The sequence below is a fragment of the Protobothrops mucrosquamatus genome, unplaced genomic scaffold (assembly GCF_001527695.2).
Source record: "Protobothrops mucrosquamatus isolate PMUCROS unplaced genomic scaffold, P.Mucros_1.0 scaffold2747, whole genome shotgun sequence".
NCBI classification, from domain to species: Eukaryota; Metazoa; Chordata; class Lepidosauria; order Squamata; family Viperidae; genus Protobothrops; species Protobothrops mucrosquamatus.
The window spans coordinates 76,766-143,230 of NW_015388788.1; the positions used below are offsets into that span (position 1 = coordinate 76,766).

The following is a 66,465-nucleotide window of genomic DNA, read 5'->3' on the forward strand; positions in this document are numbered from 1 at the left end:
ATAATATCACTGAAAAACAAAAGAGTGATTTCCAGGATCAAACTGAGTTAAGCTACAAGCCTCATTTTCATTTGTTGTGATATGACAACTTAGTCAACATGTCACAAGCCCCAACCATGTTTACGGCAATGAAACTTGAAGGTGCCATAAAGTTGTATGGAATATTAAAAATTATTTTTCTGAAACAGTTAATCCAATTTGTCAGACTTGGTTGTTGAAATCCAGATTTTATTCAATATTTCATATTTAGAAATTAAAGGCAATCGTGTTAATTACCAAATGCTAATACAGAGTTCTAGGGGTCAGGATGGGGGGAAAAGTCACTATGGTGATTGCTATTATGGGATTGAATGTGACCTTGATTTTTTGACCCCTCCTCCATGAAGCTGCAGCTGTGCTAAAGGCTACTGAAACTAAGGGGATTGGGTTGAATCTGCAGTATTTTCTCCACTTTACTGGTTTTATTAGAACCAACATTTTACTGAGTGCTATTTGATGCCTCAAATCTACCAAAAAATATATTCAGTTTGTTTAGGAAGTTTGTGTCGTCCTTGCATCTCGATGGAGTCACCTGGATTCCTTTCCACATTCGCCTGGTGTTTGTTGGGTCCCAAAAAACGTTCTGAATTATCTGGCAATGGGCTTGCTTTGCACCTTTCATGGCACTTTTCAGATTTGCTCTGGCTGTTCTAAGCACCAGCATGTCACCAGATTTAAAAGCCACATTCTGTGCTTTCAGCATCTTGCAGACCTCATAAGTCAGCTATGGTTTTTCATTCGCCCTCACAACAATGCTTTTCAGGACACAGACACCGTCTATGCACTTTTGGATATATGCAGAAACCGTGGTGGCGTATTCCTCTACATTTGTATGTTGGTTATCAGTAGCTGCTTCCTTAAACATGCCCCAATCTGTGCACTCAAAGCAGTCTTGTAATGCTTCTATAGCTCCCTCTGTCCAAACCCTCACCTAATATGTAGAAGTGGTGATGAATTATATGCATCATGACATCATCACAAAATAATGTTAATTATGAAATTTGTGTCATTTGAGCAATGACATCATAACACATATTTTATCATATACTCCTACCCACCGATCCCATAAACTCCCATGCTATTTATATATTTATATACATTAATCTAGATCTGTGTTTCTCAACTTTGGCAACTCTCATGCTCTCAGAATTCTAGGAATTGAAGTCCACACATCTTAAAGTTTCCACGGTTGAGAAACACTAACTCAGATAGAAAACCTGCTTTTGTATTAATCATTTTCCAAACTTTCATTCTGTGACTAAATTATGTTTTATGATTCTTTGTCTAAACTGACTGTCATATTTAAATTTGGATCCCTAGATTTCTCAACTCTCCGAAAGGAGCAAAAAAAAGAGAACAGCCTTTCTATTTTGCCCAGTGAAAAGTTAAATGTAAGTCAGATTTAATTCTTCTAGTCACATCAACTTGAATTGTTGTTATTATCTATTCATAATAATGTGAAGTTGCAGCTGACAGTTCTTTAGCTGTTGTTGGCCTTTATACACATCAAGTTCTTCCCCAGAAGCTAGAATATCATAATGTATCCGCATAGTACATATGCAGATCCAAGCAGTGTAGCCTTTTACAATTAACAGATGGAATTTTTGTCAATGCACAGATTTTCTAACTGCTGTCCAAGATTTTTTTTAGTATAGCACCCTTTGTTTGTTTGCTTGTTTGTTTGTTTATGTGTCTGTGTATTTATAATTACTAGCTGCCCAACTCTAGGCAATGTACAAAACAAGAAAAAAGATAAAACAGCTAAATATTACATCAAAAAGTTATATTCATTAAAATGAATGACAGGATAGTCACATTTTTTTTCTTTCTATCCTCTGTCTGTCTGTCTGTCTGTCTACTATCTATCTATCTATCTATCTATCTATCTATCTATCTATCTATCTATCTATCTATCTATCTATCTATCTATCTCAAGCAAATCAATTTTAGATTTTTTTTAAAGATAACATAAACTATTCTGTTCTGGCTTTGTACCTTATATTTTCCTCCATCCCCACCTTGGTACACAGTTTAAGATGGGATTAAAAGAAAAGAAACTATTAATCATGGAACAAAGTAATGTATACTAAAATACTTGTGGTTAAAGAGTGAAAGTTACATATGCAGAAGTTTGTTCCTCCAAATACCCTAGCTAGTATAGTCACGTATTCATATAATATATGGATTTGTGAGTGTGTGTATATATTAAAAGATAATATTTATGCATTATGATTTTGTGCAATATACCATGATGTAGCCTTTCAAAATGCACCCATACATTTCTAGCTTTTTTATATAAGCCATTTTATACAATCTTATATAAGCCATCAGATACCAAAATACATCACTCCCAGCCTAAAGGGGTTTTTAAAAGTTTTAAAAAAGTTTTGCAGAACTTGAACTAATGCACTTTTCACTGGCTACCTGCCCCCAGTAAGGAAAAAGAGACATTTCACATTTCATTTGAAATGCTAACTAGCCAGCTAGGTAGCAATAGCTATAGCTATATAGATATACATTAATGGCAAGTGAATAAATTGGTCTCCCACTGCCACTATAAACACACAGAGAAAAAAGAATACTATTATACGTAATGTATATGATGTTTTGAATCCAGCAACTTTTAAAAATTCCAGTCTCTTCAGAGGACCTCCGTAGAAAATACATATACAATAAAGTAATAAGGGCAGGGCTATGCATCAGAGTTAAAGATTAATTCAGGCAAATAATAAAACCACAAGGCCCATAAATGTAGTTGTTTATCTTGCACAGCCCTATCCCACAGTGTTCTATTCATTCTCACTCTACATCTTCTGCACGTTTGCATAGTGCTTCTAATTTGTGCTCCAAACTCAATTTTCAAACTATTAAAAACATTAATACCTGTATCCATCAAATGATAGGAATGTTGGAAAAGAGGGAGGAGCATTCAGACAGTAGGCATTTATGGTATGTTCCTTCAAAACAATCATTCAGAGCTCGCTAGATAGTGTCTCTTCACATTCTTTATCAAGCATAATATTTGATTGCCTTAATTCCAAATGTTGGATTTTGTCCTGGAAAGAAGTCTTCAGACTCAATCTGATGCTTCTACCAAATTTCCTCAGCTGCGCCCCTAAATCCTCACGGGCCAGCAAGTATAACAAAGGGTTCAGGACACTATTCAGGCTAGCCAAGACTCGAGTCACTTGGTAGAAGATATAAATATTCTTTAAAGTCTGATTGCAAAATCCCTGATGTTGCCATCTCCGAGACAAGAAGTTAAGGTTCCTAAAGATATGATAAGGGAGGAAACACACATAGAAAAGTATTGTTACCATAATTGCCAATTTGATGCTCTTCTGCTTGAGGTTAGGATCCATGTTTTTGTTCCTCCTGAGGACAATGACCACATGACAATAGCATCCTGTGACAATGAAGAAAGGAATAGCAAAGCCAGTCACTGTTAAAATCTGAAAGTATAACAAATAAGGCTCCAGGTTTTTGTGTGTGGTTGAGTCATGGCACTTCTGAGGCTTGAGATCCATTTTGCTAAAAGTTAAATCAGGAGAAAGTTGAATTGTGACCCAGACCCAGACCAAAACACTCAGAAAGACAGAAGAGCCAAGTGTTTGACATCTTCCTATCATCTTCATTGGATGCACAATGTGCAGATAACGATGAACACTGATGCAGGTCAGAAAGCTAATGCTGGCATAAAGGTTGACATGGAAGAAAAGTCGAGTTAGTTTGCACCAGCTTTGGCCAAAGAGCCATACATGTCCACGAAGATAGTAGGACACAAAGAAGGGCAGTGTAATCACATAAAACAAGTCTGCAATTGCTAAGTTACACAATAGCACATTGAAGGGATTCCAGTTGTTCCTCCGTGAACTTCTGCATAAGGTCCACAAGCCCAGTGTATTCCCCAAAAGCCCCAAGAGAGAGAGAACGAGGTAGAAAGCGGGCAGGAACCATTCGGTGAAATCTATATTAACTGGGCACAGAACATCGATGTCAAACGTGGAGTTGTCAGTGGAGTTGACTCGATTCTCAACTTCTTTCATCCTGTCTATATTGAGCCTTGGAGGAGAAGAGAGGAAGTGGGGAATGGATCTTCTGTAAGGCAGATAAGAGAGAGGAACAGTTTACCTGAGTGGGTGCAGGATGGAATTGAGGAATGTCTCAAAGGAAACCATCGGGAGAGGGAATACCTGGAAGAAGACCAAAGGAAAATGGGACGTCAACAGTGGAGGGACTTTAGAAGAGCAGACCTGGGAGTGGATGCGGGATTAGAAAGGATTTTGCCAGCGGAAAGAAAGTGACGAGGCTTCGGAAGATGGGCTGGTGGCAGTTTGGAAACTCTGCGAAGGGATTCCCTTTTCTCCGTCGAAAGATTGCAAGCATCCCGAGGTGGAGCAAGGGAGGAACGAAGAGAGGGAGAGATGCAGAATAACTCCACGGTCGGGGACTCCGACCTTCGGGACGTCTTGCGCTCCGGAGACGCCGGCCACCCCGGGATCCAGCGCTGAGCGGTCAGGCAAGCTGGGGGCTGCCGAACGAAGCTCCGCGGCGCTCGGGGAAGAGCTGCGTCGAAGAAGGCAGGACGGGGCGAAGGGAGGGTCGGGACAGGACGGAAGACGAAAAGGGAAGGGCAGAGATTAGGTGGAACCGAAAGCCGACGTGGTACTAAGTCAGGGGTAGGCAACCTCGGCTCTTTTATGACTCATGGACTTCAACTCCCAGAATTCCTGAGTCAGCATAGCTGACTCAGGAATTCTGGGAGTTGAAGTCCATGAGTCATAAAAGAGCCGAGGTTGCCTACCCCTGTACTAAGTCACGGAGAAAGAGAAAGAGCGGAGGCGGGGAGGAGCGGAGAGAGTGTGGTAGTAGGACTACCTTGTGAGTTTCTCTTTTGGACCGAGAAAAAAAAACTAGCCGGACTTCAGCACCTGGGAAGGAAAGAAGTCCTCGGCGGTTCCACCAAGCAATCAGCTAAGACCGCGTCGCCAGGACCGCTGGAAAAAACGTCGCTGCATTTTACCGAAACTGAGAATGAATGGATGGATGGATGGATGGATGGATGGATGGATGGATGGATGACTCCCGGGCGAAGTCAGGCCAGAAGAATGAAGCTTCTTCCCGACGGGATTGTACCTCGTTTAACTCAAGAGATAATGGAGCAATGAACCGGTTTCCCTGTTAAACTGGAACAGCACGTGTGAAACTTTCCTTCGGGTCTGCGGTACTTGACCAGCCCAGTGAAGATGGTTCACTCAGCCGGTAGAGGTAAGCAACACTCAAGCATTCCCCTGTACTTTTAAAGAGAAACCGAGATTAAAGTACTTACTACTAAAGTAGTAGTAAGTAGTAGTAAGTACCTCGTTTAACTCAAGAGATAATGGAGCAATGAACCCGTTTCCCTGTTAAACTGGAAGAGCACGTGTGAAACTTTCCTTCGGGTCTGCGGTACTTGACCAGCCCAGTGAAGATGGTTCACTCAGCCGGTAGAGGTAAGCAACACTCAAGCATTCCCCTGTACTTTTAAAGAGAAACTGAGATGAAAGTACTTACTACTAAAGTACTTTCATCTATTCTGGAACACAAAAATAAAGATTTCATCATCTTATGATTTGTCAGCAATTGTCCAGGGTACTTCATGACTCCCTTCCTGGAACACAGTCTAGTTTTTGTTTTGTTTTGTTTTGTTGTTGTTGTTGTTTTTTACTAAGAACCTCCGTGTGTCTGCAGAGCAGGGTAAGAAAAAAGACAAGATGTGATAGTGCAATTGAAGCTCTACCCATTTTATGGGTGCCATTGTAAAGTCAGGCAGCTTCTAAATCTAATATAAAAATAAATAAATAAATGGGCCCCTTCTAGTTAATCCATAACTGCAGAATGTGAGAAAACGTAAGTATTTGCAGGTGTGAATCTCTGTGACTCCCTTGGAGACTGGGAAATCTTTTGTTACAAGGCCCAATTTAATTTGTAGCCCTGTATCTCCAGCTAATCCAGGGCTGCGGTTTGCTGGCATGGTTGTAACTCCTTTTTTGAAGATTGTAATACTATTGTCACACTCCAGAATTCTCAGGTGTAAGCAATGTTATTAATAAATAAGCAATGTTATTAATAAGGATGAGAGAACTGGCACCCTCCATATATATTGGTATTATTAATTCTACAGATGGAAAGTTTCGACTGAGGGTTTTTTTTCCTGATTAAGCTCATTTATCATCTGCTTTACTTGAGTGACTTGCTTCAAAAACATATTTCAATATAGGGTTACTTGAGATCAATACAGGCAAGTGAATGTTTACATAAATTATGATTAATTATGATTCTTAAGGCTAGGGAAACCCTTTTCTTGATGTGATGAGAAACATCATACCTAGTAAGGTTGGTGACCTGGTGACACCTGCATTACAGGGGTTTTGTTGACTGATGTCACTGATTAAAACATTCAGCTCCCACTATAATACATCACATATAACACCACGAGGACCTGCATTTGAAGTGACAGTGGCTCTTTGCCCTTGCTGTGGTGATAGAACTAATGGTATAACAGTGAACCATCTGATCAGCATATGCAATGTTTTAAAGATTGCTGCAGGATGAGAAATAGAAGGCCCAAGCTCTGTAAATGAATGCCTGGCCAGAAGAAAACATCATTACGACAGGGGTAACACTGAGGTTACCAAGTTGTTCCAATGACACCATAAATAATTTGTGGGAAGAGACCCTTAGTCCAGATCTACTGCATGTATAAGAAGCATACAAGGCTGTTCTATCTGCAATCATTTGGACTGTATATGACTGTTATCTGATTTATCCACCCATGAAATGTGCACAAAATAAATATTTCAGAATTTCTGAAAGAAGAAACATATTTCTTTGATTTCCAGATGACATCTGCTTCCTGCATGAGGAAGGAAATCTCATATTTTAAATAGAGCTAATCATCTGGTGCATCTGCAAAGACCTTTGAGGATGGTAAATGACATCTCATTAATGGTGTTTCTGCAATTTATAAATGTTCTGATATGTCCAAACAGCCACTCTTGTAGTTTTGGGGAAAGAGTAAGTAAGCACTTTAGCAGTTTTTGGAAATGCGGTCTCACTAGAATTGTATTGCACTTTGAATTAAAAAAAGTGATTTGGAACAGGTGGGAAATGTACCCAAAGCACATTGTCTGCAATACAAGAAAAGAGCTGTGCCCCTTCCTGAAATCACACCACAGCTTTGAAGGACAGTCACATGATTCCTGCAAATGACACAGCTGCCTTAAGGTCATGCAAACAGGTTATTTTCCCTCTAAGCTAAGTTGTGTGTATGAGCATATCCTTTTCAAGGATCACTCATCAAAGCCCCGTAGCTCCATAGGAAGCTAGAAAAAAAATTCTAATACTGTAGTTCTATGTTGCATGCAAGAAAATGATGGATATATATTTTGCTTCCAATGCACACTTAGTGACCGAAATTATGATGGACCCCCCCCCCAAAAGGTACTATGGTCCAGTTCTGGATGGCAGTACACCCTTCAATAATCACATGATTCAATTTGAAGCAGTGGCAATTGACTTGCCTTTATGGTCGGTTGCAGCATCCCACAGTTATATGACATGATTTATGCCTTTTTTTTTTTTACTGTAAACCAGCCTTTTTGGTCAGTTTCCTGCAGAAAATGCTCATAGGAATGCACTAACTCAATTAATGACCACAGCATTCACTTTACAACCACCACATTCAGTTCACCACCACAATGTTCATTTTACAACTGCCACAGAAAAGGTCATTAAATCAAGTTGGTTACACTGGATACCTCAGCTTAACACTGTCATGACTTATGATGGAAATTCCAGGCTCCTTCACAGTCATAAATTGAGGACTATCTGTAACCTTAAAGAAGAGCTGCAACCAAGGCAATAGTCAGATAAAAGAACTCTCAGCCCAGGGCAGAAATATAATTTGAGAAACATCTCAGACACGATCCTCTCTTGTTCTCATGAAGATAAAAGGAGAAACGTGGGAGGCACATTTACACTTGAAAAATTTTGTTACTGTAAACTTATAATAAAAGTAGTTGACTTTCCAAGTTTGGTTTCCCTTGGAGAGCTGACATCAGTTGATTGAAGAAGCTTTCAATTTCTCCCATAATTTGGCTTGAGAGATGGTGCCAAATGCACACTTGAGATCATGGAATCACAATATTGGAATGGATCTCAGAAATCATTTAGCATAAGGTCTGTTTTGTGCAGGTTCTGTTGAAGCATCTTAGACAGGGGGCTCGCTGGTCTTTGTGGGAAGATTTGTGCTAAAGAGGAATATTGTGTTATCCCTTTGCACTCACGAACCTTTTGATCACGATGGCAAATAGCGAAGGCAGATAAAAGGAAGGTTCTTTATACATAGCTGTTTTATTTATCTTTCATCTGGTCTATTAATAAAATTAATCTCTGTATTTCCCTGTCTCATTCTCTCTTATCTTCCAAGATGTAGCTTGATAGAAACCTGCTACTTATTTATTCAATTTCCTTTTAGCGCTCTGCATATGCTCAAGGAGCACATCCTCCAAAAAGCACACTTGCTGAATTTAAATCTCCATAGGGCAGTAAAACAGTGGTCAGTCAGCATGCTGTGGGGATGAAAATACTCCTTGATGAGGATTCTTACAACCGGGACGCAACGATCAGCGCTTTGAAGAATAATTGAATAACAAAGCAGAGCTTCTGGAAAGAAGCCTTTAATAACAAGCCTTCCTCATAAACTGCTTCACATTTCTCTTCCCATGTTTTTACTTCCCTAGTTCTAATAGATCCTGATACTGTACTGTTGGTCCTAACTGAAAGGTGGGGACGGTGTTGGATGCCTGCAGGGGTTGGGTGGCAACCCATTTGGCTGTGGCATCAGCAAATTGGTTTCCTTTTGTGACCCTTGAGTCATCTTTTTGGTGTGTTCTACAATGGATGACTACTAGGGATGAAGGCAATTGGATAGCTTTCAATAGGTCAGATATGAGGTCAGTGTGGGCAATTGGTTGACCATTAGATGTTAAGAAGCCTCTCTGCTTCCACAGGACGCCGGTCGCATGACAGACTCCAAAAGCGTACCTGGAATCAGTATGTATGTTGGTAGACCGGTCCCTAGCTATTTCACATGCTTTTCTCAAGGCAATAAGCTTGGCTGCTTGAATGCTGTAGCACGGCGGCAAAGGGGAAGCCCAAGCTGTTTCGTGCAGAGAAACAACTGCGGCTCCTGTTACACGGGCTCCATTAAGCAGGTAGGAGGAACCATCAGTAAATAATTCTAAGCCTGAGTTTGAAAGGGGAGCATCTGTCAAGTTGGGACGTGGTAGCTCAGCATCTTGGACTAAATGTAAGCAATTATTACAGATTAATTGGCAGCAGAGTTGCTGGGTTGAGAGTGTTACAGCCGGTGGTAGGATTCAAATATGTGAACAATTGGTTCTCTGTGGAGATGCTGCTTCCAGAAGTCCATTCTGGGCCTGGGCAACAAAAAATTAGCTACCGGTTCTGCTGAATGGTGCGAACCTGCTGAATCCCACCACTGGTTACAGCGCTCAAAGGTGATGTTTTCTGAAGTGAATCATTCTGCTTCATACTGGGCTAGGCGCTTTAGGGTGAATGCCTGAGTTTGTGACTTTAAGAGTATAGCAAACACATCATGGGGGACTCTTAAAGTGAGAGAGTGTCCTAAAACCAGTTCTTTTGATTGTTTGACTAATTCTACTGTTGCAGCCATGGCCCTTAAGCATGGAACAGCTCCCTGGCTACTGGGTCCAGCTGAATAGAATAGTAAGCCACAGGTCTCAGTGTAGGACCAAATTTCTGCGCTAATACTCCTAAGCCCACACCCTTATTTTTATGGACGAATAGGAAAAAAGGCTTCTGATAGTCAGGGAGACCTAGGGCTGGAGCAGAGGTTAACGTTTATTTTATTTTTTGAAAAATGTTTGTCAAAGACTTAGTCCATTTGACGGGGTCTGGCTGATCTTTGGCAGTTAATTGGGTCAGCGGCTTTGCCATTTCTCCAAACGAGGGGATCCAAGGGCGGCAAAACCCCAAGGCCCCCAATAAGGCTCGAACTTGGCATTTTGTTTGTGAGTGTTTCATTCCTAAAATAGTTTTAACCCTTTCTGGTACTAATTTCCTAACCCCAGGAGCAATAATGTATCCTAAATAAATCACTTCCTTTTTTAGGTACTGTAGCTTTAAGGGAGAGGCTTTGTGTCCCCTTTCACTCGAGCATTCCAGTAGATGGTAGGTGTCAGCCCTGCAGCTTTCCTCTGTTTCTGAAGCTAATAATAAATCATCCACATATTGAATTAGAGTGGAGTTGTGCGGCAGGGAGATAGAAGCAAGGTCTGCCTTTAAGATTTGGGAAAACAGGGTGGGTGACTCGGTGTAGCCTTGAGGCAGCCAAGTCCAGGTATATTGCTCTTTATCCCATGTAAAAGCAAAGAGGTACTGTGATGCAGCATCTACTAGAATACTAAAAAAGGCTGCGCAAAGGTCCACGACTGTAAAGTGATGCTGGCACTTCTGTAATTATGATGGCTGGGTCAGGTACCATAGCGGCTCTTGGTACCACATGATTATTGATGGCTCTCATATCATGTACAAAACAGTAAATAGGTTTTCCTTCACTATCTAGTTTGGGTTTTCAGACTGGGAAGTTTGGAGGGTTGCAAAGGGAGATGCATTTGTGCAGTAACCCTGTTCTAGGTATGCTTTTATTAACTTCTGAATGGGCTCTATTGCTTCTGGCTGTATTCTGTATTGGGGAATGCAGGGTGGTGGTCTTGTCTTTACTTGAATTGTAACTGGGGTGGCCTCCTTTAACAATGCCACTTCAGTGGGATTCCATCCCCATAGAGAGGTCGGTAGGCTTCTGAGGTCTATGGGCAGCTGGGTTTCTCTCTCAATTGGACATATTATGGTGAGATGTGTATGTTTGACTGGGATGTCTTAGTGGAGCCCTTCTAGTGCATTTAATGGTTGCCCCCAGCTTGCAAAGCAAATCCCTGCCCATGAAGGACAGGGGAGACTGTGGACAGACGGTGAATGGGTGCTCTAGGGAAAAAGGGCCAACTTCTACCTTTAGGTCGCTGGTGAATTCGACAGGGATGATTTTCCTTCCCACCCCCATTATGTTATCCTTGGCCCCAGGCACTATTGACCCTTCAAAGGGTGCCTTAGTGGGCTTCTTAGTGAAACCCTCATCCCTGTCTCAGTTTTCAGACCAAAAAAAAAAAAGGTCTGGGAGGACTCTGCTTCCCTTTACAGAGTATGGATCCCTCCTTCCAAGGGAACTCTGCTGTCAGTTTACAGACCAAAAAGGGTCCAGGAGGACTCCACTGCTTCCTGCAGTGAGTATGGGAACCTCCTTCCCTGGCCTTTTCCTTTTCCCACCTCAGTTTTCAGAATCAGTAGAGTCCGGGAGGACCTCCACTTGCTTCCCAGAGGTATGGACCCCTCCTTTTTGCAGGGCTTTGCTTATTAATTTCTGATGGGAGATCCTGGTCTACCAGTAAAACCTTTTTCCCTTTTACACTTCCGCTGCCCACTTGGCTTCTCTCTTTATTCGCAGAAGGTCCCACACTTCAGTTCTCCCTCCTTGCTTTGAGAAGCTAGCAGCAGGCTAGGGGGTGGCTAGGGAGAACACGAAGGGAGTGGGATCCAGCTGTTGCCAGAAGAGGATGCCACACACACACACACACACATGACAATTCTCACTTTCCAATTACTAAAGACTGTAATTTAGGTGGTACTTACCCTCTTTCCAGGCAGCTGTTCAGTGCAAGACTCAAAGACTCTCTTTAATACCCGTTGCCAACTGGGCAGGGTCCGTGGAGGTTTCTTCCCACAGAAAAAAGCATCTGTTGCCAGCAGGGTAATGGTTCTTCGGGCCTGGTCCTGTGGCTGGGTGATCTGGGAGTCCCTTCGTGGTCACCAGAATTGTGGGGAGGGAAATACTCCCTGATGAGGATTCTTCCAGCCGGGATGCAACAATCAGCACTTTGACGAATAATTGAATAATGAAGCAGAGCTACTGGAAAGAAGCCTTTAATGACAAGAAACCAAGACGAGTGACATTCAGCAAAGTTTCTTGGCTAGCTAGAATGATTGACATCCAAACATAAGTTCATATATCCTTTCTGAGGTCTTTTTAGTCTAACATATACTAAACCTGTGTTTGGTGATGTTTTAATCCTGTGCCTATTGATGGGGTAATTTTCCTATTTGGCTTTATTTGGAAGGAAATGGACTAATCTCTGTTCCCCAAAAGGGAGTGGAGTTGGCAAATCTGGTTAGTTCCTGTGTTTATTTGTGCTGCTAATTGGTTTAATAAGTGGCAGTTATGGTGTTATGTGTCTTATTACATTTTTGTTACATTCTTGCGCCAGAGTGCATTCTTTGTGATTTTGTTAATTTCAAGTGTTTGCACTTGGGCTCGCCTGAGGCTGTAAGCTCTGGAAATGAGTCAGATAAGGTTTGTATTTTATTTTTAAAAGGATTTAAACTGTTGTGATTTAATTATTTGTGATTTAATTTTTCTTGCCTCATGGTTTCTTCTTCTATCTGGGGAGGGGTCTTCCTTCAATGCTTTGAGCTCCTTATTTTCCTGCTTCTTCTGCTGTTTAAGATGTAGTCTAGCAGGCTACATTCGGTACAGGTCTAAATGGGTGGCAGCTCTCCAACAGGAAGCAAAGGAGGAGAAATCCGAAGCTGCCAGAAGAAATTTGCCAGGCAGAATCGGCAAAAGGAAGAACTGCTAATGGTTGGACTTCAACCTCCATCTGTGCTAAAGAAACACTCCCAACTTTTATTATTCAAGGAAGCTGTAAGCAGATCTCTTACTTTCTACCTGTAATAAATTTGAAGTGCTTGAATGGAACTTCAAACAGAATTTAGATAAACAACCTTAGCTAGAACTCTCTGCTTTTTTCAGAGATAATTGAATTGAATGGTCTAACCCCTAATTCCATCCTCTCTTCATGCTTCTTCTCTCACACACACACATTCTCCTGAAGCTCAGGGGAATACATGGGACCTGCTGCCCACGTGACAGATCTGTTTAAGCAACCTTCTTCAGGATTGAAAACTAAGCAGTTCCTTTGATTAGAAATAGAATATTCTTTATTGGCCAAGTGTGATTGGACACATAAGGAATTTGTCTCCAGTCCATAAGCTCTCAGGGGACATACAAACAACAAAGTAATATAATCATAAGATACCAATAGGAAAAGGTAATAGGAAAAATAAGAAGAATAATAGTAATACAGCCCTACTACTTGGGTAAATATCCTTAGACAGAAAATGCTATGAGAATTAGGTGTTCAGCAAAATGATGGCACAAGAGATAATGTTTGATTAAAGAATCATTGTGAAATGTTAAGACTAAAGTTATGTTTCAATCATAGTTTTTTATATATTGGTTTAAATTTAAAATGAGAGGATATTTGTAGTTATATTAAACAATGAGTATTGGGGTTCTTTATAATATTGTTTTATGTATTCTGTTATTGGAAAATTATTCTTGGATTTTTTTTTGGCTGAAAAAGATAAATAAAATTTTGATTTTGGGATTGGACAATTAGATCAGTGTTGATTAGAGAAATATGGTTCTAAAATTATATATGCACATTTTATTTTCATTTAATAATATTTTATCAGGTGGTTAAATTAAAAATGAGTTATTTGAATTGTATTGTTTTTGTATGGTTTAATATGTCTTGACTTAAATTTAGAGTAAGAGGTTACTATATTGTATATTTATATGTTTACTGGAAACACTCAAAAGTTATTTGTTTTATATATTTATTATGTATTTTTTTCTGTTACTTTTTAATTTCCCCCCATTTTTACCCTCCCCAATTTTTCCACTTTCTGTTATTTTGATTTTATGATTATTTTTTTTGAAACTCAATACAATTATTTGAAAAAAAACAAAGGAATGAGAGCTAAGTAATTCCAGGCCCCAGACTAGGCCTTCTGATTGGAAGGATGAATCTCTAGCCTCCAGTAATGGTGTCTGGTAAATTCTGACACCTCACTCTGTTGAAACCAAACCCCTAATTCTGTTGATCCTCTCTGCTTGTCTCACTGTCCTAAATGGATATCCCCACAGAAGTACATATAATCACCTTATTTAAAGCTATCGCCAGTTTGAAGCTCTGTAGTAATTGAGGCTGTCCCCATCTGGGCCTAGGTTCTTCCCAGGTGTCCTGTCTCATCTTCACCTGCTTTAATTAAAGATTAAAGGGATTGTGATTGCCTTCTGCTGTTCAACTGCTCTCCAAAGTCTCGCCTTCTTCACTTAGTTTCCTATCTCTCTGAAGGTTCCATCAGATCATCAGGTGAAGTCTCTGATGATTATGATTTAATTTCCATTCTCTCCTGGAATGTTGCTGGCTGGAAAGTGAAAATCCAGATACTAATTTCTTATATTGCGTTGCTGCTTTATATCCTTTCTCAAGAAAGGATAATTTAATTTAACTTTAATTATGGATGATCTATTTGTAGCTGGACATACTTAGACCATTACCTAGTGTAAAAAGCAGGAGACTCTTGGGTCCTACCAAATTCAATATTCCTATTATTATTTTAGAGAAATGTGCAAACACAGAGCTAGCCTTTCTTTTCCAGTTCCAGCTTTGCACTATTCTGCTTATTAATGCTTCCATCTACTTTGTAGACAGTCTATGAGATCTCCTTGACAACAATTAATAATTTACTATACACAGATGTTCCAGTAGTTATTGCCAGCAATTTGAATGCACTTATTGAGAATAATGATGCCTCACTATGAGCTCATTTTAAGTAGCATTTTCCCCAAAGAAGGAGCTTATTATTCTCAGGTTTGGCAATCCCAAGAGAATTGTGGTAACATAACAGAGTCTAAATGGCACTGCAAGGGAATATTTTAATGGATAATTCATTTTTGAAGCTCAATAGGAATCAGTGTGACTGATTTCATACTGATTTCACACACAACCACACTTCTCTAATAACCCATTTTTAAAACTTGCCTTGGGCAATCATTTCCCTTTAATTTTCCTGCTGGACTCTAAAGCATGTACCAAGTTCCTAGATGAAGTACTTGTACTTTTTGTTCATCCATAAAAGAGTATGTTCAGAGTAACAAAGAACCTTTTTGTTCTCTTGACCTTCAATTTCTCTCCCAAATCTGCCTTGCATACTTCCCAAATTATTAATACATTATTATTATATTATCCTTATTCTCTGGGCTTCTCTGTCAAGATCACTTCAGAATGTCTTAGTCTCTCCCATATCTAAACTAGTTTGATAATAATTGTATCAAAGGATAAAAGAGAGCCAATGAACACTTTTCCACTTAAAACATTCACTGGGCACATTCCAATTGTTTATATAATAAAATCAAGAGGAAGCGAAACTAGGATAGAAGAGTGAGAAAACTTAATTGCAACAGCTAAACTTAAGAAATCGTTTTGATTTTGATGATTAGTCAGCAACTCCCTTAATGATAGAGATACTGGTCCTATCTGCCAAATATCCACAGATTCTTGGTAGAACTATTTCCAGAATCTTTTCACAACTGAATAAATAAATCAATAAATGAGTTCTCTTTCATCCAGATTCAGCCATAGTTTCATTCCATACAGCATTAACCTTGTGAACTCTCAAGCTTCCTCCTTCCGTTATATATTCAAGATGAAGATTTAATATTTATTTGTTATATATATGTAGGGGTGTGGGTCTATACATATGTTGTATATAGTATGTTTAGGTGTGTGTTATGTATGTGTTTCACTTTGAGAGCAGGCAACTAAATTTCATTTTTGATGTGTGCCATTGTGCCCACAGTAAAAAAAAAATGACAATAAAGGTTATCTTATCTTATCTATCTTATCTTATCCTGCTATCTGGTTTTAGTTTCTAAAATTCTGTAATCTAATCCCCTTTTCCTGGTATTAAACCTGATTAATGAGATTGTGTGTGAATCTTGCTTCCCTGGTTGTACACTACTGTTAAGGATTTGACACATTATGGGGTTGGGTCTCAGTAGAGCCTATTTCCATATAATTGGCCTCGGAATCAGAGTTGAATCAGAAAAGTGAACTGCCCTATGATTCTTGATCTGGCTGTAGTTGCATCATTAGTGCTTGGATTGTTAGGACATTGACAATTATGCAGTTATGTCCTTTTTGGATGGCCTGAAGGAGACTGGTATCCATATTGCTGTTATTGTATGTAGCCTTAAGGTTTCTGAGCAGGAGAAGAACATGGTGCACACTGTGCTGGGTCCTGTATAGCTGTGAACAGTTTCCTTACTTCTGTAAGACCTTATATGTATAACTCTTAACTCTTCACACTTTCCAGACCATAATGTTTGCTGAAACTGCTGGAATTCAGCGAAGCCATTTCCAGTTTGTTTGCTGGATCATGAGCTTGTTTCCTAGGAAACATTATCTCCAAGTTCACTTTGAAGGGAAAGCAAGACAAACTTTCCTGTTCATCATGGCCTCATTACACAATTGTTAAACACTCTGGCAGTTTTCACTTTGTAGATATGATTGAACTTTAGTGGAAGGGTACATCACACTCTCTCAGACATCTGTTCTGCCTTCTTTTCTAGTTCTCTTCTCTGTCTTTCTCCTTCTTGTTCACTGCAGTGTCTTCTGGGACTTGTAATATTAACCTACACAAACCATGTACCAGCCCAACTAGGTACACCAGACTTAGAAACCAATGCCATCTAGGTCAGGACTCAGGACTACTTTCATTGTAACAGCTGTAGTAACAGAATCTTGCAAATCTGAATATGCTTCTCCCTCCTTCTATTTATCTTTGTGTGACCTATGGAGGGGCTTGTCTGGGATGTTTTCTCAAATGGTTTTGTTGGGCTGGCCTGAAGTCCTTTTTGTCTGACAATTGCCTGGGTAGCAGTTCTTCCTCCTGCCCTTCAAGGCCATCTCCTTTGACCTCCACATCATGCCAGTATCTGTCATGTGGATTATAGTAGATATTTGAAGTCCCTTGAGCGATCATTTTCCATCTAAGTCCTGCCTCTAGATATTATTTTCAATCTAGTTCCAATTTATGGATCTTGGACTTCTAGTAAAATAAAAACAAATAAAGTAGATCTTATAACTTAGCAACTAGCTGATTTTGTAGCTTCTCTAACCCTGTGAAGATCAGCTATTGTTTTGGGATTGATAGTTGATGAACAGGCAGAAATCTTTTTCTTCACTACCTATCTGGTCTCTTTAAATAGCTATTTTTAAAGGTATTTTTTTTATCCTGCCTCCATTATCTTCATAAATAATTTAAGGCTGCCTTAAATTATTACCTAATCCTTTTTCCTCTTCCTATTTTTCCCACAATAATCCTGTGAGGTGAGTTGGCTATGTCAAATAGAGTCACATGCATACATCATACTAAGGCATAATTTCTTTGCTTTGCTTACAGAGCCAACTATGGTTTGCTCAATAAACCACAACCAAAGAAGCCACAGCATTGTACAATGTACATTGTACCCTGTTTTAAGTGTGAATTACAAATCTTATGCTGAGAAAGACTAAAATAAATTTATTTCTGTAACATACTTTTTCAGATGTCTGATATGTCCTTCTTTTCTCATGCACTTTAGCTAGAAAAACAAATTCCTGCCTAGAAAAGGCAGTTAAGGATCTAGACATTATACAGCCACATGTGTGTAGTGAAGATTCCCTTTTTTTGCTATACCATTCTATAAGACCAAAATAAATGAACATCAGGTAAACCAAATCCTAATTTTGGATTGTTCCTGAATGCAACAATACCTTCAAATTTCCTGACAGAACAATTAATCAGTGGAACAACCTGCCTCCAGAAGCTGTGAATGCTCCAACACTGGAAGTTTTTAAGAAGAGACCGGTCAGCCATTTGTCTGAAATGGTATAGGGTTTCCTGCCTGAGCAGGGGGTTGGACTAGATGACCTCCAAGGTCCCTTCCAACTTTATTATTAAATTCCCCATATTTTGAATGTTAAAACTCATTTTCTTTACTTACTTAAGACTTTTAAGACTTGCATTTAATAGACTGAAGTTATAGTAAAACAGATTTTGTTTTAATGTCTTTTGCACAAGGCACACCCCCCCCAAGAATATCATATCAAATCAAACTTTTATTACAGTTAAAGACCAGCACAAACAACAAGATAAGAACAGATCTAAGAAACCCTGACTTCATTCTGATGTTGTACAGTACAATAGAGCTAACTCCAACACCACCTAGTGATTAAGCTTTGTAATGGCTCTGTTCCTCACAGTCTCTTCTGTTCCATTTCTTGATAGGGCTTGCATATATACAGCAGCTCTTTGGACAATGATTGAAGTGGGTGTGACCAAAGCACAGTAACATAAAATAATTACCATTGGTAATTTGGAAATTATATTTCTGTTGATGCAGAAAAAATGTATTTGCCTTCTTTGGAGCCTTATGATACTGCTGCTAACTCATACTTAGCTTGCAGTAAAGGCTTCACTTATTTCTGTTATGCTGGCATGAGATACTACCTCTATTCTCTCCCTTTTATTACAAAGCATTCTTCCTCTATTAGTTTTTTTCCTGCCTTTTTTAAAGCTATTTTTAATAGTCCAGTGATGGGATGCACTGCATTCTAATGGCTTTATCGTGCTCTCTAATAAGGAATACTATTTTTCCTGGCTGACAGTGCAGTTCTGTGCATATTTGTCTAAAATCAATTGCACACAGAAGATTTGTGGAACACATAGCACACTTTCACAAGGAATCAGGTTCAAATTTCTGATTCTTGCAATGTCAGTGCATCTGTCCTAGGCCAATTTATTTCTGGTTGGATTTCAGTGTATTTGAACAACAAGAATAACAATAACTTCTTGAACTCTTAATTGCCATTTGCAAGAATCTGTGCCTCATCTAGCAGTTGTTTTAAGGGGAAAATATCTTGATGTCGTTGCAGCTCCTTCCCTCCCAAAAACATTGATTTTTTAAAAAATTCAGCCACATAGAAGCATAAAATAGGCTTTGGATTTACTAGGCTGAACATATAAGCTGTTTCATACATATTCACAATAAGTCACAATTATGTCAAATGATAAACTGTGTACCTTTTCAAAAATAGTTTTATAATTTTATTAATGAATTATAACAAACAAAAATAATATGTGATTATATAGTAAAAAACTACATGCATAATAGTGATTCAAGTAAATTGAATATGAGGGGAAAGCAAAAAAAAAAAAACTGGAGAAAAGATTCACATGACAGCAATATAAAGTTAATTCATTCCTTAAACTTATTGTAGCGTCTCTAGACTATATAGAAACATATAGTCCATCTTTTCATTTTTAGAAAAAATGGACTAGTAAATCATTGTCTGAGATGAATGTGTTTAGTCATGTCACAGAGCAAGCTCTGTCCATTGTAATGCAAATTGTGTTGCCTCCTTCTATATAAATGCATGAGCAATTTATTATTTCTGTTGTCTATGAAGCAGAAATGAGATCTTGCTTTTTCCCATTTCTCTCTATAACTTGCAGCAGCTCAGGGTGGAGGCAATATGATTTTGGGATTTTTTGCTCCTTATGCACAGTGTTTTGAGGGGAGAAGGCATAAAGACCTTCATGTGCAGATGACCATGGATTGGCATTAATTTGCTAGTGGGGAAATCCCTAGATTTCATTTCATTTACTTCTCACACATATTATTTTATAAAAGCTCTAGGAGGCAAACATATTCTTCTTCTTCCTACTTTCCCCATAACAAACCTGTGAGTTGAGTTGGGGTGTGTGTGTGTGTGTGACTGGCCAAAGGTCACCCAGCCAGCTTTCATGCCTAAAGTGAGACTAGAACTCAGTCTCCTGGTTTCCAGCTGGTGTCTTAACCACCAAGCTTCAAACATGCCCAAAGGTACTGAAACCTTTTATGCCAAAAAACTGAAACTGAATGTACATCCCATAAAACTTTTAATGACCAGAAACTCCACTTAACATGTGGAAAAGGGTGCAAGAACACATGGGCATACCACAAAGTGAATGCAAGGGAACTAAACATGCTGCCACAGTGAAAACTTTGGTTTTTCCATTTTAGGTTGGACAGGCTTTTTTAAGACTATGCCAAGTCAATTTTTAAGAATTAGCAGTTTGAATATTTCCAACCTCTAAACAGCGGGAACCCCCCCCCTATTTTTAGCAGTTGTGTCAGTAGCTTCATATAAGAAGGCCCTAATAGAGCATCTGCAGTTAGAATCAAAAATGTCAATATGTCAGCCACAATCATCCCATCAAAGTATTGCAATTTAAAAAAAGGATGGGGCTATATTGGCATGTTGCAGCCAACATCTTGAATTTTGTTGACCACTGCCAGAGATACTCCAGGGATCACAGATGAAGGTATCAGATGAGCAGTTTGTTCAGACAAACATACACAAACATGCATCAGAATAAATGGCCTAAAACTTTCATCCGGGCTTTGCATTTTGTTTATCAAATCAGTCTGGGTTTCTTTAGCATAACATAAATCCTTTAAATGCAAGGATTGTGTAACTCCCATAACTGATGCCAGTTCCATTGTTCTTGGCTCTGATTCTTTCCTTTTGTAAGCTGTCTTTCAATTTTCTCATCCTTCAAACCATAAACCACGAAATAAATCTCTCCAAATATCCCTTAGGATATGTTGTTAAATTATCAGTATCCCCTACTATTTAAATCCAGCCACATGCTAGCTAGGGAATTCAAGGAATTGTAGTCTTCACTTTATCTATCTATGTATATCCTGCTTTTATTATTTTTACACAAAGTGTATCCAACACACCTCCTATTTTCTCCACAACCATCATCCTGTGAGATGAATTGGGCTAAGAGAGAGCGACTGACTCAAGGTCACCCATCTGGCTTTCATCACTAAGGTGGGATTTGAACTCACGGTCTCCCACTTTCTAGCCTGGTGCCTTAACCACTAAATCAAACTGGCTCTTAAAGTTGCCAAGGTTGAGAGATGCTGCTCTACACTTGTTCTATAGTATTGTTTCCATTGATGCCTATAATAACCCTTGGAAGACAGGTATAAAAGCAATAACCTTCTCCTATTTTTTTCTCCAAAAACATGCTGAGAGTGGTTATGTATAGGGAGCATAGGGAGTTAATATAATAGGACTATATCTAATCCTTTCACCAACATATTATTAGCATTAATTTTTTTCTAATACAAACATTGAAAACAATTGTATTATTAATTTTAGCACAGATCTACTTATTTTTATTTTGTTTACTGATAATTTTTCACTGCTATTCAGGTTCCACAATTTGCTGCCTGCCAATCTAGAGACAGGCCATTAGAGGGCAGGTTGACTTCATTCTTGAGTCCAGCTAAATGATTCAGTGGGAAAACCTCTTGTAGAATTAAGCACAAGATCAATAAAAAAAAAATCCCAGCTTTAATTTTTTGGATAAGGAGGGTGGACTGTTTCTTTTATTTTGGCCCGAGCCTATAAAATATTTGGCCTTATTTGGCCACTACGCTGTCTGCTTGGAGATCTTTGTGTGGGGGCTTCTTGTATTTTTGGAATAGTTTAATCAAAAACAATAACAGATAAAAATGGAATTATTTTAAAGTACATCTTAAAATATCTCATAAAAGAAGAAAATTTGCCAGTTGGGGGAAGAACTGTCATTGGATATTAGGAGAAAGTCAGATTAAAGATACAGGAGAAAAAGAAATTTGTTTAATGTCAGCTTGACCACTTTCTGTTTATTTTGGTATCTGCTGCCTATAACAGAATATTTGTTGCTTTATTCTCTAAAGTCAACCCCAAAACAATGGACTTTTCCATAGAAATAAGATGATGAAGCTTTCAATGATATGTCTTTCCTTGGACATACTAGCAAATATGTTCTGTTCAGGTTTGGTGCAATATTTTGAAATGTATAGAGCTGGGCTGCTTTGTATCCTACATATTCCCAAGCCAGGACTGTATCAAATATGCAATGCTTTTCTTGAGGAAGTGACTTTGAACAGAATACTTTCAAGCTGCTTTGGACTCAGGATTGGCTGAAGAGAAAAATCTCACCAGAAAAAGACAGAAAAAAAAACAACCAAGAGCTTAAATCTACACTTCCAGGGACAGCTATACATAGACTCTATAAATTGACTTAGATCCTTTCTCATATCATTCAATAATAAACATGGTTTTGTAACCAAGCAAACATGCAATAAGAAACAATAGCTGATCTCAGGTCTCCAAACAGTGTCAGCCCTCCTGTGTAAGTTAATATAGAGGCTCAATTGTGAACACTTTCAGTAGTGCCTAAGACAGGGGTCTTCAAACTTGGCAACTTTAAGACTTGTGGACTTCAACTCCCAGAATTCCTCAGCCAGCCCTGAGAGTTGAAATCCACAAGTCTTAAAAGTCACCAAATTTGAAGACCCCTGGTCTAAGAGATTGCAATTTTGGAAATTGACTGACAAGAAGGTATAATAGGATAGATAAGTCATTTTTTTATTTATAACATTTATATTTTTATATTTGATTGAGAGACAGGATGTCTAGACTGATTATTAAGCTGTGGTGATATCTATAGTACACAGTACCCACTAAGTAGTTCAGGACACTGTGCCAGGTTCTAACTGATAGACATAATCTGGCAAAACTTAGCATTTATCTACAATGCTCTGGTACACTATGCATGGAAATATCTTTAAAGATTTTTGAACACAATTTAGTTTTGAAAACTGCTGCCAGATTGAAAATTTCTATATATCAGCCTAGATCAAAGCTATATTTTCTGTGACCTCTGGACAAATGATTTAGTTTTTTCTTTCTTCTCATCTATAAATAGGCATCATAAAGATGATGAAGTATTTGAAAACGAAATGCTTCCTGAATATCAAGTATTTAAGGTATTAGAGACATGAGTAATAATCATGAAAAGATATGGGTGCCACGTATGCTATACAATATCACAATCACATGTACAGGAGAAAAAGAGATAATAAAAATTTAAACCATATTCTAAATTCTTATTCAATGCCTTTTAAAACAGGGGTCTCCAACTTTAAGACTTGTGGACTTCAACTCCCAGAATTCCTCCCTCAACATGGCTGGCTGAAGAATTCTGGAAGTTGAAGTCCATAAGTCTTAAAGTTGCAACGTTTGAAGAGCCCCGTTTTAAAATCTATTTCAACTCTTGTAGTCCCTTGACAGAGGTCAAAATGTTTGTTGGCACACAAACACTTTCAATACTAGTGAAAAGAATTCCAGTAGGAAATGAAGGAGATAGAACTTTTCACCCTATTCTTAGCAAAGCAAAACTTCATAATCTGATTTCCAACTATACATAATTGTCTATGTACAAACTTGCATCATTATATGATTTTATGACTTAGTCTCCAATTAGTTGAGATTCCTCATGTGACTAGCCAGAAATGGATTTTCCCATCTTCACTGGGTTATGAGTATACAGCCAATCAGACTACAGTATTTCACCTATGCTTCAGAACACTATATACACTGCCAGGTGATTTCAATCTGTAGAAGTTTTTTTTTTTTAACAAAGATTTCTCATATTTTTCTTCCATGCAAACAAAGGCAAAAGTCACAATATCACCAAGAGACAAGCTTCAAAGAAAACTTTGATCTTTACTCTGCTAAGTTATTAAAGACTCGTCTCAATTTGTCAAGTTACACTTCATCCATGAGCAATGTTGTTATGAAGACATTATTCTCTTTTATACACACAGAGCGAATAATAATAGTACACAATGCCTACTTTGTTCTTTGTATGTCACTAACATTTGCCTCCAAACATTACATATTCCTGTGATCCCTAAAACTGATCAATCTGGCTTCAGGCAATTAAGCATTGTAATGATTTATTTATTTCTAAGAAGAACATAAACAATAACTATACTGAACAATGGATGATGATCTCACTTGCTAGATTTCTAGAACTATTATTTGGAGAAGGGATAATGAAGAAAGAATAACAGGACATGGTTCTTTGAATTTCTGTAACTGCAAAGCATCAATTCATTAATTGGATGGATTTATAATTGTAGTCTCAAGCTGCCAATAAAGACATCACTACTGAACAACATTAAAACACATGGTCTGGAATTTTTTCCACCAAACAATAAAGTTGTCTAGTGTCATTGGGGTGATACTAAGAAGGAAGATGGTTGTCAGATGTAGGAACTCTTTGCTACGTCTCTCTTCTCTGTTGAGAACAGTCGCTTTGTCTCTCCATTCTTCAGAGGTTCTCTCATCACCACAGAAACAAGATCAGCTTGGGCTTCTGGTGTTCCAGTTGCTAGATTGAAGCCAGCATGTCAACTTTTGAATGGAGTGGACTGGTTTATAAGCGGCTTCCTCTTCCACTCTGGAGAGATAAAACACTCAGTGTAAATTCCAACCCTGTCTGGGAAAGTGTGGCCAAACAACAGGCAGACGGCCAAATTAGACATTACCATGGAAGAAAACTGATCTTCCAATTTATTTTAAACTGAAAAAGAGCTAGAGAAAGCTGCCAATGTGAGTAAAAAAGCAGGGGAGGGGAGGGGGACAGGAAGACTGCTTCATTCCTTCCACTTTGGTCATTTTGTGTTTCAACTAGGCAAAAGGTCCCCACATTTTTTCTTCCCTGCAAAGGAAAGAAGGGAGATTTGACACATAAAAGACTGGACAAATTTGCACCCTGTTCATATTGATAGCTTCTCATTAAAAGACCTTATGCATCTTCTTCACCATTTCTGATTTGACAGTCATCTTTTCCACATTTCTCCAGATAATAGATGGTGATATATTTACCCTTTGTCTGATATAATCTGAAAAATAGATATTTTACTCAAATTGACCAGCTTTCTCCAAAATGATACCGTTCAGTTGTGTTGGAACTAGAACATCCAGAATTCCCAGCAAGGTATGACTAAGGATGTAGTAGTGCTGAGACATCTGCTCAAGTTCTTTGAAATTTCAGAAACTGCCTGAATAAATCAATCAACAAGCAACTAGAAATTGTGTACTGTTTGCCATCATTTTAAGCCTTTCCACATAGTAACTTAGAGCATCACACAGTTCTTACTGTGGTGACATGTTGTCCTTTGGAATAGAAGAACATATTACTGTAGTGATATGTTGTCCTGTGAAATATGAGAATGCTATTCTGAGTTTTCATGTTTACAGCTAGTTAATCAAATGTATATGAACATGTGAACATTCTAGGGGCATATGGGTAGCCAAATTCCTATTGTCCTAATTAAATATGTAGATCTTCCTCCCCAGGGTTAATATCATACACAAACTGTTATTTTCCAGTACTAATCAAGTCAAGAGTGGGAGACATGATAGGTCAATATTATGTGGCCAGGTTAGAGTCTATGACATTGCTTCAAGATGCCAGTATATTTCTCTCCTCCTATTTTTCTCCAGCCCCCTTTCTATCCAGCTCTGATATGCTCTGTTCTGTCAGTTTCATAATGCAAACTGGAGCTCCTTCATCTCCTATGTCCTACCTTCTTTCATTGGGAACAGCATGTTTGAAGAGCAGTAAGAATATTTTGATTCTCAACAGGGGTGCTACAACAGGCACATTGAGTACTTGCACAGCAAATTTAGTTTCAACGCTTCATACTCTACATTTTTCCTCTACAGGGAACCTGTGAAGTGTACACATTTTAGGCAAAAGCTAGATTCCTTGGGTCAAGTAACAACAAAATCACTTCCTTAAACAAAATAGCCCACTTCAAATGCAGCCAGGTAGTTTAAGCTGCATCAATAAATCATGCTGCCAAATTTGGGGTCACGAAAGGGCATTTGCTATTTTGGGATTCAATTGCTTGCAGGTCTTGGCAGTCAAATTGCAGGCATTGATTTTGTTGGAAGAATTTATACCTGACATAAGGAGATGCTGTTCTTTACATGCTCTGCCATTTATGAGACAGCTTAGTGGTCCACAGTGTATGTGTGTGTAGAAAAGAGACTGAAATGGATTATAGTACCAATCAGAGCTTCAGCAAAAAAATCAGAAGAAAGTTTATTAAAAAGCATAAGCTTTTGTGGCTTTTAGTTTACAGGTAATATTTGATTTATGGCCACAATTGAGACCAGATTTTCTGTTGTTTACCAAGGTGGTTGTTAAATGAGTCGTGTCTGATCTTACAACCTTTCTTTGCCATGGTTTAATAAGTTTATAGATCTTTTCTTTGATGCCTGCCCAAGTGCTGACTTTGGGTGCCACCTCTGTGTATCCAGGGAAACTCTGTATTGTGAAAGGATTTTCCCTAACTATTATTTGATCAGGTTAATTAGTTTAATTATTGGTGGAGGAAGTGGATTAGCAATCTTTGTTTGTATTGACTTTGTTTGCAACATAATTTTCTTCACACAATTTTAAAAGTCCTGGAGTTGCCTCGAATTTTAAGAAACCCTGTTCCTTACCATGTTGCCTATTCCCATGAGAGTTGGGCAGGGTCCAAGGATGCACAAACGTTTCTGACTTTCAAGTCTGCAATAGGAATTCTTGTTAGACACCCGTGTGGATATCCCAATGCCACAGGTGGTGGAGCAGGCAGACCACTCAGTGCTCCAGTCTTCACACAAATAGGGGAAAGCTATCCCAAATAACCTTTCTGGAACAAAACCAGGAACAAAAGAAGGAAAGGGATGTGTTGAAAATTGGCACAAATGGTCATAACAACTTCCACAGACATACAGTGGCTACAACTACAGCAAGTTATAAAACCCAAGAACAAGCCAAACTTCAGGGCATCTGTTTTCAAGGACTAGATTTATTAACTGGTGCAGTTTTATGGGGAATCAAAACTGTGACTTCAACCTAGCTGAGGAGTAGTTAAGTCGGTACATTTTTGTTTCATGATTCAGTATACCAAACTATATGCATACTGTTGAATTCTATATAACTTAAATTTATGAATAAAATGCACCTTACAATAACATTATATCTATAACCATTGTGTAGGACCAGCTGTTCATTTTTAGTGATCTATTCTAGACATTAAACATAACATATATACCATTTGCCTAAGAACCAGGGGGGCCTCACGGGGTCTTAAAAAGATATGGAGAGTCATATGAAGCCCATGGGACCCAGGTTGCCTGTCCCACATCTAAAAGATTTTCCTTTTGCAAGGCATAGCATTCTTGCATTCAAGAAGCAAGGTTGAATTTTGAATGTATGTGACATTTTTAGCTCTAAAAAAAAGTAAAGTCTTCTCTGAATCAAGCATTATTCCTGATAACAAATTCATGCAATTTTATGGCATTATACAAATGGTTTGACATTGCCTTCTTCCAGAATGTTTTTTTTTTCAACTTCCCAGTTGAGTCTATAGGTCTAACTACCCAGATGGTTCCCCATCCAAGTGCTAACTACAGTTGACCCTGCTTCACTTTCAGGATCAATCAAGATGCTGTCATGTACCATCTAATGTAGGCTTGTTGACAGATGGTCCGCAGGTCGCATGCAGCCTGCCAAGCAACCTTGTGTGGCCCACTGATTTTTTTTAATAAAAGACATACTGCAAAGTACCTGTAGTGCCTCCAGGGCTCATTACCACTACCATTGGCACCTCTCTACTGGCTGCCAAAGAGCTGATTGCTATGCCAGGTATTCCTTTGAGAACCACAATGCCTTTTAATTTATTAATATAGCAGTTTTCTCTCTACAGGTTGTACAGTTATGGTCTAATACAGGTAGTCCTCACATATTGACCACAGTGTGGACCAGAACTCCATCGCTAAGCAATGCAACTGTTAAGTGAAAAGTAATGTAACCCCACCAGACTTATGGCAGTAGTTTTGCTGCAGCCATTAAGCAAATCATTGTAGGTCATTAAGCATGACATGGTTTGACTATGACTTGTAATTTCCTACTGGTTTTCGCACTGTCAGAAGCTGTCTGTGAAGCATGCAACTAGTGATCAGGTGACCATGGGATGCTGCAACTCTTATAAATATGTGCCAGTTGCAAAGCACCCAATGTGTACCAGTGGCAATCACACAATGTGGGTACACTATGACAGCTGCAAATTCAAGGATCAGTTGTAAAGCTACTGTATCAGTGCCACTCTTAACTTTGAATGGTTACTAAACAAGACTGTTAGTCAGCAAGAACTACCTGTAGATGGATGTAATTCATCCACATCCTCAGACTTTCTATTCCCTAATGTCTCAGAACATTGTTCTGTTCAAAACCAACCATAGTATCTTTCTTTCTATTGATCTTGAAAGGCAGAAAATACTTATGAGATGCTCTGAGTTAGTTCAACTGAAAATGAGAGAGTACAAAAAAAGACATTCAAATGACTGGGGCTGGCTTTCACGCTGAAGGAAGGACTAGAACTTACAGTCTCAGAGTTTCTAATCCAGTACATTAACCACTAGAACCAGCTGAAAGTTTAAAAAGAGCTTGCATTTAAGCCAGACTGGCAAATAATTACATGAACCATATTAAAATGAAAAAGAATTTATTTAGTTGATGATAGCTGAGGGAAAAAATGGCTCTGTCCCATCTTCAACAACTCCTGACAGGAAAAACTGGCATATTCAGTGGCTCTCCATTCATCTGAATGGAATTCCAGGCACATGGTTCCAACCACCAAGGTTTTACTGTGAGTCAGCCAATAAAAAGACACTGAAAAAGGGTGTTGGGATCTATGGATTGTACCTGCCATGTTGTCCTGCAAGATCTGTCTGGGTTCTCTGTCACAAATCCATTCTTGACAACACTTCCCTGGAATTTCCACACGCCTTGGATATGGACAATCTGGGGTGGGGAGACGAACATCCTCACTGCAGAGAGGAACACATATAAATCCTCCTCCTGAGCAGCGACATTGGAGCTTACAACTTGGCTGGAATACTTCTCCATCTTGATAGATCTTTCCATTCACTTCACAACTGTCTTGGTCATCTACTTCATCTGCAGCCAACATTGGGAACCAATGAGATAAATCAAATGTAAATATTTAGAACTGGGATAGCGTTCATACCTAATATTAACACTGGACTATGATTATTTCACGTTCTGAAGTGGTACCTATAGCCTTAAGTAAGGAAGACTGAAATGGGATCTGATACTACTTTTAAGCACACAAGGGATCACACAGAAAGTTATCTGTTCTTTATTATCCATGGGTGTAACATATAACTGGTATAATTATAAATAAAGATCCAGTTTGGTCTAGTATTAAGGCACCAGGCTAGAAAGCAGGAGATTTTGAGTTCTAGGCCCACTTAAGCCAGCTGGGTTACTTTGGGCCAATCACTGTCTCTCTCAGCCCACCTCACCTCACAGGGTTGTTGTGAGGAAAATAGGATGAGGAAGATGTGTTGGATATTCACCACCTTCAGTTATTTGTACAAATAATAAATGTGGGACATAAATAAACAAACAAACAAAATAAGCTACAGGAAGGAAGATTTTAAGTGAATGTTAGCAAAAGCTTTCCAAAGGTGAGTAAGTTTTATAGTAGAACTAGCTGCCCAGAAAAATGGTACACTTCTCTTCACTGAATTTGCAGACAACTATCTATTTCCAGTAGTGTAATATGTATTCTTGCATTATGTATGTGATGGAACTCAGTGGCCTAAATGGCCCTTCCAATTCCGCAGCATGTATTTATAGGTCGAACACAAGATCACTGGGATGACACTGGCAGTTTTATCATTGCAGAAGAAGAAATCACAATGGGACCCAGGAAGAAGGGATGTGACTGAAGAGAGGAGACACCTAGGATGGGAAGCCATAGGTAAAAAGGAAAGATATCATAGGCACTGTAGACTGAGTCAGGCCTAGAGACTGACAAACAATTTAATCAACAATTACCTTGGGTTTTGTTGTTGTTATTGTAAAACCTATGTCATTGTTACAGGGAAGGGCAATAATATTTATCTTTGACTAGTAAGGACCACATGTCTGCTAGATCAAATAACTTGCCTACAAAAGCAATCTAGTGTCACCATCTACTTTCTCTCATTTTTTAATGTGGGACAAGATATGAATCATATCTGCCTAAGATTCTGATAAATCATTTTTAGTGAGGACAGAAAATATTGGGCTATTTGTCTCTTATTTGTTTTTAAGAAGCCTTCAATGTAGGATAGGATAGGATAGGATAGGATAGGATAGGAATAGAACAGAACCAAGGCCTTTCTTAGATGGAGATAGCATGAATGTCCAAGTGTTGACCATAGTTCTTCTGTTTTTCTCTCAAAGATCTAAGGAAGAAAGAGATTTTCTTCTAGTTAGATTTTACTTTGTGGGGAACTGATATTTGTTTACATTTCTGCCAGCTGACTTGCACTCTCCAAGTGAGATAGGAAATTGAAGCATATTTCTTAGCTTTGCTTACATTCCTCTCAGCTACCATGGGAGTATCAGAGGCAGAACAGAAAAGAAGTTTAGTGTCATAAAATCAAACCAACATTACTTGCCTACTTCCTGGACTATAATTATGACCTTGATGTATGTGATTGCAACTGTAATATTCTTTTTTCAGCAAGATCTTTATCGAATGATGGGAATGTTTGACATCAAAAACATGGCTCTAATGTGCCACTTGAATCTCTAGCAGTGAATCTCTGGTGGTGCAGTGGTTAAAATGCAGTATTGCAGGCTGACTCTTTCCACTGCCAGGAGTTCTATCCTGACCGGCTCAAGGTTGAATCAGCCTTCCATCCTTCCGAGGTTGATAAAAAGAGGACTCAGATTATTGGGGCTAATATGCTGACTCTGTAAACCTCTTAGAAAGGGCAATAAAGCACTATGAAACAGTATATTATTCTAAGTGCTATTGCTATCAAATGTTTAATATTTCTCACATTTCCTATATTTTATTTAGGTTTTACACAATAATGATTGTGAGAACTCCAGTATATGAAATAAATAAAATAACAAAAAATAGGAAAAGCAGCAATAAATGCTGACAGGTTGAAGAAAGTTTCCACAAGGACTATGAGCCTATTCTTTTCTTTCTAACTCAGTGCAATTTCCAATTTTTTTCCTGTTCAGGACAAATTCAGGCCTATAGTTTAACTGAGGTAAAAAGCAAACGTTAAAAGGCTTATTTTCCCTCATCCTATTATCTCTCAGTTCTCCCTTCTTTTAGCTGCTACTGACATTTTTGAAGCAGTGAACATTCATGAATAATATCCATGTCTAATTTGACCCTGAACCTGTATGGAAAGTTTGTAGATTTAGGAACTGAGCTTTTGAGGTCTTAGTCAAGTGAATTACCTAATCATACTGTGTTATTCTGGCATGCATTAAACTCAGATAACTCCATCTACTTTTAGGAAGCTGATGTTCTCCTCATACTTGAAAATTTCTATTAAGAACAACAAAGATTGCTCACAGTTGCAGATTCCTGCCCTTCGTGTGGGAGCATTGCTGTAGTCGCAGATAAGTTCCTGGTTCTGATCACAAACAATAAGATGGTTGCATGGCTCCCCTAGCCTCCGAGCACATATGCTGCAACAGCCACATCCATCCAGAACCAAGCGAGACCCAGGAGGACAACGGGGAGGGAGCCATGGACAGTAGCATGGAGTTTGACAGTGCTGGAAGTTTGCCTGGGAGGAGAGAGAATAACATTATTTTATAGGGATTTTAAAGGGATTTTATAATTTTTCTAATACAGGTTAATTAATATATATTTTAATTTGGCTTTTAAATATTTATTGTATAGCTCTGTTTTTATTTACCTGTAAGCCGCCCTGAGTCCCTCGGGAGAAGGGCGGGGTATAAATTAAAGTAATAATTATAACAAAATGCCCAGTTCAATTTATATCTGTTAAAACTGACATTTAAGGAATCTTCCATTAGGACATCTTCCCCCTATCAAATGAGTTCAGTTCTTACATAGAGATGGTTCTTGATACAGGTAATCCTTGACTTAGACCAGAATTGAACCTGGAATTACAATTATAAGTCATTGCAGTCATAACTTGAGACATCATGTGAACGGATTCAAAGTTACAACCATTTTTACGATGGTCATTAAACGAACATGGTGGTTGTTAAGTGAATTTTCCCCCAAAGGTTTTTTCCCCCAGAAAACAGAAGTAAACACCTGGAATTGGCAAAAAAATATATATCACAAATCGCAGTCATGTGACCATGGGATGCTGCATATGGCTATAAAGGTTAGCCAACTGCCAAGTACCTAAAATCCAGTCATGTGACCGTAAGGTATGTGCAGCTGTCATAACTCTGAAAATGGATTGTGGGTAGCGTTGGGGAGGTCCATTGTAACTTTGAATGGTTCTTAAGTCAAGGACTATATGTAATACTAATTTTTTAAAAAAGATGTGTAGATATTCCAACTTTCCATAATTTCTAAGTGTTATGAAAAAATGGAAGAATAAATAATCACCTCAGCAACATGGGCGTCATAGAAGTTTAATAATAAAAAATGGGGAGAGTTATAAATGAAAGATGGTGGACCATAACAGTCCTGAGAAAGAGTGAGGGTAGTTGATTGCTCAGGGCCTGGATACAGTGGTGGGATTCAGCTAGTTCGCACCAGTTTGGCAGAACTGGTAGGTAATTTTTTGTTGTACAGGCCCAGAATGGACTTCCGGAAGCAGCATCCACAGAGAACCGGTTGTTCACATATTTGAATCCCACCATTGCCCAGATGTCCACTAATCTACAGACAGTTCTTAAAATAGCCATTCTCAGGTTAAATTTTCAATTAATGTAGAAAAACAGATTGGAATGTTATAACAAAAGGGAAGTCTCTAAGCTTTTGTCTTTCAGATGTGCTGGGTTTCAAAACGTGAAATTGACTCAAGAAATTGGTCTAATCTATCTGAAGAGCAACAGGCTGAGGTTACTCTAGCCAATGATCTAAGATTCTGATTGATCAAAACACTAATCACATTCAGTTTCCCATCAACAGAGGGAGATCCAGATTGACGGACCCTTGTGCTCACATTTTAAAAAAACTGAACATCTGAAGAAGTCCAATACATTTGCAAAAATTGTTTCTTTAGAGCTAATCCTAACAGCAACCAAACTTCTAGTGCAGGAAAGGCTATTACTCATATTACATACACAACAAATGACAACATACAGTAGTTGTCAATTCATTAGCTGGGAGTGGCCTTCATATGCTTCAAGTTCTTCCCAAAAATCTAGGACATGGGTGTCAAACTGGCGGCCCGTGGACTGGTTGCCTCACATGCAGGCCACACCCACCCAAGCTCTGCAAAGGCAAAAAACATTGTGATACATCATAATACATCACGTGACATGATGAATTTGACACCCGTGATCTAGGATGTCATGATGTATTGGCATAGTGTATATGCAGATCCAGGTAGTGAGGCTTTCTGCAATTGACAGATGGAAATTTTGTAAATCTTTGGTTTTTCTAAGTGCTATCCAAGATTTTTGGTATGACACCCAGTGTGCCAATAACCATTGGGACCATTGATTTTCAGTTCTTGATATTGTGTGATCTTCTCCAATTCTTTGTCCTCTATTCTACTATCCCTTGGTATTGGGCAACTGCATAGGCTATTATTATTTCAGTATTCAAACATGGCTCCCTCTGTCACTAGGTTGATTATAAATCCTGCAAGAAATCACTCAGTCTTAAGGAAATATCAGTCTATCATCTATTTATTTATTTTTCACCAAGAGGGAAACTTGCCAGGCAAGGAGGCAGATACTTATTATTTCATTAACTTAACATCAGAGAGCTCTGTTATAGTAGCTACTGCTGATGGTGGTAGTCTAAGGCTGGGAGTGGTGCTATAGCCATTGGATGGGACAAATTTTGTCACACCTGCTGGACCAGTTGGTTCATTATCTATGTTAATCATCTAGGCCACATTTCTGATACTGAATCAAGGCAGTAGCAATTTGATCCACAGTCAACAAGGTTGAAGGAAATCAGGTCCCCAGAGCACAGGCCTGGAATAGGGGTAAACAAATCTTGCTGTCACATTTCAGGCCAGAACCAGCATAGCTATATATTTCTACTCATGCAGAAACTCAACCCTAGATTCAGAAATCAGATAACTGCAGAACTTTGTACTACTTGGATTGTTATTGTTCAGTTGCTTCCAACTCTTTATGAGTCAATGAATAATAGCCGAACACAATTATCTATCAGTAAATCAAATCAAGTGTCTTTATTATGATCTTTGTCTAGCCTTTACAGTAAAATAGATAGTTTGACATAATAATTTCTTATTGGGAAAGGGGAAAAAACAAATAGGAGAATAAAACAACATATCTAATTAAAAGTTTTGTGCAATTGTGTAACTTGGTGAAGATATTTGGCCACCTGTTATGTGAGTGTGGGGTTAACATCCCTTAAAAATAATAACCATAAAATGTATCAGTCTGGCCCTCATATATGGAAATGGTTGGGATGATCAGAGCATGTCTTGGGGCATCATGAAAAGGATACTACATGAGAATATGAGTGAGAGTTTCTATCTCTCTGGATTCACAAGGGCAAAGTCTCTATAAATAAGTAGTCCCATTAAATCTTCCTGCCAGAACTGATGGGAAGGTGTCAAAGTGGGTTCTGAAAAAGCCCATCTATATTTATTTAGGTTAGATTGTATAGATACATACAGTGGAGAGCTTGCATCTGTCATACATTTGGTTATAGAAATCAGGGGCATCAGTGATATAATTTTGATAATCAGTGTCCCTGATTGTTTTACTATTGATTTGGCCTTCTCCGGGGTTAATTGGCATTAATATTCAGGAGAGAGGCCAATACTGCAAAGTATTCATAGTTAGCACTTCAAGTGAACTGACTAATTTTATTATTATAATAGACTGAGAAATGCTAGCTTAGAAATTCAAGAATGGCTTTCCACATGCTTCTAACAACTGAAACCTAAGAGAATCTTCCCCTGATTTGAGTTGTTGTTGCCACATTGTGTTTTCTTTCTGTTCTTCTATTGTGGTAATTTTAATTTTGTGTGGGATTTATATTGTATTTTTCTATGGGAACCACTGAGAATCATTTTTATTACAGTGGTATACAAATATATATGTATGTATGACAGACAAAAAAATAACCAACCCCTCCTTCTCCATATGATAGATCCAGAGAGTAAATCTTAAGCCTTTTCCTTCCACCCTTTCAAGTCAACTAATGTTTGGCCATGCTATTCCCACCCTTGAGCTAACACAGCCCCTACATAAGAAAACCTTCTTTTGTGGAAGAATGTGAATTCCTTGTAAAAACAAAACAACACCTTCATTTTAAGTTGTCCAATTTGTAAAAAAAAATATTCATGTATTTGTTTTCATATATAGATAGAAAGAAAAAAAGATACAAAAAAGGAAATAAAAACAGAAAAAATAAGAAGGGACAAACTACATAATATATATAGGAAACACTTTGATTTTAAACATAAAATTAAATCTTGACCACACTGAGAAATTTTGATCAGGCTTCCAACAGAACATGAATTCATAGTCAGAAAGAGTGTAATTCCATAAGGGCAGTGCCTTTCTTTGCAAAAGAGTAATATTTACTGATATTCTCTGTGCTTAAAAAAACATACTGTAGTTGCTCATATAATAGCAGAGTCCAATTTTTTGATATTTAATTCAGAATCACATCTCCAAATTGTATCATCCTTCCCAGACCATATTAACATATGGATAGTATATCATAATGGCACAATAGTTGGACTAGCCCACATTATATATGTTAGCATCCACTCTATCATTTTACACTTCCAATATCTGGTAGAAGTCTATTCATGATGATCTGAAAAAGAAGACTTTCTTCATACCACATCACTGTTATCCCACCCAACATAAAACATCAGATCAAGGAGATATTCTGCTGAATTATACAGTCAGACATCATTTGGGAAAAATCATAGGTGGATCCAACTTTGATTATCACATATATGATCTGCGTGTGGATGAACAAAGGATGAACAATTGTGTCAGCCTTCCGGCTGGCGAATTCAACATTAAAGAAACTCTACAGCCTTGAGGTGTCACAAGAGATAATTTTTTATTGAATACACATCCCAGCACTGAAGAAGTAAAATCAACTCTAAGTTACCTGCACAAAGTTCTGGTTAGTTACCAATAGCTTTTCATAACCCCCACCCACCATGTGTTCACATTGGCCAATCACAGTCTTTCTGTTTGTTATGGGAACAGTCCACCTCTCTGCCAGACACCTGCTTTGATAGACCTTGGTTCTCACAGTCCATGGAGGGCTTCCTGAAGCTCCCATTTCTTTCCCAGACTCCCCCTCCCCCATTTCTATGGCAAGTTGAGCAGCTACAGAGGTTAGCAATCATCTTAGCAATTCAACCTTGACAAATTGCTTTATTTTTGTAAACAGGAGTAGTTCTCTGTGTTAGAATTGGCTAGTGTCAAATACACCTAGGTTTTATATTTCCACCTGATCATGCAACTTCTCAGCTCATCTTTCTCTGAACTTATGCCATCTTCAATCCTTTACAGGAAAGATAGGATACAAATATCAAAGACGTATGATGTCCTTAAAAGAATATCATACAAAGGAAATATTTATTCCCTAATATTTGAGATTCAGCATGTAGAATAATAGATACAAATTACAGGAAGGCAAATAACTTTGAATGTTAGAAAAAGCCCTAGCAGTAAGAAAGAGCTGTCCAACACTAGAACTAATGACCCAGAGAAGCAGAAGTCTTTCCTTCACTGGATGTGTTCAAACAAAGGCTGGATAAGTATCTGACATGGATGCTTTAATTTAGGTTCCATTACTGGAGATTTGATGCTCCTACCAGTTTGACAATCTGCTGAGTTTGAAATGCAATCCACTTGTCTAAGTGAGCAGAAATTTATGCAAGAGGGAGGCTATCCCATTGCTCTTGCTGCCTGCTCAAAGCCACTGACACCTTCTTCTCTTCAAGGCAATAAGTTGCAAAGCCTAAAAGACTTTGCATATCTTGAGGCTGCCCTTGAATAATATCAGAAGAAGGGGACAGCATATTCTTTACAACTAAGAATGACTTAAACCTTTCCCTTTCATCAGCTGGGAAGGAGATGAAAGCAACATCACAGGAATGGCAGAAGTGTAATCCAGTATGAGGAAAGCATAGTCCTGTGGCTACGGTATAATTCTAATAATTCAACAACAGCTAGGGCTACTTTGCAGTAAAACCAATCCTGTCACCCTGTCCAAAGAAGAAGGAATGCATTCATTAAAGTTCCAAAGGAAATAGAGAATGAAGACATCTGTTTTGCAAAAAACGTAATATCTCTGGGTGCCACTTGACATGCTCCTTCCTTTCTGGATGTTGTTTAAGAAGCTTGCAAGGAAACATATACCTGACATTTGATAAAGGGCAACAATTAGACTTTACTAGCTTAATAACTTGCTCAAGAGCATCTGTGCAACAATGTTCCTCTTCCTCTTGTAATTCAGCCACTTCCAAATCCCTTATTTCCTGATTCCTGCATCTATTCAATTAATTAACAAAAAGTCTTAGAACTGAGAATAAAACTTACCCAGTTTCATTCAACTAAGAAGTTTGAATAACTGAGTAATGGTGAATTATTTCTTATATCAAAGCTTAGCTTGTAGTAAAGGAAAGTTCTTTGTTTTGTTTATGATAACATAAGTAAGATTAGGAGCCATCATTTTATCAGAAAACGAATAAAAGATTTCAATCACTAAGAAAGAATGGCCTTCAATGAATAGCTGGTAAGAATATTCAACACACTAGTATTTTCAATTGTTTTACTTTTGTCCAGTACTCGCTGTTCTTAGATGCTGAAAGGTTGGAACAATTAATTAATTTTATTTCTCTGTCTGGTCTATTGCAAATTTTTGTATAGGTAGGTAACATTGTGTAGTTAGGTTATCTTATGGTCACAGACCTGAAGTCTGTGTGTTGCAAAGCAAAGTTTAGAGACAATCACAGTAACCTGAACTCTTTTACTAAGTCCAAAATTCGGAATTCAAGGAACAGTCCAAAACTACTGGAACATTTACCAAATGTTTGTTTTTCCAATATGTTTTGCTCGTATGGGTGTGTGTATGAAAAAGAGATTGTGTTTTAATTGTACCATGTTGTTCCTCCTGCACATTCCTACAGGAAGCATTGGTTGAACATGACCTTTAGATATTTTATAGAGCCAAAGTTGATACAATTGAGAAATCTGAAAAGGAATGCCAGCTGGTTGGCTTTCTGCCTATGTTGTAATATGAAAAACTGTTTATGAAGGATAAAACTATTTAACTGATTTCTAACAAGACTCTCAGCCAACATGAGCCCATGTTATACAGGCATAATTAACAATTCACAGATCTGGTTGCAAAATATGGATCCAGTCATTGTAAAGGAATTGCTTTGTCCTATTAATTTTTCAAAACTGGACTTCAAAGCAACATGTTCATTCAAGGCAACATGTTCTCCAAAGTTTTGCTTAAGCTGAGCATGCACAATGAACATTATTTTTAAAATTCCTTATTGCCTAAGTTAGAATTTTCCAGTTTCCTTACCTTGGAAAGGAGACAGAGGAAGAATATCAAGAGAAACTGGAGTTTCATTCTGACACTTCAGCACATCCCTCCTCAAGTTGTTTGGAGGCAGCAGTATGTCTGCAGTCTTTAGAGCCTGAGAGTAAATTCCTGCAAGTGTTTATACTCTTCCCTCCTCTGATGTCATTCCTAAGCTCCAGTATAAACACAAGTTGGTTTGGGCAAGAATCAAGGAGTTTCTCTCTCCCTCTCAATCTCTCCCTTCCACCAACATTCCAGTTAATACTTCCACACACTTCAAGGTGAGAACATGCAGCTCATCAAGAAAGCAAACAATGGAGAGAGTTCATTGTATGATGACTGCAGACCTTTATTGAGTAAAAGTAATAAATAATAATATCAAATAAATGAAATACGTATTCTAAGGAGAAAATTTTTCTGCTCACAGGATGTTCTATGAACTACAACTGTAGAATGTATCAGTTGTATCAGTGTCATGCTGTAGAAAGGGTGGATATTCATGGGTGGTCTCCATGACTGGAGATGAAAAGGATAGAAGATGAATGGACAGATAGACAGACAGAGATAACAGTTTCTGGATCATCACCATGTGTGCTACTGGAAACATTGCTTGTGTTTCTTGGTCAAGCCTTCCTCTTCCTTCACATTTGTAAACTGTGACCGCTTACTACCCTCAACCCAACTTTACGAGCTCCTACCCTTTACACATCATCTAAATGCAGGAAGCCCCATCTTTTCAATATCCTATGAATATCATGTGTCTAAAGCTGAAAAAAACCAAGATGCTTAATGCTAGCTATTTAAATGTAGTTCCGGCTATACCTGTAAAGGCTTACCTTTGCAGGCCTTCTCTAAAATGAACAGAAAGTGGTAGGAGAAGCAGTATGGATTGCCCTCTTCCCATTCCTTACATTCACTCTACCAGTAAAGGCTCAGCATTGTAATATTACTTACCTGTAACGGCTTGTCAGAGAGCCAATTTCATGTAGTGATTATGGCATCAGGCTAGAAACCAGGGAACCAGAACTTTTAGTCCTGTCTTAGGTACAAAGCCAGCTAGGTGACTATGGGCCAATCACTCTCTCTCAGCCCCTAAGAAAGAGGCAAACCACACTGAAATCTTGCTAAGAAAACTGCAGATACTTGTCCAGGCAGTCAACAGGAATCAACACTTAGTTGAAGGCATACACACATACCAAAAAGGCCTTGCCATGTTGAAATAGGAGAAGGCAGGTCATATTTCTACCCTTAGTCCCAACAGCACTCCTTTGACATCTATGCATTCAATGTGGTTGTTTGCAAATAATGTTTGAGCTGCTATTTGTAAAGACAGGTTTTATATGAACTGCATTTCTAGCTGGAGTGAAATTCCAATCTTGCAAAATCCCTACAGGTGAACAGTTGCTTGCCAACAACTGTGCTCAGTACATAGATGCCATCAATAACATGAGAATAGGACCAAAAGTGTCACCTTCTTCCTGCTTAACACAGTATATCTTACACTTCCCTCTGCAGTCTGGGTGCTCTCCAGATACCCAGACATCTACTCCAAGAATTCTTAGCCAAGGTCATGTTGTTCGGGAAATCCTTCAAATTAAAATCCAAATTTCTGAAGGATGTTAATTTCTGTTTAGGAAAGTCTGTTATAACAGGCTATGCTGAAAAAAAGCCACATCTTTTTGATGTATCAGGCAATGATGGGAAATCATTCTCCTGCTTACCTAATACATAGAGAAAAGCTGCTTTTCTCCAAATGATCTCCAATCCTGCCTGCTGGGGAGAAAAAAAATCCTTTTGGAGACATGTTTCAGGTTACGTTAGAGAAATGTATTGTTGGATACTTATTTGAGAGAAATAGAAATGTCTGTGCTTGCAAGATACAAAGAGAAAAGCACATGGATCATTCCTTGCCTTTTCTCCACATATAAGTAACACATGAACAACACTTTTGTAAGGTAGTATTAAAAAACAGACAAAAAGTACCCTCTCAGTCACTACAGAATACTCTGTCATGATGTCTCATCTGCAATAACTCAGTAAAAGTTAGTTCTTCTTGCTACAGTCATCACATGGTCAACATACTGTACATACGTAACCTGGTCTTCCTACTGGTTTTCAGTCTTCCTTGCTTAATTTATCTTGCATGTTGGAAAATACATTACAATTCAGTGATCCCTGCTGATGTGAATAGACTAAATCAGACTTCTTTAGTCTTGTACCTTACAGATGTGTTAAACTCCTTCTGCTCAAATCCCTTGCTAACACATTTGAAGAGCGTCTGATTGGGAAAGACTGTGATAAATGTACAGGGTTAGTTACAATGATAACCAATAATAAAAAATAAATCCCCCAAATTGGTCAACAGTTTGCAAGCTTCCAGACTCTCTAGAATTTTCCATCAGGCTTGAAGATAAACAAAACAAAAGAAAGTCAGTGAAGGAGGAGGACCTGGCCTGTATTGGGCCCTTAGCATCTGTATTTAATTGCAGTTATACATTGGAATGTGGTTACAGACATTCAAGTAAAGGCTTTGGTGATTTCCAGCTGCACCAATGTTTCTTTACTCCATCAGCCTTAGATACAATTCCATATGCAATCAAAAACTGGAATAAAATCAAACAGACAAACTAAGTGTACTATTAAATTTTGCTAGACATGCAGGATGTTTTTTTAACAAATAATAACACTGGTATCTCTCTCTCTCTCTCTCTCTCTCTCTCTCTCTCTCTGTGTGTGTGTGTGTGTCTGTGTGTGTGTGTGTGTGTGTGTGTGTGTGTGAGAGAGAGAGAGAGAGAGAGAGAGAGAGAGAGAGAGAGAGAGAGAGAGAGGGAGGGAGGGAGGGAGGGAGGGAGGGAGGGAGGGAGGGAGGATGTGGAGGACAAAAAAAAAAGAAATTGTTCCATTGAAGCTGGTATGTTTTGATTTACATCTTTATTTCTGGGCAGGGCTTTGTCTGCTGTGATTCTAAAAATTACCAGATTCAACTCCCAACTGAAGCTGTTGGAATTTTTAAGAAGTCTTCACATTAAATGCAAGAACTTTCTCACATCATTTGTACATCTGGCCCTTATATTTCCCTTGTTCACCTGCATTTTTATTCTCCTCAGTCTAACATTCAGAAGCTTTTCAATTCTTTGCAAAGAATTCAGACCATGGCATCTCTGATATTTTTCTCATACATATCCATATACAACTCATACTAACCCAGTGCTCCACTACAACCCAACCCCAACCCACAAGAAGAGCTGCATAAGAGTATAATTCAGACCGGCAGAACATACTGCAGCAACATGGAATGCCAGAAAGAGGAATTAGACCACTTTGCACAACGTCTTCCAACACAGTGAATATTCAAGGAACTTTGTCAAAAAATGCATGATACACAGCCTGCTACAATACAACCAATATAACCTATGTAAAGGATAACACTCTCATACATCAAAAATATCTCAGAAAAAACCAACAGATTACAACCACATGATATTACTGTAGTATACAAACCAATTAAAGTTCTCCAAAATATTTTAAACGAAACGATCCAATTACCTCAGAAGAAAAAATACAGTGCAAGGACTTTAACAGCCACTATATAGGACAGACAATCGGAAGACTAGCAAAGTGCATCCCCACAAACACAAACTGACAGTCAGAAGACATGACAAAAGACTCCTCACTTTCACAGCACATAGACATTCAACCATAGTTCAACTATGGGAAATATTTTTTTCAATGTTAAATGTTTTTTTAACTCATAATCTTCCAGGTTGACTACTCTCTCCTATTTGAAAATTAACCTAAGTCATTTCAGTCTATGGTAGAAGCATAGAACTCTTAGGAATACATTGAATCTAGTAATTTCAAAGCATTATGCTCTCCAAGTGTAAACCTTCTATGATAAATATAATAGAAGGCATATTTATACAGAATATCTGTAATAAAGATGATAGCTAGAACATTTATATCTGAACAAGTTATAACTCAGTGTGGTGGCAGAAGCAATGACTTTCTTGAATATAGAGAACACTACTGTAATTTAATTTAATTTAATTCATTCCACTCATTCAAAACAGGATGAAGTAAAACCAGATTGCTTATTGGAAAGCTAAAGCTTCATTATGCTGGACACATAATGTGGAAGCAAAAGACTTTGGAGAAGACCTGATGGTTGGAAAAACTTAACGTACTGGAAAAAGTGGCCAGCAGAACAAAGGATACTTGTAGCTGCCACTGACGTCACAAGCACAAGCTTACAAGAACTCAAAGAAGAAGTCATTGATAGACAATCCTGGCAAACTGATGTCCATCAGGTCACGAAGAATTGGAGACAGCTGAATGACTGGTCAATAAAAATCTCACTCAATCTTCAAGGGAAGAGTTAGCCACAAAATTTTCTTCTCTACTTCCCAATGTTATATTCACAACAATCCTGTGAGACAGAATAAGTAGAAAGATGCCAGCTGACACAAGCCAACCAACTTTTAATGGCCTATTTGTATTGTTTATGTTACTAGCAATGTGTGAAAAGCTGGCATTGTACAGAATCCCTAGGAAACTTATAGAATGTGTAACATTTTAGGCAAATTATGAAATGTCCATGTTATTTTAATATGGCATATATTTTCCCTAGATAATGTATATTGTGGGGACATGACAGAAAACAGAGGCTGCTAGGGCATGTTTGTGCAAGTAGGGACATGATTACACAGAGGGAATGATAAAAAGTGGGGAGTCTTAGATGATGCAGTCTTCAGATGAGAGATTTATGTTTCTCTTTGAAGATCTACACACCATATAAGACTTTCCACTGGTTCCATTTATGCATAATTTTACCTAACATAGGTTTTATAAAAGTCCCATAAGTCTCCAGTGTTCTAGCAATCAAATCCCAGCAACTCTGCTTCAAGAATATGCAGAAGTGGGTGTGTAACAATAAGAAACTATTATGTCCTTTAGGCATTGCTCATCAGAAATCAATGCAAAGCCTGTATGATACATTGGCACTGGCAAGCTGAACTCAGGAAGTCAAGAAGTTACTACAATTTTCTGAAAATACCAAGCAAGGAGGCCAAAACCACAAACAAAAAAATAGCCAATGTCCCATACTTAAGATTTTATCAAGATTGTTTACTAAGTGTCCCACAGAAGGATTTGCTCCTGCCTCATCAGATTTCACAGCATCTCTCCAGGGGAAACAGCATGGGAACCAGGCAGTGTCTCCACCACAGAGATTCCACTGCCACTCTCCAAGCAGGAGTAAGTAATGATGGATTACTGCGTTATCCAAGCAGGAGTAAGTAATGATGGATTTTTCTTTCTGAGCTCAGGTGTCAAAGATAAAGACAAGGTCTCTGAGCGATTCTATTAGCAGACACAAAACAAACACTTCCAAACTAAGTATGGAACAAAGGCTGTATCTATATGAAGGGCCACAAGCTCCAGTGTGAAGACTGAAAGTCATGTCCTTAAAAAAACTTTGGGTCATCTTTAAATAGCAAAGGCCAGCTCAACACCATTAAGTAGTAAAGAACTTTTTAGTTCCATTGATTAGAGGGAACATGAAAATATATGTTAAAAAAAGAGCAGAGTTTCAACTACATGATCCAGCTACCATCTTGACTTTTTTTTTATTTCTCTTACACCTGCATCTAATCTTTTGGTATATTGCTAAGCTTATTTTTTTGCTTATTTGTTTATTTCTAGGACTTAAAGGCTACTCTAATCAACTGACACTATGCTAGATACAATTCTATACTACATAATTGGGATTGAAAACAGCAGATGTAAACCAAATTAAAAACATTGTTTATTGTAATTACATAAAATCCATGGTTAGGATCAAAACAGTTAAAGCCAACCTATCACCTAGAGGGACAATTGCATCTTTTCACATCATGTTTTTTTCATGCTGCTTTTCTGTTCTCTCTCCTAGAAACAAGCCAGCTCCCTTATAGATCTACTCTGAATCAACTGGCTGTAATCAGGAGAAATCAGTTCACATTGCCTGCAAATAAGAGCCAAAAGACAAAGTTGTTCACCTCATTCTCCTAATCCAGTCACCATGAGACTTTTGTAAAAGAGAGCACATTACAATCCTTCATCATACAATATGCCCAAAATGTGTTCTATATTTTGCATAGAATTTCATTATCTGCTTAATTAAATCATGATGTTACTTACAATTTTTTCCATGGTGTGCAACACTTGGCTTGTCTTCCTGTGGCCAGTTGTGTAAGAGAAGAGTTGACATAAGGACAGAATAAAATTCCTTTGCATTAAGAATTGGCAAGAGGGGGGGTTGTTACTATAGAAAGTGGAAAATTAAAGCAATGGGTTCAAGTTTGATGTAGTAACTATGTTTACAAATCCATCCCAATGGATAGAAATACTGTTTCCCTTTTAAGGAAGATTTTCAATAGAATTTCTAATATTTGCCAGATGAAAATCTATATTCTGTGTTAAGCAAGGAAATATTTACTGAATTTATTGAGAATGGATTAAAAACAGATTGTCATTGAGACATCTCCTACAAAAAATTGGATAAGTTTCAGATATTGCTTTCAATCATTATAAATCAACATTTTGAAATACTTTAGATATGTTACCAAAGTTGTTAGCTCTGACACTAAACTAATATTCCAATCACATTTGATATGCAAAATTTTGCAGTAACTTCATATGAAATAACTGAAACCTGGTCTACATATGTACATAGGTTAGCTAGCAAAATCCAAAAATTAATGATTGTACATTCTCAGATATCGATCAAGATTTTTATTTTAAATTCTTCTGTTAAATTCTCAGAAGGTTTAGACTTGGCTGACTTTGGTCTTGAAAACTAACCAGGCTCAAACCTGGTTATTATTTGGGTAATAATATTAAATTAGCCAATTAATATTAAAAACCCAGGCAAGGTAGGCTTTTAGGCAAAAGTTAAAAAATAATCCCAGAGGAAGGTAACAACAAACCATTTTAACAACAATAACAGCAACAATACTGCTGCTAAGAAAACTATATGGAAGTGTCCTTTAAAGATAAACACTTCTACAAGTAAGGCTCAACTCTTGGTTATTTAGTGAACATATTTATGTAGTTTTTGTGATACTAGCATGGAAGTGGTTTGTCACTGCCTTCATTTGGGATATTTCCTTCAACTTCTCAAATGAGCTAACAGCCTCCTTAGCCTTTTCTCAAGATCTAAGATTGAAGGAGACTTCACTTCTTTCTTACCTGCTATATGATCTGTCTGGATCATGATAATTCCTTGCTTCCTAAACCATGGATAGATATGACATAGCTAAGGTATGGAACAGACTTCATTTACCAGTTGATTGCATCTTCCCAATAATCAGAAAGAAACAATAGATACTAAGGAGGACATTAAATTTGGTGTTGCCAGCAAGTCAGCCCCAAACAAGAAAGAATTCATAATTAAACATCAGAGGGACAATTATTTTAATATTGATTACTCTATCTATTTGCTATTCAGTAAAGCTGTGATTTTAAACAACTTCTTCAAATCCCAGGTACTTATGTAGCATGTCACGATCTGCTACACTACATGGTCATCAGAGATCTGAGCATATATTAATTTCTAATCCCTGTTATCATTTCAGTACCATATTTTGATAAAGTCATAGAACTTATTTTTATAGACTCATAGGGCTGGAAGGGACCTTGGAGGTCTTGTCCAACCCCCTGCTCAAATCAGGAATCCTTATACCATCCTGGACAAATGACTGTCCAATCTTTTCTTGAAAACCTCCAGCAATGGAACACCCACAACGCCATCTTGGAAAAAGTAGGGCTTTTAAAGTGTTATTATGGCTCTTGTAAAACATGAAGATTTTATCAATTTTGTTCTGTAAATATTTTGTCTCTTCTCATTTTTTTTTTTTAAAAACCTCTCTGGGATTTAAAGAGGATTTCAACTTTTAAATTTGCTCTGATCAGAAAAACGTGTCTCAGTCAGCCTTTTCCCAATGGCAAAACCTTTCCCTCTTTTGGTAAATAGCAAACATTGTATGATAGCATTGTGCACATCAAAAGGAGGAGAGCTTATTTTCCGACTATCTTTCTTTCAAAAGTTATCAGACAGCACCACCTTAGAAGGTTCCTATCTTCTAACTCAGGCAGCCTTTCTAATTTACTTATGGAAGAAATCCACCCATTTTTTCACCCTTAACACAGCAGTATTATCAACAATCCTGTGAGATAAGATAGGTTCAGGAATAATGACTGTCCAAAGTAACCCCTTGTAGAACCCAATGGCTCAGTAGAAATTGAACCTCTCTCTCGTCCACTTTCCAAGGTGTATGCATTATATTGCACTGACTCCAGCATTCCCTTGTGGCCAAGTATGAGGAATATTGGGAGCTGTAATTCAGCAACATGTGGGAAAATATCCAAACTGGTTCCTTACATAGAAACTTCAATCACACATCATTTTTAGGCTTTACGTAATAACATGGCATACATGTTAAACTGATTCTGGAAATCTATAGGGAATCAATGTGATTCACTGTAATATTCTCTTGTTATAGTTAAGGTGAACATCAATGATTTGAGGAATTTAGAAAGACTCTCAAGGCTTGTCCAGGGAATAAAGGATTATATTATTTTTAGCACAGTGTTTCCACAGACTCCTAGATCTCTTGGATCTGATTCATTCTTCCCACCCAGTTTTCTTCCAAGCATACAATCATTATCATGCATGGAAAAACTGAGCTCCAACAAAATAGCCTTGTGAGATATGTTAAGATGAGAGATTAATGATGGTTCCCAAATCCAGAATCTTCATACTTGAGTAAAAATACTTCTGAGAACTTAGTTCCAAACTCAAAAACCCAATCACATCTTATTTATTTATTTAGCATATGGCAAAAATGTTAAAAAGCACAATCACATGTGAAACCAAGAAATGAAATAAATAATTTAAAAGTTACATGACTGTTAGTAGATAGCTTCTCCCATGCACAAATCATGCGTTCTACCACAAATTATAGTTCTTCCACAGCTTTAAACTTTAAGTGATTCATTCTATATTTTCCAGAATAATCTTAGACTAATTTTCCCGAAACACAGATTTATTCTAGATTTGTGGGTTCCAACTTCCAGAATTCTTGATATGGCTATTCTGGGTGCTGAAGTCCACATAACTGGGCAATACCAGTGCAGAAGACTACCTCCCAATTGATTTCAGCATAACTGTATTTAAGCATATTGTGTACAGAGGTATACTTTTTATTTATGTACTAGCAAACAGTGGACCAAACTGGTACCTTACATTATACTCCATCTAGTGGATATACTGCAAAAATCCCTCATAGGAAAAGAAAAGTACATAATTGCTCAGCTTGTATATTGAATTATGAACCAAAGAGGAAAAGAGAATATAAATCAGGTAAGAAATAGGTTTTGTAATATCAGACGCAAACACAGAATATAGCTTTTTTTACATGAATAACTTTTTGCAGTAAGCTGTTTTGTGAAGAGAAGGCACAAGTCTAATGGTATGTGAGAAAGATTTTGAGAAACAAGTGAAGAGATATTCCTAGGGACAGGCAGATAAGAGAGACCATAGCCCACAGATGCATAATGGGTGGAGAAACAAGCTCAAGTGGTAAAGGAGACAATGGGAGATTTGTACTTTTAGAGTTACAAGATTCTATTAATATAATTTATAATAAAGTAGAGAATAAGCTCATCTGGTTGTGTTTCCTATCTGGTTTACCTGTGAAAGTTGTTCTTAAACTCTCAAATCTCATATTCTCTTTCAAAGAGAAGATGAATTTTAGTCCTCAAGGAATTCGGCTATCTGCCAAACAGCTGGCTACAGCATTGTTGCAACACTAGCAACAAGTGGATGCACCAATGACCAATTTGCAGAATTCCATGATACAACTAATGCAGAATTTGCCCCATACTGTGGCAGCACAACTGATAGAGGTTAAGCCAAGAAGTCTTGCATTCCTATGGGAGGTTGTCAGAGAAGCTGACATAGAGGTCAGCCACAGGATCTGGGAAACAAGAAGAGTTATTCTCTATATTCCAGAGGACACATGGCAGTCAGCACATGATATCTCTGCTCAAAAGTTCTCAACTCCTAACAGCTGATCACAACTAAGCCTTATTAGTTAGATTTGTTGAAAAGGAAAGTGGTAAGGTTACAGAATTTGGAAAATGGAATAGGTAGATTAGTGGGCTCCATTTATCAGTAAGTATGTTAAGGAAAAGCTTTCCTGATCCCTTTATTCCTCTGTCAAAATGTCTCTTCACACAGAAGAGATACTGCTATCCATTGACATGATAAGGGATGCCTAAGGGTAATCATCAACTTATGACTGGTTGCTTAATGACCATTCAAAGTTATGATGGAAATCAAAAAAGGTATAGTACTCACAACCTCTCCTCAGTTACGACTGCCACATGCTCCCCCCACACAGTCATATGACTGCATTTTGGACACTTGGCAACTGCTCACATTTACTCTGTTGCAATGTCCCATAGTCACATGACTATGATTTGCCATGTTTTTTTTCCTGAAAATAGCAAAAATACCCATTGGTTATGCCACGGGTCTCAAACTGCCAGCCTGCAGGCCGGTTTCATCATACTGGAGCCACGCCCACCCCATTGCCAGCAATGGCAAAAAAGCTCTGATACGTTGCGCGATGTCACGTGACATTGCGAGTTTGACATGTCTGGGTTATGCTATATTTGAATATGCTGTATTTGGCCACAATATAGAAATGGCCAAAAAAATGTCTATATGTTGATATTCCTGAGATCATCAGCAGTTAAACTTGACTTGAGGTAGACTTTTTATAGATCTAAGTGATAGCCTCAGCACTCAAAATGCAGAAGAATAAAACAAGCCAAATAATTCAGGAACTTCTACAGAAGCAAGAAAACATAGTTCAGACACCTAAATTTGAAAGAACAAAAGAAGTACAGATTGAAAGTCCTCCTAAAAAAAAGATTTTCATTAGCTTCTGGAAAGCGATTAACAAAAAGGGCTGAGCTTCAATCACTGGGATTAGCTGGGGAATTCTGGGAGCTGAAGTCCACACATCTGAAAGACGATGAACTTGAGAAACTGATCTATAAGGAACAGTTTGTCAGGGTGGGAGAAAGAGGTGGTGGCTGCAAAGATTCCCAAAGTAACTTCAGGAAAAGATAGATCTATGGGAGCAAAGCACAAGAGGCTGTATACAGTAGGAAAAGCAGGTCTGAACATGGAGAAGGAGCACAGAAATATTGAACAGCATGAGGGCAAGACTGAAAATAATTAAACTACCTCCACCCATTGCCCATGCCGTTCCAGCAACAGGAGGGGAAAAAATCCAAGGGAAAAGAAAATAAATTCTTGCCAATATCTTTCTGAAGTAGAGAAGAGCCTCCCGTCTCAAGAATTCTACCTTCTCAATTTCTCAAAGTCTAAATTAGTGCCGGTAATACAAGCTTCCTCCCTGAGCTATTTGCTTGCCAAGATCAAACGTTTTCTCTCTCTTGGTCTTTTGGCAAATGGACTGGTGACCAGTGCCAGGAGAGAATACAAGCATGCCAATTTAAATTTTTTGCATGCTGAAAACTTCACTCATTGGAAAAGCCATCTCACTGGGACAAAGACAGAACATAAAGGACTGATACCTTTCATGGCAGCTTTATCTGGAACATTATGGGATAGGAATAAAAATAATAAATTTTAGAAATGAGATGTGCAATAGAGAATTGTGTGCTGTCTAGGATAGTTCTCTCATTTCCCTTTCCTTGTGATTTTTCGCTATCATTAGACATAGCAATGGCAATAGCACTTAGATTTATATATTGCTTCATAATGCTTTACAGTCCTGTATAAGCAGTTTACAAAGTCAGCATACTGTCCCCAACAATCTGGGTCCTCATTTTACCGACCTCGGAAAGATAGAAGGCTGAGTCAACCTTGAGTTGGTGAGAACTGAACTGCCAAATTGCTGGCACTGCAACCACTGCACCACCATGGCTCGGCCTGGCTTTGCACAATTCAGCCATAAACTAGCTAACTTAACCAAAAATATTGTCTAGATTGGCTATTTTGTGAAAGATCTTCAAATTGTTACTTTATTATGGTGGTATTCTGTCATTATGGATCAAGAGACATGTGTGTGGGATATTTGTGCTCCATGTGGCACAATAACCTGTATGGGTTAGGTAGGAGCAAGGGGGAATAGAGAAATGAGCACCTACATCACAAAATCAGAAGCCAGCCTTATCACTCTGCAGCAGTCAGCCCACATTCAATGGCCCTGAAGAAACTAGTCAGGGGAAGTGAGGCAAGAGGAGCAGCAACTTGCTATTTCTGCAAATCTGGGCATTCCCAAGCACAGTCTATTTCCATCTTGACCAGTGTCCAGTGTTTCTCCATGGCTGGAGGATTTGGGGAGTTGAAGTCGACCCATTTTAAAGTTGCTCAGATTAAGAACCACTGCTCTTGACAATATATGGCTATATATATGACCCAATTTTCCTAAAGTTGGAATATAAAATAGCCATTTATTACACCAAATTATTAACTACTGTACCAGTCAAAGAAGACAATATCCACAGTAGTGGCATTTGTGTAGCATGCTTACCCATGATTAAATAAACATAATCTATTCAATCTAATTCTCTTGGATTTGCAGAAGCTGCTGAGTTGTCATCCAACCCCATCTCAGGGTTTGCACAGAGATGTATGTTTACTGTGATTAGTGCAGAAAACCACAGGACTCAGACCACAGAATCAAAAGAAGTTGATTTATTGCGCAAGGTTCAGAGCAATACATTTGTAAGCACATCTGAACAGCTTCTTATAAAAAAACAAGTTCATATATACTCTTCAGAAACAGCAAAACACGGAAATGTAACTTGTTAGCATTGATTGGTTACTTGAATCACAGCCCCCTTACAGCCCCCCTGTTGCTATGCTAAAGTAGCTAAAATATCTTGCTAAAGCTTCTAAGTGTCTAAGTTTCCTGCATCACACTTGTGGTTACTACAAATGAGACATAGAGACTTATGTGGTTACCTGTAGCAGAGCTTCAAGCTTAACACATTTGTGCGACCGACAAATAAACTTGTTGTTTTGACATTTTCCATTTCCTTTTTGCTTCTTCTAACTAATACACGCATTTAAGACTAATGTCCTCTTTTATGACCTATATCTTGTTTTATGTCCTGCCTTATGTCCTGCTTTATGTTCTGCCTTATTCCTGCTTTATGTCCTGCCTTATGTGATTGGCTAGTTTGTTCATCATTGTCTTGTACAAAAAGACATGACTTACGGGATATACTGGCTCAGTAAATCGTTTTCTCCCTTAATTTTAATAAGGAACATCTGTCTCTGTGTAAAAATATCAAAGTGGCAACTGTGACTGCAGTTCAAACCTTGCCAAGTTTTAACATGCATTGCATGCATAATGCCTGTAAAAAAAAAAGGGTGGGGTTTTGACCACCCAGTCATACTGAATTTTTTGGCACTCCCCACCCAGATGTCCCTCATTTTATCCTTATTTCAAAGTCTGGACCTGGATCTTGTCTGTATCTTTCCTTGTATTTTTTAAAATTGCTTTCACAGATAATAAAGATTCTTTAATAAGAGCAACTTGATCTTATAATCAATCTATAACCATTTTGTTAAGTTGAAGAAAAAATGTTTTTGATATGGTCTCCTTCATTTCAAAGATATCCTATGGGATGAATTCTTCATTCTTCTGGAATTTCACATCTGATTTGACCAAAATGAAAAAAAAAATGTATTGTATATTGTGAGAAGATCTCTTTACTATTATTTTGTATAGGAAGCCAGCCTATAGCAGAAAAATGAACCCTTGTGCTTTGCAAGTTAGAAGATGAGTATGGGTATTTTCCAACTGGCAGCCATTTTGTGAATGCAAGGCTTTCATGGCTACCATTTTGCTACCATTTTGTGAATGTACTCGTCACCTGCTGTCTAATTTCAAAATGTTCTCCCTGCTGGTAATGGCTGCTTTCCTCTGCTCCAGGTCCTAAGCATCGGCTTTCCCATCCCTCTGAGTCTTTTAATAGGCGTTTCAAGACTGTCTTTGACATCTTCAGTGTTCTGACTTTGGAGAGATCAGGTTGGCCTAGTGCTGCCATTTTTCACAATATTATATTCTGTAACCCAAGGGGCTTATTTTTTATCTTCTTGAGCCAATAAAATCAATAAAAATGCAGCTGCAACTGTGTGTTTAAGAGAGAGACCATGAATGTGCTTGTATTACATGTGTGCGATTCAGCTGAGAAAAATAAATTTTTGGTCTAGTCTGGTTATGAAAGCAACGATGTCGCCTAAAAACTATGTAAGACCAAAAAACATCATGTATTTGGAGGCGGAGGGGATGGGAGGAACCGGATGGATTCAAAATCAGTGGGAATCATTGGGAAACATAATTGCTCTGGCTCCAGCCGTGATCTATCTGAGCAATATAAAGAGGCTGAGAATGTAGGGAATGCAGAGTAATTTGTAAAAGGTGTTTGGCTTCAATGTGAAAACAAGCTGCTTTTATAGTGAGCAGATGGCAGTTTCTCTGCTATTGAAACAATACTGAGATGATGATGGTGATATTCATGTTTCTCTGTATTACTGTATTCTCTGATAATGGGAGATGTTTCCTATCATCTCAGTGCATGGAAACGCTTGGTATTGATGTAAATCTATTCTGCACCTACTCAGAATGGTTTTACATATCTATATATTGATTTATTCATTCAGATCTAATCTGGAGGGGTCCCTATCACAATTCCTTCCACAATGATTCATAGGATAGCTATCTTTGACCAAAGACTATGTTTCAGTCAAAGTGATCTACAACCCACTAATCAGATTTAAACAAATAAGCTTAACAAGCAAAGAAATCACTCAATGAGCAAAACAATGCCATGAGAGCTGTTCCCAACAGGTCCTGTTTCAGGAGTCATTCAGTTATCCACATCCAGTATATCCACCAGAGGGGGGTGTTTGTGTGTGTTCAAGAGAAAAGATGGAGTTGAGGCTACACAATTGAAGCCCCACCTCTTTTACATATATTGCATATTTTAAATTCAAAGATAAGAAGGCACTTCAAAGCATGTAAATGCTCACTTTGCACCCAGCTGCAACTCCTTAAACCAAATTAATTTCTCCCACCCACCCCAGGATTGTGCTGTTGATGCAGGGGATAACTGTGTGATCCAGAAAAGATGCAGAAATTTTAACAGAATAACAAAATTAGAAGGGATCTTGGGGGTCATCTAGTCCCAACCCCCTCCACAAGCAGGAGATCCTATACCAATATGGACAAATGGTTGTCCAATCTCTTTTTAAAAACCTCCAGTGATAGAGACCCACAACTTCTGAAAGCAAGCTGTTCCACTGGTTGATTGTTCTCAACACCAGGAAATTTCTCCCTAGTTTTAATCGGTTCTCTCCTTGATTAGTTTCCATCTATTGCTTCTTGTCCTGCCTGTTGGTGCTTTGGTAAATAGTTTGACCCCCTCTTCTTTGTGGCAGATTCTCAAATATTGGAACACTGCTATCATGTCATTTGGTCCTTCTTTCCATTAGACATACCCTATTCCTGCAACTGTTCTTTATGTGCAAGTCATCTTTCTTGCTCTTCTCTGCACTCTTTCTAGAGTCTAACATCTTTTTTATATTGTGGTGACCAAAACCGGATGCAATATTCCAAGTGTGATCTTACCAAGGCATTATAAAGTGGCATTAACATTTCACGTGATCTTGATTCTATTCCTCTGTTCATGCAGCCTTGGATTGTATTGGCTTTTTGGGTGGCTGCAGCACACTGCTGGCTCATATTTAAGTGATTGTCCACTAGGACTCCAATAACCCTTTTGCAGTTACTGAAAATTGAACCAGGTTCCACCTAGTCTATAACTGTACATTTTATTTTTCTTGCCTAAGTGTAAAACTTTATTTTTCTCACCACTGAATTTCATTTTGTTAGATAGGGCTCAGTGTTCAAGTCTGTCAAGATCCTTCTGGATCTTGAGCCTATCTTCTGGGGTATTGGCTAGTCCTGCCAGCTTGGTGTCATCTGCAAATTTGATAAGTTCCCCATATCAATTATATAATTACGGTGTTATTATTAATACCAGCTTGGTGTTGTCTACAATTTGATAAGTTTTAGGAAAAAGCAGGCAAGTACTTGCACATTTCTGCATTGTTCAAAAAACTTTCTGCTTTCAAATCTAAATACAAATGTAGCCCTCTCAAAGAGACCAGGAGGTAAATACTAATTCCTCTCTCAATGCTTCAGATTCAATCTTAATCAAGGAATCTTCCACATCTTAGTGAATGTATACCTATTGTAACTATGTTTTTAAATTATGTACTTATCATGTTCAGGCCACTTTGTTCAAGCAATCCCACAGTTACCAAATGATTTCTGGCTGTAATTCTGTTCTGCTCAACAAATTCTGCTCTGCTCAAATTCTGAGCTATGCTTAAAGTTCATGTTCTCACTTGCCCTTAAACTCACGGCCGTATCTCCAGTATGTTGCCCTTCATCAGACTGTGCATGAGATGGGCTGTAGTTATTTCTTCACTAATGATGTACAATGTCTTCACAGCATCACCCAACTTTGGGTGATGGATTTTCCAGTGACAGAAGATGAGACAAGAAGATGACAGATGACAGATGAGACAAGAAGTGGGAACCAAGTCAAGGAAATCTATCTATGCTTTTCGTAACTTTGGCGTGCAGTAAGTAAAAAAGGACAGTGGCATTCACTAGCCTCATTACTGTGGCAGAATATGGATCAGCAGCAAGCAGCACACATTATACAGCCATATTTTTCTGCTGGTTTAAGGATTAGTGAAAACATAGCATATTAACTGAATAATACACATACACACAAACACACATTCAATTACTGTAGTATTTAACTTCCAAGTTACAAAATGGCAAAGCCTAACAGATTCTGTTCATGAGATTGCTCTAGGATGGTGTTAGAATGAGAACCAAAGCACTACTTCAACCCTGATTCAGCTCAATCATGAGAAAGTGGCAGAAAAAAAATGGCCATGGTCTATTTATGGCATGGTTATGTATGCATCAGAAAAGAGTTAGGCTCTACGAACAGAAGCAATTGGGACAGTAAATTTTATGCTGGTATAATTTTTTTGCCAATTCAAGAGAGGATAGATAGTATTATAATTCAACAGTAGGAAAAAGCTCAGTCAGGAAGTCTTGCATGAATGTTTCTTGGTGCAGATTTTCATTCTATATAATGCCTTTTTGTAGCTCAGCTCATCTTGTTTCTGTTTTTATAGTCTGTATTCTTATCTGCCAACATACACACTAATAGAGAAAGCCTGGGAAAGCAATCAAAACATGCTTTGTTTAAAACAAATGAGACCAATATATCTTTTACTTATGTCATTTCCCTCCCCAGCTGTAGTAAGATAAAAGAACTTGAATTTTCATCTAAGTCCATTTGTCAATTTGTCTCTTTCCCTATTACTTTTATGATTCACTAATTTTTTGATCCAATTTTTATCTTGTTTCTCAGTGGGCTTGCTTTCCAGATAGGAAGAGCACAATGTGAAATAGTTGAAACAAGGCTCTGGGAAAGCTTTGGAATCTGAGGAATTTCCTAGTGGAATGGGCAGCAGTTGAAGTTTCCACTGTCTGGACCTCCATAATACGAAATGACAAGAAAATTTAACATCAGACTGACTTTGTTACTATGGAAAGCAGATGTCTATGTATTTTTTATTCACTAGACTTTCAACAAGGATGTCAGACTGTGGGAGGAAATCACCAATTTTGTGGGAGACTGGATTGTACTTATCCAGCAACCATCTTATTTATCTGTAAGCTGCTGTTGTTAAGTAGAGCGACTGTGATGGCAGTAGATAAGGACAACATTGCATGTGGAGACACATGAATATAGCCCTGCTGTCTAATGTTTTTGCAGATAGCATCATGAGGTTCCCAATAGAAAGCATGACACGAGAGGGAGGCTTGATACTACACTTTTGGAAAAATATTTAGGATCATGGCGTACAAACTGATTTAAATCTTCCCCAATACTTAAAACAGTTTAATAAAACCTAATATAGTTTTCCATTGCCTTCTTCTGAAATATTTTTCAATCTTTTAGTCTAACCTTCATAATATTTGTGGGTGATCCCTCATCCAAGTACTCACAAGGTCTCAGTCTGCTTTGCTTTTTGAGGTCAGCTAGTTGCTCACATCTAGTCCTATATACTTCCTGTTATCAGGCATTTAGTTGCTTATACGTTTGTATCTCATGCTTTCTCCAGGAACTCAAAGCAGTGTATCTAGTGGCCTATTACCTACTATAATATTTAAAATGATTACGCAATACCTACAAATGTTAATTAAAGGATATAGTAACCACTGTTGGTCTTTGCTTTGGTTCACCATCTTGTATTTTAGCCAACATTCCATAAAAAGGGGGTACAGTTAGATATCTCAATTATAACTCATAATTTGGTCTTCTGATGTTTGAATGAATGCATGCAGGGTTCCTACAATCTAGATCAGGAAAAGAACTGTATACAGACTGAACTGTATACAATCTGGACCAGGAAAAGAACTGTTGGAGCAGAATATGAACTGCATTAGAGTCAAGTATTTATTTAACGCAGAATACAATTACCACTAAGCACCATTACTGGAGCAGACAACACTGTTTTCGGATATGGAATCTGATCCAAAGCTATTTGTATTTGTTTTATATGCTGACCTGAGGTTTGTTTTGCATATTTTTAGCAGCACAGAGAGGGGCAAAAAAGATGGAGGGAATAGAAGATGGAAACAAATAGGAACTAGCTATGACTCTTTCCTGACTCTTTTTTAAATACTACAAACATCTTCATCTGCAGCAAATTTAGAACAGAAAATTAAGTTATTTCCTGCCTCAGTCATTTCTTGACGTGTTTAAGAAAACTTGAGAGGAAACAGGGTAAATATAAATAAGCAAATTGAACTGCGTCTTACATTTGTCCATAAGCTCTCAAAAGGCAGGTGCTTTTTTTCATCATAACTGTGGTTTTTGTCAGTATGGGTCATACTTAATTGCAAACCAAGAAATATATCTTTCCTTTCTTGCAACATTATTGTAAAAACTCATGTCCAAGATTCCCAGAACTCCTTTTTTGGACAAAAGTATTCAAAACAACAGACTAATCATGGAAGTGAAAATGAAATATTGCTTTATAAGGTGATCAAATTCAGGATCCAATCAGTCACCAGGACCAAAGATTTATTCTTCCAAGCTTTGAGGATTGGGCTCATGTTCGTGCAATCTGGTGGGATGAGAAGACCTGAACTCATTGGTAGCCCTCACACTGCAATGAACAAGGATATGCATTCAATTTCACAGCTACTATGATTGTTGGCCAAGCAAGGACAAAAATAGCCAGAGAAATGATTGAAACCTGGGAAATGGGCCCTTTATCAGTGAAAAGGAGTGCTGATTTACCATCAGCTTATCAGGTACTTAGGAACCAAGAACACAGCAGCACAAGGAAACAAGCCAGCCATCAACATCCTAATTAACAACTAAAAACTACAACCAGGCACCATATAACTATAATGAGTAGAACAACCCAGTGCACATATTCTGGAGAGAGAGAAGTTTCCTGATGATGGGCTCCAGCATAAGTCTGAAAGCTTGGAAGAATAAAACTTTGGTTCTGGAGACTGACTCAAATTGGATCTTGCAACATTATCTTGGAACACATATACTTGCCTTCAATTGTGATCAAATTCAGCCAATGTTTAACGACTGTAATCAGTGATATTTAAGAAACCTGAATCAAAAGGAGAGTGATTTTGCAACTTTTTTGGCAGCACTGAAAATTGTGCTCCAGTAATCCTATGACCAATTTTTAATTAATTTTTCAAATAATTAAAACAATATGATCAAATATTGATGACTATGGTTAATCTTTCCCAGATGGGAGTAATTACACTGACTGCAATTTGGCAGATGAAAAACCAAAATATGGGAGATGTTTCTTTCAGTGCTTCATATTCTTTTTTTTTCTTTTCTGCTTCTTGTTCAAAGAACACATTTTCATCCCTATGTATGTTGACTTGACCTCAACAAAGACATAATTTCAGCAGAACATGGTGCACTTGTTATAATTATCCAAACCTACTAAGAGAATAAAACAACAATTTTGGGTACTTTTAATTCCTATGTGGAGTGTTTACACAGCCAAACACTACAAAGGTTATTAGCAGTTACAAAAACTGAAGCACATGGATTGATTTGTATATAGACGTTGTGGTCATTTTTCGAAGTAGTGACTTAGGACATTTAGCTGTACCCAGCCATCACTGAAAGGATATACAAACTGTTAAGTTGGCACAACAATGCAGAACTGACCTAGGTGGCAACATTTTGTGATTATTAGCTTAATATGTAGTGTTCTACTGTGACATGTTCCTGGAGCTTGGGAATTACACTGCATGTCCTACGGAGAGAACATGTAGCATAACATTATATTAAAAAAAAAATCCAAATTCTTCTGGAAGTAGATTTCTGGATAATACTAACAAAAAAAAAAATTGTGGTGGATAGTATTTATCCTTCCTTCAAACAAATCTGCGAAAGACTTGGAAATGATATTTTTTGTAAAGGTTTTAAAAATCTGGGAAAAAGCTCACCAGATTGGAAAAGAATGTGAAGAAAGCACTTTTATATTCCACCTTTATTATTTTTACAAATAACTCAAGGCAGTGAACCTATCCAACATAGCTTCCTCCACAACAACAATCCTATGAATTGAGATGCCCTGAGAGTGACTAGCCCAAAGTCATCCAGCTGGCTTTCATGGCTAAGGTGGGAATCGAACTCATGGTCTTTTGCTTTCTAGCCTGGTGCCTTAACCACTAGACCAAATTGGTTCTCCTACCTCTTAACTTACCTCTTTTACAACAAATATGCAACATTGCTGAGGGATCTGTTTGTGTTTTGTTTAACTTCTAATATTTTGGTGAAGCTTACAACAATGGTATGCTTTTTTCAAAGAAACACATCTGCAAGAAAACAACCAAGCTCAGAGGGCACTAAGGATCCCTCAAAGTTTCTTCACTTCTCTTTACTTTCTGGAACACTCATGTGACTGTATAATGTTGTATGGTCACATAGGTATTCCAAAAAGTATGAGAAAAAATACCTGTACTATGGTAATGTGCTGGATTTTTTAAATCTAAAGTAAACCCTCAGACACTGCAATATTTTTTAAAAGTGCAGATTCCTTCCAGTCCAATAGTCTAATGGGTAGCTGCTTTTAGATTTAAAAGCAAATTCTTACAAAAACATAACAGAAGCAGAAAATTGTCTTGTAGAAAGAGGCAGTGGAATGATTGGGGGTGAACAGGAAGGCTAGGGCATCTGCAAAGATTTTTGGCTCCAATGACATTACACAGGGCCCTAAATCCTACCCCACTGTGGTCCTACCCCACTGTATGATAGTTTTACATCATGACCTTTAGAGGCGCTGAAAGGTTTCATGCCCCTGTCCAAACTTCTTATAATAAGTATTATGGAAAGGGTAGTAGGTTTGGGGGAATGTATTCCATGAAATTAAAGAACCTTTAAGTTATTCAAGAAAGGGCAGCAGGACAAAAATGGTTGTTGTTTTTTAAAAACACACACACAAAAACCCTTTCTCTAGGATAAAACTGTGCATACCTATGCATTAGAGAAGAGGATTCATTCAAAATCCAAACTTTTTTGGTATCTTTGGGGAAAAACTTATTTTAGCCTAGAATTGCATCACAATCAAGGAATGGTTCAAAAGAGTGCCAATTTCCTAAGAGACGGTCAGCCGACTGCAAACTAAAGTTGATGGCTCCCCAATGATCTGTTTCTAATTTTTTCCTTGCCAAGATCCACACAAAATAAACGCTTTTAGTATTTCTATACAAAGTAGCCAACAATTTGAAGACAGGGTCTCTTGAAAATTTCTGGGGAATAAATGTGTATTGTTGGCTATCAAAGCTGTTCATGTAACATAATGAAAATGGACAATGGTTCTGAATATGTTAACTACAATTCCCAACAGCCCTATGACAATGGCAAAGTTATTTAGCAACTGCTCGCTCAAAGTTTTAAAGATATTTTCCAGACTTGATAGCTTCTAAATGTGGGCATTTCAACTCCTAGAATTTCTCAGCCAGCATGGCCATGTTGAGAATTCTGTAAGTTACCGAGGCTGGTAAACTCTACTGTACATAAAACAGAGTGAAGAAGATGGAAACTCTCTTGGATGAAATGGAGCTTATTTCATCCAGATCGATTTGATCCAGAATTTAAGGTTTGATCTGTCACCAAAATTGCTATGACCATTTTCTGCATGAACTTCACTGGGAGAAAGACAAATTTCTTGATCCCAAAGGTGCTTTTTGACCTCAACAAAGCTTTTGGGATAACTATGACCTGGATGATTGAGAATCTCCATAGACAAATTTCTTAATCTTTCTGAATATCTTGGTGACTTATAATGCTACCAGCTATGCCATCCTTCAGGAAAAATTATCCAAATTATTTATGGGAGGACATCCAAATGAACTCCAAAAGGTGGTGCTACGGATTTCTGCTCAATGTCATGGTGTTTGTGCTGTAGGGTTTTATTAGCTGTCATGTTCTTCCCATGATATTTATCTGATCTATGAAATAATCAAATGCTAATCTTACACTGCTTTATCTCTCCTTTTGCTCATATCAAGGAAATGCTTGATCAATGACTGGATACAGTGGTAGACTAGATAAAGGTCAATCAGCTGACATTCAGTCCAGACAAGACACAAGTACTGGTTTATCTATTCATTTGATTGGTTAACTTATTTTGGAAGGAAATGAATTCAGTCCCACAAAAGTTCATATTTTGGAATCATCTCTAGATCCATCTCAGTCATCAGTGATGTAAGTGTCTTCTGTGGCACAAAGTGCTTATGTTGGTGTATCAGGTATACAGTATTTGGATAAAGGTAATCTCACTAAATGATCCATACCCTAGTAACTAAATGCTGCCGTGTGCTCTCCACTGTAGTGCTGGACCACTATTTCTCTGTGCATTGTCTTGTGCTACTTGTTAGTCCACAGTCAAGGATAAATTTAAACTTAGTATAGGAATGTCTTTAACTCCTTTACAATCCCTCTTTGACACTACCTACCATGTTGGCTGGGGAATTCTGGGACCTGAAGTCCACACATCTTTAGATTGCCACGTTTGAGAAACAAATATTCTCAGAACTTTAATCACTTCTATTCATGCCTTTTCTCTCCATAGCATGTGTGTTTGTGTGTGCAGGGGTATGTGCGTATCCGTGTTTCTTTTCCAACCCCTAGGCCACAGACTGGTACTGGTCCGTGGCATGTTAGTAACTAGGTCATGCAAGCAGAGGGCGAGCAAGCAACACTTCATCTGCACATGCATGAGATCTAAATTGCACACAAAACTATCCCCTCCCCCAGAATGCTGTCTGGATAAGAGAGAAACTTTTTAATTATCTCAGTCCTTCTAATGAAGCAATACTGCACTGTATAGTCATCTTTAACTACCTTGGCTGCTCCTTTTACTTTTAATTTATAGTGTATTTTAAGAATGGTACTTATTTTATTATATATTGTAACTAAGGTTCCAAGTTTAATTTGAAGCCACTCAAATTTTGGAAGGATAGCATACAACATGTTAAAATAAATATATGAATGTAATGTATATGGTATGAATAATGAATAAAATACATGCTTTATTTATATTTATTTTGCAGTAGTATAAGTGTCCATAACAAGTATAATTTTCTATGCAAAAATCTTGGAAGAACAGGTCCTTCTGCAATGCCCTACTCTTGATGCTGAATAGTCTAGCTGTTTCTACTGGCATACCCAATATATTCTTGGGTATGTGAATCCAACAAGATGAGTTTCAATGTGGAGAAAAGCAAAGTTTTACATTTAGGCAGGAAAAATCAAAGGTACAAGTACAGATTAGGCAATACCTGGCTTAAAAACAGTAACTGTGAAAGGGACCTTGGAGTCCTAGTGGACGATCACTTGACTTTGAGCCAGCAGTGTGCAGCAGCAGCCAAAAAAGCTAATACAATCCTGAGTTGTATAAACAGAGGCATAGAATCAAGATCACGCGAAGTAGTACCATTTTATAAAATCCTAGTAAGACCACACCTGGAATACTGCAGCCAATTTTGGTCACCATATCACAAAAAAGATATTGACAGTTTGGAAAAAAATCAGAGAAGAGCAACTAAGATGATCAAAGGCCTGGAGATTGAAACATACAAAGAACAGCTGCAGGACTTGGGTTTGGCTAGTCTAAAGAAAAGAAGAAATAGGGGAGACATGATAGCAGTGTTCCAGTATTTGTGGGTCGGCCACAAAGAAGAGGGGGTCATGTTATTCTCCAAATCACCAGAGGGCAGGACAAGAAACAATGGTTGGAAACTGATCAAAGAGAGAAGCAACCTGGAATTAAGGAGAAACTTCCTGACAATGAGGACAATTAACCAGTGGAACAATTTGCCTCCAGACATTGTAGGCACTCCATCATTGGAGGTTTTTAAGAAGAGACTGGACAGACATTTGTCTGAGATGGTATAAGTTCTCCTGCTTGAACAGGGGGCTGGACTAGAAAACCTCCAAGGTCCTGTCCTATCCTATCCTATCCTAATGTATGAAGGAAAGGATCTTTGAGTTCAGAAAGTGAACACTAAATATTATAAACCTAACTTTTTTCCCATGAATCTGTCAGTCTCTGTATAAAATAGAACTAGTACCTTTGAAAGTGTTTTTCAGCCTGAGTACCACAGTAGTATTTTTCAGAGCAATAGGAACATGGTTGGCCCTTACATGCTTCTTCTTGGCCCTACACAGAGGGTACCTCTTCCAGAAGGCTAAGTCATCTTTATTTATTTTAAAAATTATCCCACATATTTCTGATGTTGATTCTTTAAATATTCAATATTAACTCATGCTTCTGCAATAGGAGACTGGGCAGTTAGCAGTCTCATTTCTTTGGAGAAGGTGAACAAATAAGTTATACCTGCTTGGAGTGGTGAGTGTGAGTGTGTGATTCCTAGGGTTTGTTTTTAATCTCTTGAAACTATGGGCACGTAAGCCTCAATCCATAGTCACAATGAAATGAAAATGGTGACATATGCATCATCCTTTTGTAGTTGTGTTGCAACATTATCCAAAAGGATATAAATGCAAGAGTTTGCATCATGACATTATGATGCATGTTTCATTACTTGCCCCCACTCGTCATCTTCTTGCAGACACCCAATGTAGACAGGAACAGGAAACACCTTAAGTTTAAAACTTTGAAAACCTTCCACCTGGTACAATACAGCCAGATGCCTTGACTGCAATATGGTGATTACATCTGCATCACTCCCAAGTTTCCCCAGACAAAATGGTCTTCCTCTGTTGGTTAAGAGTTGCAATATGATCATAGCTGAACAGTCACAATATAGCCTCCTTCACTCTGTATAGAGCAAATAATAATAATAATAACAACAAAAACAACAAAACTAATAATAATAATAATAATAATAATAATAATAATAATAATAATAATAATAATAATAATAATAATAATAATAATAATAATAATAATAATAATAATAATAATAATAGGTCATCTAGTCCAACCCCCTGCTCAGGCAGGAAACCCTATACCATTTCGGACAAATGGCTGTCCAGTCTCTTCTTAAAAACTTCCAGTGTTGGAGTATTCACAGCTTCTGGAGGCAGGTTGTTCTACTGGTTAATTGTTCTAATTGTCAGGAAGTTTCTCCTTAGTTCTAGGTTGCTTCTCTCCTTCATTAGTTTCCATCCGTTGCTTCTTGTCCTGCCTTCAAGCGCTTTGGAGAATAGCTTAACTCCCTCTTCTTTGTAACAGCCCCTGAGATATTGGAACACTGCTATCATGTTCCCCCCTCGTGCTTCTCTTCATTAAACTAGACATACCCAATTCCAGCAACCGTAACCAGTAACCAATCCAGTAACTTTCTTTCCCACTTACTGAAGAGGTACTTAGTATAAATTAGAACAGGCATGCCAAACTGCTGGCCCGCGGGCTGGATGCGTCACGCAGAAGCCTTGCCCACCCCATTGCCGGCAATGGGGAAAAAATCACGATACGTCGCACGACATTTGACATGCCTGAATTAGAAGGAAAGAACCAACCAAACATTTCCCCATGTATCATGGGGCAGCATCTTAAATAAAAAGAACATTTCAAATGTTTTGTTTCATATATTTGCTTGTAATGTTTCCTATTTTGTACAGACCAAATATTTTGTACATACCCAATCTACAAGGACTAAAGTGGCTAACAAACAAACTCAGAAGGTGAAATAGAGCAATAGAGTTTCCGGTCTTAACTGTGTTGTTAAGTACTGAATACCTGTACTGGATTCTTTCACTGGGCAGGAAGTTTGATCAGATGACCTCTATCATCCCTTCTACCCTTCCATGCTATGGCTCTAGAATTTGGTATAGGCTGGGTCAAAGTAGCCTATACTGTATGCTGATGATTCATAATATCACATGAACCTATAAAAATACTGAGCTAATTGGGTAACTTAACTATGATGAAGCTAGTCATGAGAAAATCTTGCAATCAACCTTCCTTAAGTTTTGCTCTGCTTGGTTTTTTTTTGTTGTTTTTTTGTGGTTCAAATTGCAAAAAAGTGTATTTTTATAGCTTCAATGTATAAAGCATTCTCACACTTAATTGATTTCTAGATTCTGTCACCAAGATGGAGAAAGCGAAGGACCATAAGCAGCAATAAACCAGTGCAGAAAAAGTTTGAATTAACACATTTTCTAATTTCCTCCTCTGAATTGTCTTTTCAATAAACTTAAACTCTAAAAGTAAAGTTAAATCAGAAAAAGAGAACCAAAAGCAGCACAAAAATAGGATTCTTAGTACGTTTCTGGAACTGATAGTCAAAATCTTTACATAATGGCAATCCCCACTCAACCCCAGAAAGAAATTGGAAGAAGATCCTACCATATTTGTCTAAAAAGATGTTGGAGTCAAGATTCAGTTCTGAGCTGTGCCATATTAGAGAACTTCAAAAAATACAGTATGTGGATTAAATATAACATGTTTGATTACTGCCCATGCAGCTAGCACATAGTGTCCTCTAGTGGCTGATCCACATAGGTGGAGAAAGAATCACGGAAAACCCTTTCAGAAGAGCTTGTATTGTCTATTTATTATCTACTAGGAGTTGTGAAAGAAGGCTCATTCACTCAAGCTTTGCAAATACTACATAACATTACCGTAACAGTGTAAACTAGGCTTTTGTTATTTGGGAGCCACACATAATTGTTCACAACAGCTGTGATCATTTAGTCTTCTAGTGTTTAATATTTTAACATTTTTACTGTTAGATGCCCAGAGCGACTGGTTTGCAATGGGCAAACATTTAAGTTGAATGAGCAAATGAATTGATAAATAATTAAGATCACAAAGGAAGGAACAAACAAATTTAAATGCCTTTTCTCTGGTACAATAGTCCAGAATTTCTCCAAAATTGTGATCTCTACTTGTTTTAGACTACAGGTCCCATCATTTCTATCTCTAGATTATGCTGATTCTGGGGATAAAAAAAGAAAGTATATTTATGGAGGGTTTCACCAAATATATTTCCTTCAAATCTTATTTTTCTTATTTAACTACTGCATATTAATATTGAGCAACACTATCATCAACAAAAGGTCTCTTGCACATATTATTTGAAACAAAGAGGAATATTCAAAACAAAGTAAATGTAACTCATGCTCCTTGCAGATATTGAAGAAAGAAAAGCAGGAAACAAGGAACTACTTTTGAAGCCTATGAAAAATTGCAGGGAGAC

The 66,465-nt window shown here is 37.9% G+C and overlaps 2 protein-coding genes across 2 annotated transcripts; both read right to left on the reverse strand.

Annotated features, from left to right (window-relative positions):
* Positions 1 to 2,991: 2,991 nt before the first annotated feature.
* Positions 2,992 to 4,085, reverse strand: LOC107296324 (P2Y purinoceptor 1-like). The gene has a single exon (XM_015825666.1). The coding sequence runs from the start codon at positions 4,083 to 4,085 to the stop codon at positions 3,012 to 3,014; it is 1,074 nt and encodes a 357-aa protein (XP_015681152.1). The 3' UTR covers positions 2,992 to 3,011.
* A 19,127-nt stretch (positions 4,086 to 23,212) lies between these two features.
* Positions 23,213 to 38,676, reverse strand: CCN5 (cellular communication network factor 5). Its single transcript, XM_015825667.1, has 5 exons — positions 38,555 to 38,676; positions 31,415 to 31,631; positions 28,726 to 28,980; positions 26,478 to 26,668; positions 23,213 to 24,420 (listed from the first exon to the last, which is right to left on the reverse strand). The coding sequence occupies exons 1-5, from the start codon at positions 38,600 to 38,602 to the stop codon at positions 24,397 to 24,399; spliced, it is 735 nt and encodes a 244-aa protein (XP_015681153.1). The 5' UTR covers positions 38,603 to 38,676; the 3' UTR covers positions 23,213 to 24,396.
* Between the last annotated feature and the right edge of the window lie 27,789 nt (positions 38,677 to 66,465).

What these genes read in the sequence shown, in the direction of transcription:
- LOC107296324 (XM_015825666.1), bottom strand. Translation starts at nt 4,085, where the DNA reads ATGAAAGAAGTTGAGAATCGAGTCAACTCCACTGACAACTCCACGTTT.
- CCN5 (XM_015825667.1), bottom strand. Translation starts at nt 38,602, where the DNA reads ATGAAACTCCAGTTTCTCTTGATATTCTTCCTCTGTCTCCTTTCCAAG. An exon ending in AAGGGCAGGAATCTGCAACT is followed by an intron (nt 28,981 to 31,414) that starts GTGAGCAATCTT and finishes TGTTGGCTGCAG; the next exon opens with ATGAAGTAGATGACCAAGAC. An exon ending in CTTGCAGGACAACATGGCAG is followed by an intron (nt 26,669 to 28,725) that starts GTACAATCCATA and finishes GTTTTGTTCCAG; the next exon opens with AAAGGTTATTTGGGATAGCT.